The 60,948-nt window shown below is 38.2% G+C and overlaps 2 protein-coding genes and 1 long non-coding RNA gene across 3 annotated transcripts; 2 read left to right on the top strand and 1 right to left on the bottom strand.

Moving 5' to 3' along the window:
* Window positions 1-234: 234 nt before the first annotated feature.
* On the bottom strand, window positions 235-11,258 carry LOC140237476 (uncharacterized). Its single transcript, XM_072317401.1, has 2 exons — window positions 11,148-11,258; window positions 235-1,358 (listed from the first exon to the last, which is right to left on the bottom strand). Exon 2 carries the CDS (start codon window positions 1,356-1,358, stop codon window positions 369-371), a length of 990 nt encoding a protein of 329 aa, XP_072173502.1. The 5' UTR covers window positions 11,148-11,258; the 3' UTR covers window positions 235-368.
* A 6,029-nt stretch (window positions 11,259-17,287) lies between these two features.
* LOC140238097 (uncharacterized) lies at window positions 17,288-27,740 on the top strand. Its single transcript, XR_011901882.1, has 4 exons — window positions 17,288-17,534; window positions 25,985-26,082; window positions 26,644-26,720; window positions 27,677-27,740. It is a non-coding gene; the product is annotated as an uncharacterized lncRNA (long non-coding RNA).
* On the top strand, window positions 17,811-21,377 carry LOC140237763 (uncharacterized). Its single transcript, XM_072317697.1, has 3 exons — window positions 17,811-18,153; window positions 19,223-19,401; window positions 19,983-21,377. The coding sequence occupies exons 1-3, from the start codon at window positions 17,928-17,930 to the stop codon at window positions 20,616-20,618; spliced, it is 1,041 nt and encodes a 346-aa protein (XP_072173798.1). The 5' UTR covers window positions 17,811-17,927; the 3' UTR covers window positions 20,619-21,377.
* Window positions 27,741-60,948: the final 33,208 nt, after the last annotated feature.

The following is a 60,948-nucleotide window of genomic DNA, read 5'->3' as shown; positions in this document are numbered from 1 at the left end:
ATTCCAATGTTCAACGTCAACAATTTTGAGATAATTATCAACACATTGCCTGTATCCAAAGACAATATCAACATTGCTTTTATCATTGTACTACATGTGTTGTATTTTTTTTTTTTTTTTTTTTTGGGGGGGGGGGGGAGATAACAGCATTTTCCTCACACTATCCCCCTCCTCGACAATCACTGTCCCAGTGATTATTACCACCACCTACAGATCCAAATTATAACTTTTAATATCTTCCTGAATGAGCAGAATTAATAAAGTTCCTACTCATATCCTACAACACCAATATATGACATATGTTACATCTCATATATCTACACTTATTTACAACAACAACAGTAACTATATACAGTTCATATCACACTCTATTCTTCTTTCACTTCACACAGGTCTGATTCTGGGTGAACAATATCCACTGTCTCTCTCAGGAGCCGGGTCTGTCCATGTGCTGTCACATAAACCTTGCTCCTGATTTCGATGCGAGTGATTACGCGGATCCCCACACACGGCTTTTTCAGAAGAATGGTTAGTTCATCATCGCTGTCGTCCCGCAGATCAATAGTGCGCTTCCTCGATGTCTCTGTACTGGGCTTTGCTGGGGTGCTGTCTCCATTCTCAACGTTGCCATCGTCATCGCTAGAGTTGCCGCCAGCGTCGTCATCATTCTTAGCACTTCCATCGTCATCACTACAGTTGCTGCCAGCGTCGTCATCATTCTTAACGCTGCAATCGTCATCACTACAGTTGCTGCCAGAGTCGCTGTCAGAGTCGTCGTGGCTGCTGCCCTCATCACTGGAGTCACCATCACTGAAGATCTCCTCCCACTCGCCTTCATCTTCCACTTCAACCGTTGTTACTTTTTCTTCATTTCCCTTGCTTAGCTCCTCCTTCTCTTCCTCGTCTCTCCTTTCCTCCTTCTTCTCTTCTTTGTCTCTCCTTTCCTTCTTCTCTTCCTTGTCTCTCCTTTCCTCCATCTTCTCTTCTTTGTCTCTCCTTTCCTTCTTCTCTTCCTTGTCTCTCCTTTCCTCCTTCTTCTCTTCCTTGTCTCTCCTTTCCTTCTTCTCTTCCTTGTCTCGCCTTTCCTTCTTTGTTATCCGCTCCCCCCTCAACTCGACCTGGGACCTATTCTTCATCCAGTTTTTGCGATACGTCTCGCTAGCGACACCATACTGGATGGTGGGCAGCCTTCGATGGGGATGGTGTGTTCCATGGTGGAGATCGAGCGCTCGCTGATTCTCGACCTCCCTCCCACAGATCCTACATCTGCCCGTTATGGTTGTCTCATGGTGATTATTGAGATGTTGGCGATACACCTCCCACGTGTTGTAGTATGATGAACAGAAACGGCACTTCATCTGTGAGCAATCAGGTGGGTAGAAACAAAACAAATATGATCTGGTTAGTCATTTACTCATCATTCTTTCTAAATCTTAGTGGAGGCAGTCTAACTCTATGGGGATTGCGTCTCACAGTCTCATCAAGCCAATTCTTGCGGGGGGGGACCATCATAGATCTTAAGTCTGTTAACGTGTACCACTTTTGGTGCGGTCCTCTGTGACTGTTGGATACAATACACTACTTCAGACAGTTTACTGGTTACAAGGTACGGACCCAGCCACTTCATCATCAACTTAGGTGATAGACCTCTTCTCTTCTGGATACTTTGCAACCAAACCCAGTCACCCTTCTTGAATGTACGCATCACAGTGTTTCTGTCATACATCTGTTTCTGCTTAGAAGCTGCTAACTTCAGTTTTGATCTCGCATTCTCATGTGCATCTTGTAGCGAACATCTTAACCTGTATGCATAATCATCTTTGTCATTTTCATCATCAGGTGTTGGTGATTCTATCGTCAAATCTACCGGAAGAGTAGTTTCCCTTCCCAACATCATCATAGAGGGAGTTTCACCAGTCGACGATTGGATTGACGTTCGATAGGCCATCATAGCGAATGGTATCCTCTCATCCCAGTCTCTCTGATGACGATCAGGGTCAAGTGATGCAGCTAGTGTAGTCGTCAAAGTGCGGTTGAATCGCTCAACGAAGCCGTCTCCCTTAGGGTGGTAAGGACAAGTTCGAGTTTTCTTCACTCCTAACAACTTACACACTTCCTTCATCAGTGTGGACTCAAAGTTGCGTCCCTGGTCAGTGTGTAACTCTTTGGGTATCCCAAATCGACAAATGAATTCCTCAACAAAGACCTTAGCAACCGTCACAGCTTCTTGATTAGGAATGGCAAAGGCTTCAATCCATTTAGTAAAGTAATCTCCGATGACAAGCACATAGACATTCCCTCTATCAGTCTTAGGTAGGGGTCCCATGATATCCATGGCAACACGCTCTAATGGGGCTCCAACTCCATATTGCTGCAAAGGGGCAAGAAGTCTCTTGGGCGGATTCTTCATCATGGCACAAGTGTTGCATTTTCTCACCCACGACCTCACATCACTTGCAAGTCCTACCCAATAATACCTCTGCTGTACTTTGTGAAGCAACTTATGTACCCCTAAGTGTCCAGCTGTTGGAGAATTATGCAATTCCATCAAAATCTCTGGTCGTAGTGTACGAGGGAGAACAAGTTTCCAAGTCACATCACTACCATCAACAGACTCCCATTTTCTCATCAGTACCCCATCTCGCACTGCCAGTAAATCCCAGTTCACCCAATAGGTTTTCACTGCAGAGGAAAGGGCACACACTTCTTTCCATTCTGGCTTCACATCATTTGTTTCTTTCCATCTCAACAAATATTTGATGTCAGCATCTTGCTGCTGTGCTCGTCTAATTCTCTCAAACGTCACAGAGGGAAGCAAAGTAATTGCAGCAACTCTCTCTGTCAACTCATCTACATCAAAAGCTGTATTCTCAGCCATCATCCATGAATAACTTGTACCTAAGTAAGAAACAACAACAACAACAACACTAAAATTCAAATGTCTGAAACTTCAATAACTTCGTAGTTTACTCCACCATTTCAATTAACTACTCGACACGCTTAGTCATCAGTATCTAATTCACTGTCTCTGTTTCCTACACAGGCATCATTTAGGCGGCCGCACTGGGAACAAGGGCGTCTTGACAATCCGTCAGCATTCATGTGAACTCTTCCAGCGCGATGAACCAAGGTAAGACGATACTGAGTAACTATCTCTAACCATCTAGCTAGCTGACCTTCAGGATTCTTGAAATTGAGTAACCATGTCAGTGCGCCATGATCTGTTCGAACTTGGACTTCTTGACCGTAGAGATAATGACGAAAGTGCTTCAGAAAGTGAACAATCGCTAACAGCTCTCGTCTCGTCACGCAATAGTTTTGTTCTGCTCGATTCAAAGTGCGACTTGCATAGGCTATGACTCTCTCATGCCCATCTTGTGCTTGTGATAACACAGCCCCGATAGCATACTTGCTTGCATCAGTGTCCATAAGAAATGGTACTCCTTCTCTTGGGTAGGCTAGAATTGGGGAGGTTGTTAACTTCTCCTTCAAAGTCTGGAATGCCGTCTCACACTCTGAGCTCCAGTCAAATTTCTTCTCTTTCTGAGTGAGGACATGAAGTGGTCTTGCAATTTCAGCAAAGTCCTTAATGTACCTGCGATAATATGACGCCAGGCCGAGAAAACTTCTGACATCAGTTGTGTTAGCAGGTGTAGGCCACGATTTGATTGATTCTATCTTCTCAGGATCTGTGCGTACTCCGTTGTCAGACACAATGTGACCGAGGTAGAGGACTTCTCTCTTGAACAGGTGACATTTCTTGGGTTTCAACTTCAAGTTAGCACTCCTCAGACGATCTAGAACGAGTTTGAGTCTGTCAATCACCTCCTCCACTGATGAGCCGAATACAATAACATCATCCAAGTAAATGAGTAGTATCTTCCAATGAAGTCCTGCCAGCACAGTTTCCATCAATCTCTCAAAAGTAGACGGTGCATTTGATAACCCAAAAGGCATCACTTCAAATTGGTACAGACCTCCAGGCACGACAAAAGCCGACTTCAACTTTGCATCATCATCAAGGGGAACCTGCCAGTAACCAGAGGCTAAGTCTAGTGTGCAGAAATACTTTGCACCATCAAGAGCATCAATCGACTCATCTATTCTTGGAAGGGGAAACGAGTCTTTCACAGTGTGTTTGTTGAGTAGGCGATAATCTACACAAAACCTCTTGGTGCCGTCTTTCTTATCCACATGCAAGTACAACAGGGGAAGACCACGGGCTGCATGATGGCTTGATTATGCCTCGTTCTAACATTTCTTTCACTTGTTTGTCGATTTCATCTTTCAGACCCATAGGCGGACGTCTTGGCCCTTGTCGTAGTGGTGCATTACATGTCGTGTGAATGGAGTGATACATCATCGTAGTTCGACCTATGTCATTGTCTCCTCTTGCAAATACGTCTCCATACTCAGCTAACATCTCGGCTATTTTGGCATGCTGTCGCTCATCGATGTTGGCTGTTGCTTCGCTATACAAGTCTGTCAGGTGTTTGGGTACATCATCAATCGGTTCATCAGCACTAACTTCAACTCTCTGAACACGGCTTCGTTCATCACTCATACTGGCACAGGAAATGACCTCATTGTCTATCACAACTAACTCCTCTTCACAGTTTATTCTCGCATTGGTGCATTGGAGAAAATCCATCCCCAAAATTCCATCTTGCTCAATATCTGCTACCACTAACTCAACTTCATGTACTCTACTTCCAATCTTCATCTCTACTTCAATCTCTCCATACACTCTAATTGCAGATCCATTTGCCTGAGAAAGCTGTACTGCAGAACGACACATATTTGCTTGATGCATTGTGCTGACTACATCATGAGAAATTAATGAAATTGTTGCTCCAGTGTCAATTAAGAAATGCAACTGTCTGTCATCAATCATCACGGGAATGTACATAGTGTAACTGACATCACTGATAGTGCAAATTCTAGTTCTGTTACTCTGCTGTTCATCATCTAGTTGTGTGGGCCTGATCGCTGGTAGTTGGGCCGTCCCCTGGCCAACAGGGAAGGCCTCCTGTCGTTTCCCTGCTGAGCTCCACGATTTGGGCACTCCCTACTAAAGTGTCCAACCTGCTGACAAGCAAAACATGTGACAGTAGATCTATCAATCTTTGGTCTCACATCACTCTGTCTCAACACTTCAGTCAACTGTTTGAGAGTAGATTTCAGCTCATCAATTTCATGTCTCATTTTGTCATTCACAGGTGCAGCCTGGACCTGGTTCTCCACTGTCCTGACGTGTCGAGTTGGCCTACATCTCTCGCGAGCTTTCTCTACCTTCAAAAAGGATTCTGTCGCGAGCCCTGCACGGATTGCCTCATCTAAAGTCGTTGCATGCGCACGGAATATGCCACTACGAATCTCTGAGTCATCAATTGCTTCTGAGAAATGTCCACGCGCCAATCTCTCACGTGCATCATTACTCAGTTCGGGGTAAGCTAAGGCAGTCAAATCACGGATGGCTTGGCCGAGTTCTTGCAGAGTCTCATCTTTCCCACGACGCCTCATTCTAAGTTCCATCAAGAAATTTTCAGCATGCTCCCCTGGACCAAATCTATGTTCCAAGTGCTTCACTAAGTCCTTGTAAGAAATGGGTGCACCAGGAGGCAAATTCGACAACACCTTCAAAGCAGGTCCCTGCAAACGAGTCGCCAAATACTGCCCAGCCTCAGAGTCAGTCCACGAATTCAACTCTTTGCAAACCTCAAAATGACGGCGATAATCAGCCCACGGCATCTTGCCACTGAACTTGTCGGGAATGACATCCTTGCGATGTACATCTGCGGTTCGCATCATCACTTCAGTTGGGACATCACTCGCAACATATCGGGGGTTGGCATCAAACTGACTAGCGGTATATTCACGTCGTCGTCTTGGCGGGATGCTATCACCATACTCATTCATTCTGACAGCTATCTCTGGATCCGTACCATCAACAGCCCAACTTCTAGTGACTACATCATCACCCCCACCAGTACCCTCTGTCATCGTCACAGGACTCACTGGACTAGCTTCAGTCATGACCGCCTTTTTATTTTTAGCGTAGAAATGGGGTTTGTGAACGTGTCTCTTACAAACAATCAGGAGCAAGCTCCCCTACGCAACTAGTCACCTATGTACTACTCTTTCACTTTAACTCTAACTAACCAGTTCGTGAATAGAGTTGTAACTTACACTAAGGTAGAAGTGTGCATTTTTACTGATACTCAACTATCTTAAATGTATTAATACGCTATAATATGCTCTCATACTCTCCTACACTCCCAACCAAATTGAAAAACAGTACTTTATTACCTAGTACTCACAATTTTCAGTCTATTTTAGAACACAGGTATACTACATGAGCCTCTCGACAGACCAGCTGTCCTAACCTCAAACTTCACCACCAACGTCACTGTAACTTCTTCACATCACTATCTTAGGTCTCACAGCTCCCTGCCGTTCACCTACTACTAACTCACAACTTCAACGTCACTACATTGCCTTATCTCCACAACGGCATAAGTTCTCCAAAACTCCAATGATTTGTCATGAAATACCAGTGTCCAAGATAGCACAATCACCTCATATTCTGTACTTCACTTCTAACCACTAAGTATTTGTTAGTGCTATAAGCCTAAGTACTATTTCCAAAACTAGCAACCTCTTTGTAACCACACCAACAAATTTTATTCTACTGTCCTGGTACAAAAATTCACTGACTAAATGCCTGACTTAGACCTATACAATAGACCATCAGACCGCTCACAGAAAATTTATTTCTAAAAGTAACGTGACCATCCCACCACTTGCAAAAAAAAATTTATTTCTCAACTAGTGCAGCGTGACCATCCCACCACTTACAAAAATTTTAACTTCTGAAAGTATACGTGACCATCCCACCGCTTACAAAAATTTTAACTTCTGAAAGTATACGTGACCATCCCACCGCTTACAAAAATTTTAATCTCACCTAGTGCAGCGTGACCATCCCACCGCTGCCACCAAAAATATGTAACGGTATTTGATCGTGACCATGTACCAATTTGGGGTGGCGATCTTAAAAGATTTGTCTTATCTGCCACCAAACAGTAACAAGGCTAGATCTCCGTAACGGTAGCTCAATCAATCAAATCTCATCAACTATCACTCATTCGAAGGTAATGCTGCCACCAGGTTTGTTCAGGTAAACCACGCCTTGCCAACAACATAACTTTCTTATTGTCAGCAGAACTACAGAGAGAGAGGGAGATTAACTAGAATCTATTCATGACAAACACTGACCAATCAGAAAGCTCCTTTTATAAGTGCCTAATCGACCCTGAATGCCACTATCACACTGTATGTGCAATTGGTTGAAAGTGCGTACATGCAAATGAGATAACTGACTTGACCGCCAAACAGTCCTACTAAGCCATTACTACTAGCACTCGAATACAGTGAGTCTCGTGATTTTGCACTAAAATCTCCTGTTTCAACAAGACTTCTATGCCAAGTTTCTAACAATCTCATCATTCAAGCATTCAGCATAATATAGGTGAGTTGATAATTCGATATTTAGTGTTTTTGTGCATAATCGTGACTGTCAGAATAGCTAGTGTTGATATTTAAATACCACGAGTCAGCTGTGCACGTTTCAGTCATTGCACCACAACACTCCATACAGCGACAATTTCTCCACACGTGTTTCCAGCACACACACAGTCAGACTGGCATGCTAAGCATTCTCGACCACTCTCGAGCGTAAGTTCAACAGGCCTAACTGTCATGTACATTTCACTTGTAAATTGCGGCACCCACATTCTGGCATTCCTACAGTGTATTCTAACTACTAGTAATTCCTTCTCTCTCAGTCACAAAGTTCTTATCAAACTGATTACTTAAACTGGCTCGAGCGTCGATGACGGGTTCGTTTGTCCACAGTATATGGACGCGGTCGTGGGATGATGGTCTTATTCTACTGCTACTCTTAGATTACTTCACTATCACAACTGCAACCACAGATCACTAAACAGACTTGCAGTCATTCGTCACACAACACTTGACTTTCTTCGTAACTTAGTCTGTACAAGCAGGAATTGAATTCACAACAACACTGAACGTTTAATTCCAAACTTCTATGTACATTGTCGCAAAGTGTGGTTACATGTAATACTCTGACGGTCTGTACACTTTACAGTATTGTACAGTTCAAACATTTACACACGGATTGTTTCCATTTTAGAAGACCTAGTATTGATACTTATACTCTGTGCCCCAATTCTTATATTGTTACCTTTTAGGAGAAGTATGAGTGCATTTCTTTACTTACATACTAACTTACTAAATCACCTTCAGTTTCTAAGTATTATTAACGCTACACTCAGTGTGAACTTAGATTTTATCAAGTTTTGCTTATACTTATAGTGTCTTTAACTGAAATTGAATTACCGGTCCTCCATTCTAGATGTTACTTAGCTCTGTTCCTGGCATTTGTCTCCAAATCTTGACTGCAAGCAGTCTTCCTTGGTTTTCTCCTTTATAAAGCACGGCTCAATAAAATACGCAAACAACAAGAATAAATAACACGCGTCTTTCCACTAGTCTCATGACACTATCCGGATCTCACCCCGCCGGGATTTTAACCAGCACACACTCCACAGATACATTTCTAGGCCCTGTCAACAGTTCCTTGCAAGTTCTGCACTCACTCTGTCGGTGTCAGACCCTGCAACCTAGGTATCTCACTGCCCGGTACTCGGTGATAGCATAGACATCAAGTGGGTCACACTCCTACCTATCACTGGTGGGACACAAACACCGCTTTCAAATAACTATCTTCTGACACTAAATCAGCACCTCGACCGTTACTGTGCACTAGTCAGGCCTGCCCTAGACACACTCGATTTTGACACTTGTTAAATTTATTAAAAGTAATGAGTGAAAGGACAGAAACGCAAGGAGGGAAAAAGAGGGGGGGGGGGGAAGAGGAAAGAACAGCAGCTTGCCATGACCACATCACGCTAGGAGTAGGACATCAATTGCCAGATTGCAACTAAGCCCTTGTAGTTTCAGCATCATCGAGACTCAACCTTCAGCTAAAGCATCAAACTTGTCTTTCATCTCGAACCCAGTCTCTGACACTGCAAACATCACAACTGCTGGTTTGGCATGGTAACACGTCACTCATCAAGCTGTAGAATCTGCCGTCAGTCTTTCGCCTCATCAGGGAATGAAAGGGAAAGGGGGGGGGGGGGGAAGGGGAAAGGGGAAGGGGAATCTGCCCAACACTCATCACAACCTACACCTATATCTGTGTAACCTATTCGGTATTCAAATGCAAAGAGCACTAACGTTACCATGGTATGGTTGGGTGTCCATAATATCGGACACCTAACGTTTTTCTATCAATAGAAACGTGAAAAATCTCACAATTTGCCTGAAATTTTACTCACGTGTGGAGAAAATACTCCGGATTCACAAGCGCGCACTGAAAATGCGATCTGAGGTACGCGCTCTAGATGGCGGCTTCGAACGCGTGGGGTGTCATTTTTTCCGCACTCAGTTGCCCGGCTCATATCGACCGACCACCCCGCCCTCTATTGACAATACGTATAAAGCGTACTTAAACGCGTTTTTTCGACAAGCTGCTGTTTTTTTCTAGTCGTAATTTTTTCCCCAATAATATTTGAATATATTTTGAATCCTTCGATATTACTTTTGAAGGACTGTTTGATGAATTTGACTTGATTTTCATTAGGAAACTTTTCATCGTAATTGAAATAAATTAGATGAGTCGGTTTGTTTTTTCACGGTATTCATTTCTCGTTTCTGCATCAACTCGTACGGTCGTAGCGCAAGCGGGCGACAAAATGTTTATGTCATGTGTGTGTGTAACGTACTGTGCACGATCGTACAAGCGGCGGTGACAATTTTGCGGTCAAAATCGTCAAATTTATTACGGAAGGATACGCCTCTACATCTAACAACGAGTCAGCAAAGGTAGGCCTAGTTATATGTAGTTACACGATAAACCTTATTCGATTTTGCTAAATTTCGGTAATTTAGAGGGAATACTTAGTTGTTTTCGCCACATTTTACTCGGTAGCGTAGCCCAGTGAAGAATCGAACACCGTTGCGCGTAGTCCCATGCGTACATTTTCTTTCTGTACGCGCAATGCCATTATAATGCGCGGCCGGTCGTTATGGACCCGGTCGGTGGGTTGGACCCCTACCATACCACCTCATGTCTTCATAAGATGTTAAACTACAATCCACTGCACATCACATTATCATCATAAAATATTCTAAGTTCACACTTCCCTTGAAAATAGATAGTTCTAAGTGCTAGCACTGTCAAAAATTTCTAAGTCACACTTCTCTTAAAAATTTCTAAGTGCTGACACTGTCAAAAATTTCTAAGTCACACTTCTCTGAAAAATTTCTAAGTGCTGACACTGTCAAAAATTTCTAAGTCACACTTCTCTGTGAATGACTAAGTGCTGACTAGTGACACCGTAAAATATTCTAAGTTCACACTTCCCTTGAAAAATGTCTAAGTGCTGACACTGTCAAAAAAAATTTTAAGTCACACTTCTCTTAGAATGACTAAGTCTCAACAAGTGTCTCATACAAAAGCAGAACTAACAGTTAGATTCTAGACGACACCAACTAGAATCCTAACACAGTTTAAATTCCAAACACTTAGTTGCCAATCTGGGTAAAATTCTAGCAACAAACTGGATAACAACTTGGGTAACAACAATAATTAGACTGAGTCTATCCTAGGAGACATCGTTCATGACCCCCTATCCCAGGGTCCCAGACCCTGCATTGCATCATCGCCATCTCTCTGTTTAGCAAAGAAAAATAACATCCTCTCTTAATAAATTTGCCTAAGAGACTGTGAGCATGTAAGAAATAAATACATTCTCAAACAATTGATACTCCATACTTGTCCCTACTCTATTGAGAAGCAGAGTTATTTTCGCCTAAGTCACTGGGAAAGAAGCCCTAAATTTGCTATCCATCTTCTTAATAAAATTGTTTCCAATTTCCCTAACTAGGAAGACCATCACTAATATTTTCTAAGTATTTGTTTATATCCTCATATCTCAGTTTATATTCTAACAATGCTAACAACAATTTAGGGACTTAGAGAATTTTAGACTTACGATTGCTCTAACTTTATAGCCTCAGACTTTATCAGATCACAAATGTAGCATCAACAAGACATCAAGGATGTACAGGGTCAAGATCATCAACGAAATTCTCAGCCAGGGTAAAATTTCAAGCTTCCCGGGCCCCCTTTTATACCCCTTGACCCGGAGTCCTAAAGTGCAGACAATACGCCTGTGAACACTGATTGGCTAAAAGTTTTTACGTCACGCACAGCGGTAAATTCAATTGGGAAGTACACTGCAGCGACCATTGTTCGCCGGGGAATTAACCTGGATACAACAAAAATTACACTCTCATCTTTGGACATTACACTCCCAAAACGAATTCTGGCTATTCACCAACTTATTTCTCTTCAGTATAAAAGGTAAGCAGTGAAATTACACATTTCTTAATGCCATTTCACGTACGTGAATACACTCGATCTTACCTCAGTCCCACATGTACTATTTTATGTTTTCTGACTGAGCTATAATTAGCACACGGGTTTCACCGTTGCCGGTTGATTTTAGACTTGCCAGTAAAACCACATAGTCTCATTTTATACTTGTGAAAACATTCAAATAACATAAGGTTCTTCCAAAATCCAATCTTGTCTACCAAAAAGATCTACAAGAGCCAAAACCTATGTCATAAATTCTGAATTCGTCTGTTGACATTCTGTGATACGGTAACTACGACATACGCTGTGCAATTGTCTATGTAGCCTAGCTAGCGTCTACACATTGTCATTTACGTGTGCATCCTGCTAGTCTTCTATCATCACTGTTCATTATTTACTACACATATTCTTCAATAAAATCTTCTTTACTATGATATTCATTTTGTGTAAAAAGCCTAAATTTTGTTGTTTTGTACTTCTCTGAATTTTATTCACATTCCAATGTTCAACGTCAACAATTTTGAGATAATTATCAACACATTGCCTGTATCCAAAGACAATATCAACATTGCTTTTATCATTGTACTACATGTGTTGTATTTTTTTTTTTTTTTTTTGGGGGGGGGGAGAGATAACAGCATTTTCCTCACAATATGTATATAATCATCGTGCATGTATTCTTCAATGTAAGATTCTTCTTAAAGGTAGTATAGTAATGGGAGAACATACTGTATCTATTAAAGAATTCCACAGAGCGGGTCCAGTACGTCTGAGTGTGTGCATTATATCACTTGATATATTTTATATACTTTAAACAATGATATCTAAAACTATTTCGTGTGTTATAACTTTAAATCTGATCATTTAATTTAAACGTACCAACAAATCTTACGTAACAAACTTATTTAATGCTAAAACATATACCTAAAACTTATAAAATTATACAATTGATGATGTGGTATATTCAAAACAAAATCCAGTCAGATCATTGTTTGTTCCATTTTCCTGAATACCTCCAAATCAACGTGTTTTAGTTTCTTTTTTCAATCTTAACAGTCCACTGTACACACGAATTTCAGTTATGTTCAGTTATGTACAGAGTGTAATATGCCTTATTGTTTTCGGAAAAATGACAATTTCATTTGTAATATGTATTATGTTTAATACAGAAAATTCTGAATAAATTTAATTGGATTGAATTGAATTGAAATGAAATGAATTGAATTGAATTGAATTGAATTGAATTGAATTGAATTGAATTGAATTGAAGAACTAGTTTCTTACAAGATACCCAAGCATCATGACAAATATCACGGCTCAACAAAAAGTAGGGATAATCCCAATTTATTAAGTCAAAACAACTCAAAGAATGTGAAAGGTTCATTATACATCTCTTACAGTTGTTTCATCATTCACTTTAAATCTATTTTAAAGTGAAAAATCTCTCGTTCTCTTTCTTTCTCCCTGTGTTTTAATCACGGGTGATTCTGTGCACTCGAATTTGAAACGCTTGTATGATAGAAGTGTCTATTTTATTTGATTGTTTTCTCGTTGAAGGCTTGCGTCACCTTGACTTCCCGACAACATTATACCGTATGTCCCCCCCCCCCCAAAAAAAAAAAAATACAACGGCACCATCCTCAACGATAACTTTAAAAATAGTGAATTAATCCAAATACAATTTCAGGGTATGAAACTATAACTTATTACCCACATCTTACACTAAACCCCGTCAAATTTGGTTCAGTGCTCAAAGAGAATGAGGATTTTTGTAGAGTTTGTCAGAAATCCCTTCTCTCCAAGTTCTGATCATTCACTTCCAAGAGCATCCAAGTGCTAAACTTGGAAGAATCAGACCCATGTTTTACAACGATCCACATTTCTCCGTGACCACTTAACCAAATTTAATGGGCTTTTCTTCAAAATATAGCTAAGATGTTATATTTTAAGACCCTGAAATAGCATTCAAACAGTTTAGTCATATTGGAAGTTACCAATGCGGGAATCCGATTGTATTTTTTTTTTTTTTTTTTTGGGGGGGGGGGCATACTGTATAGGCCTGCTCAGCCTTTAGTTCTCGGAGATGACATTAATTCTCTATGCCGCAACAAAAATGCTACACTGCACTTTTGCATATCCATTGTGTAATAAATAAAAACATCATAATATAGCCAGGGCTCAACATTGCGATGGCCCGGTGACCTGGGACAACTGAAAATTGGTGTTGGGCAACCAAATTTTCCTTTTTGTGATCGGAGCAACTAACATTCAAAATGGATTGTTACCTTTGATTTGCCTTCGCTTTTATTTCTGGTCACTACATGTCTTTCTTTCGGGCCACCCGCAGACAAACAGTTAATGTTGAATCCTGATGCAGTAATGACCCTATAATCGATGTGCAATGAGTGTAGTTATGTTTGCATGATTACGTGGCCACTAAGGGCGAGCTGATATGAATCTTAGTTAGTGTGACCTGAGAAACAAACAAAAATAGACGAAGTGAACATGTAAGGGCACTTTTCATTGTCCTGCCTCTCTCATTTTTCTTCTATTCTTGCACACAACTATAATTTTCACTGCGTACTTATTTGTACCTTATCCGTAGGACGCGTGTGTAAAGTAGATCTTTATATCCCGTCCGAAGAAGCTATATATAATTCTTTTCAAAATCCCCCTTTATTTTGTTGCGCAATTACGTGTAAGGTACTAAAATACTAATCACATAAATGTTTCTAGACTCGACAACGGTGGAGGTCTATTACATTTTTCTTATTTATCTAGTTCTGATATAATTTTTTCATAGTCAGTTCGATTTCGTTGGTCAAAAAATCCCTTTAAAAGATCCATCTTATAAGACAACACCAAATACTTTGTCAGTTATGAAGCATGAGGATGATAAATCCCAAACTTTCAAACTTTTTTGTATAAGATGTAATTTTACCTAAGGAGGAGCTTCCTTTGAGATGCAATAAGATATCTTTCAGCATGGTATCACTCAAAGACATTCAAGCTCCGCGAGAAGGCGATTTCTCCCTTCACAGTTCTATTCTATCAGTCATAATAAATAGAGTCTTCAAACTACAATGTGTACAGTATGATGATGATTAAAAGGAAAGTATCAGACAAACAGAGGAACCAAAGTTTTCAATCAGATCAAATTTTATTCATGATGTCTCACATTTGTAACCTTTGACTTTGCCAGAGCTGCAAAAACGCAAAAGCAAGTTTATTTGTCTGCTGTTTGCTTGTTTGATTGTTACAAGTATTTTGTTTGCTTTTGTTACGTAGATATATCATGCCGTACGTTGTCGTGGTGGGGTTACTAATGATGTGGCCATGCATGTTCGTTGTATTTGTTGGTTTTGGTCATTCTTTTCTGGGAAGAGTGTGAGCGATTTTTTTTTTTCAATGTGATTTCCACCCAGTTAATTCTGTTCCTTTTTTCCCCCCTGCAAATCCAGGAACAACTTGATAATGTGATGATAAGTATGCATGCGATACTCAGTGCCTTGAGAGTTTCTAGTTGAATATATTATGTGGAAGGGGGGGGGGGTTCCAAAATACTTTAGTAGTATGATTCACTGACGCGCAGCCTCCGAGTGAAAAGTGATTTGGGAGACATCGAGGGTCATAGTTTTACCCAGAAACTGTAAATTATCAAAAGACAAAAAAAGGGGAAATGTTAGATATGAAGTCGTATGGTGGATGCGATGTTGGGGAGGAATCCTATGGTGACCGGCGCGATGTCACGTCTATCTTTTTTTTTTTTTTTTTTTGCCATTTCACAAAGTGCAGTGACCGACGAAGCGGCGCGCGATGTCAGAATAACTAGTACACGTACACATTGTACTTTACTTTCAAATTGTTACATTTTACATAGTGCAATGACCTAAGAAACAGCGCGCGATGACGAAATTGCTTTGTGATGTCACAATTATTGCTTTCGTTAGGAATTCATACATTTCACATAGTGCAGTGACATACGAAGCAGCGCTCGATGTCAGAGTCGCTTTGTGATGTCATAATTGCTTTGTATATTGTTACATTCGTTAATCTAAAGCAAATTGAAGCCTTCCATACAAATTATTGTAAACAGGTGCTAAGATTAAGAAAAACTACAATGAACTGCATGGCCCTTGGTGAGCTTGGGAGATTTGAAATGTCGCGAACAATAAAGGAAAGAATGGTTAATTTTTGGTTCCGAACTATAAATGGTAAAGAAGTTAAAATATCTACGATTATGTGCAATATCCTAAAGCTTTTACACCAACATGACGTTTATTCCTCTCCATGGTTACTACACATCCAGAAAATATTAAACGACTTAGGACTGTCGAATGTGTGGCAAGACTATGGACACTTGTCTATTAAGTGGCTGAGGCCAGCAATTAAACTCAGGCTTTGTGATTTGTATACTCAAAAATGGATGAATAAAGTTAACACTAGCACGCAGTGCATCAACTATAGGGTTTTTAAGAGCTCCTTATCATTGGATTCTTATTTAACTAAATTGCCATGTTTTTATAGAACTTCACTTGCGAAATTTAGGTGTCTTAACCACCGTTTACCTGTAGTTTCTGGAAGATATAAGGGAATTGAAAGACAAAACAGACTGTGTAGCTTTTGTAACCTGGGTCGGATAGGGGATGAATTTCATTATTTATTTGAATGCCCAAAGATGGAGTCATGCAGAAAAAAGTTTGTCAAACCGTATTATAGGATCCGCCCAAATGCATTGAAGATGAATCAGTTATTCAATACAGAATGTAATAAGGAACTGCTAAATCTAGCTAAATTTTCGATAGAGATAATGAAGATCCATTTAACATAAAACTTTAGTATTGTTCCCTTTTTGATATCTTAATTCTGTTATTTCATTAATGTGTATATATATACTGTACAGTTGTGTTTCGTCAGTTTTTTCCTTGTTTGTATATATATTTAATTATTTGGATTGTTTTGTTTTGCTTTTCACTCTTTTTTAAATCAATCTCATATTGTAACAGTGTCTTGAACTCGATACAGAGAGCAATTTTAAATGATAATGCTAATACCCGGTGTTGCCTAGCAGAAATTTTAATCAATATAATCTAAGATATTTTTTTTTAAACCCATCTGCATACTTTGATATATTAATTAACCACATGCATACTCAGTCAAGATTTTCATTCATACATACATGCATCTTTTTTATTGTTGTTTTTACTACTGATTGTAAATAATGTAAATAGTTTATCAAACGCATTTCGTTCAAGATTTTCGCCAATTATATCAAATGTATATTATCTACTGTGCTTTGCTGTTGATTTGTAAATAACGTAAATAGTAGTTATAAATTGTATTTTTCTTCGTTTTTGTGTTATTACTCTGTGCCATGATTTGATTTTCCCCAATACTCTATATTTGAGTGACATGGGGAAAAAAAATGTCATTGTCATTGTCATTGTCACATTTATTATACGAAGCATATGTGCGTAACGTCCGAATTATTTTGTGATGTCACAATTGCTCAGTGACATATATTTAAAAAAAAAAAATAGTGCCGGCTTCGGAAAATGTCGCAATGGAGTGTCGTCAACATTACAAAATACAGTAATTTAGAATACATACTAGTAATCACGTGAAGCTCACCAATCACTAAAGGATTATTTTTTTTATCTCAAATATAATACCTCATAGTTTTGTACATTGTGTTCGTCACAGAATTCTCAAGGACAATATTGTGAGGTTTGACACCAAACCGAGAGGACAGCATCCCTAACTTTCTGTTATAGGGATCGATCTGCGATACCGATTACTGTACTACCGGTTCTTCGTACACACAATAGCCATGATAAATGTGCATGTGCGTTGTACTCCGAGCTAGCTCCGTACGTCCCTTTCCTGTAAAAAGTCAGGCATACAAAATTTTTCCTGTGCCGCTTGTAAGTGTGCAGTTTTGCGACGAGTGAGACGCTACATTCATTATGGACTCGAAGAAGACGATTGAAATCGAATACTGGTAAGTATAGTGTGTTATAGAACTACGTTGCTCTTGGACAATCTAGACGAAATTATCTAGACTTGTTGACTCTGTATGATATGACGAGTACAGTTGTATGCATTACTATTTTTGTAAGGCTTCTTCTCTAGGGCCGGTTCACTTCCGACAGCTGCTAGCGAGCTGCCGCTTCGTATGCATCACGCAGTGCAACTCTCGCAGCGGCACCGGACCTGCGGTTGTTGATTTTCGGCAGCCGCTCGCCACAACAAAAGTTGCGTGCGGAGAACCAGCGCAGGCGCGGCAGCAACGCCAGATCTTTTGTGTCGTTACAGCTTGTTGGCCAATCACAGAACAAAATTATAATCATGCTGCAGCAACTCGCAATCATGTGATGGTATTATTGTAAGCAATATGGCGGCCATGCTGCAATCGCAGGACAGTAGACGCTTCAAAAGTGACGGTGATAAAATGGCTACCTCACATGATGATCACGGCTGGACGCACAACAAACTGCTAGAATTGGTTGAAATCTACAAAAGTCTGCCGTGTCTGTATGACAACACAAGTTCCGGCTACCACAATAGAGAAGAGCGAGCAAGATCTTGGGTGGATATTGCTGATCGAATGGGAAAAGACGGTGAGTTCTGTGTATGTGAAGACAACAAGCCTTTCTGCTGACACGTTTGCACTGCTGGTGTAACAACAGTGGTGATCATGTAACATGTGCGTAATTTGCATGAATGTTGTGGTGGGATGTAAATTTTACTGTAGATCCTATTGTATTAATATTTCCAAAGATTTAGGCCATACGACGTTTCTACTCTTTGGGTGGCGTTTTTGCTTGGCGAGAGTTTTTTCTTTTAGTATTGTCTGAGCTTACCAAAAAAAAAATGAAACAATAAAAATTTCTCTTTTAATTTTTTTTTTTTTTTTTTTTTTTTTTTATAATTCTGAAGTCTCTTCTATAAGATGTGAAGCATGGACTCTGGTATTGATATTGGTAGGTCTCATGAAGGGGCGTAGAACGTTGTCTAATCCACAGACCTTGTCAAAAGTGCCGTTTCATCTAAACTACAAATAGAACCCTATTCATGTTAAAGTCAGATGATTAACAAAGTAGAAAACTAGAAAACATAAAATTTAATTTGTCAAGATTTTAAAGTTTTTGTACAATTTCAAAACAATATTTTTGCTTCTAGCTGAAGTTGATGAGGGGGGGGGGGAAATGTTGTCTTTCACCTTTTAAGAAAGACTGACATACTTGCATGAGTAATGATCATCTGCTCTCTTTTTTTTTCTTTCTTTCTTGTTGAATTTCATTTCAGACCAAGAGCTGATAGTGATGGATAAATTGCATTGTAGTTTTCACAAGATTACAAAGCAATTGGCTTTTTTTATTGAAGTTCTGGAAAGGAAAAAAAAAAACTGCCTGTTTTCATAATAAGACAGACTGACATTTAACTTGTATGATTATCTTTTCTTTATACTGGTAATCAATTTCTTAATTAGACCAAGCCAAGTAGAGTTAGCATTGCATCTCCTGCAGTCCTCACCTAACAAAGTTGTTTAGAGATCCTATTCACACATCAATTCAGCAAAAACAAAAAATTTCTCCGAGAAGGCTTTTAAAGTTTTTTTAAGTTTAAGATCATTAGATTCAGATAACTGTAATTTGTTGTCAGCTAATAGACCTATCTTTCTTTCAGAGGAGGAAGTGCGTGCCAAGATGAAAAGCATCCGGACACAGTATGCCCGCATCATTCAGAAGGGACAGCATCCCAAGTGCAAGACTGCATTCACTGTGTCATCTTGGTGGCTCCTCCCCAAACTCAGCTTCCTGGATGACTTCATAATACCCCGCAAGGCTGACTCCGAGTCCATCAAAGTAATTAGAAAAAGAAAAAGAAATGACAGTCCGTTTTACTGTCTATGCCATTTGTTCAGTCGTTCAATTCAAGTGAAGAATACTACCCCACCTGTGGCTTATATACTGACACCAACCTGTGTCATTGTACTGGCCAGTCCCTTTAAAGTTATAACACTTCCATTGCCTGTGGCTTTATACACATGTTGGTGCAATATTTATGGAGCTTTTAATATTGTTATCCTTTGTCTGACAGTGTGATTTTTCCTTTTTCATTGTTTCTGATGTGTCTGTGTAGGTTTTAGCAGGCATTGAATCAAATGTACTGGTTGATGGGTAGATATCTGTCTATGAGGTGTTGAGCAGTAACTCGTATCACTACAGGAGAGATTAGATGTGTTGGAACAAGACCAGAAATAATTTTTTTGTGCTCCTTTCAGTTTAACTTTGCAGAACTAACCCACAGGGCAAAGCGACGTGTGCTTGGTTTGTAAACTGAGTTAAGTAAGCAGCTTAGAAACGAATAACAAATGAGCACATTTCATGGATGTACTCATGAAGTTTCACATTGTTTGTTTGTTTGTGTATTTTATCCATTGCAGGAAAATGACTTGCTTGAATCATCAGTGAATGGAGATATAGCAGATATAATATATGACAATGTGGCTTCTGAGTCGGACATCTCACAGCCTCCAATAAGCACAATCAATACCAATCCATCTCAGCTAGACCAGCCTATATCGTTGCCCTCTTCCTCCGCTTACCAGACACAGTACACCAGGAGAATCTCCCCAATATCCATCTCAAGACCGTCCATATCTCAGTACCGCAGCAGCAATAGGTTAAAAGTACGCAGACCACTCAAAAAACTGAAAAAGGACCACACTCCCCTCGTGGATGCCCCTTCCTCATCTACGAAAAGCAGCACAGAAGAGATGAGCAGCAACCTGCTACTGAAGACCGTCCTGACGTTTGCCGAACGCACATCGCAAGAGGAGGATGAGGATGCTGTGTTTGGTCGCTATGTGGGAAACGAGATGAGAGGAGTGACTGACATTCAGGCCAAGCGCATCGCCAAGATGAGGATCCAGAAAGTGCTCTTTGAGGCACAAACAGGTTGGACTGAGACGTCAAACGAAGGAATCTACCATGCTCCAAGAGATGGGGATGGGACTCACACTCAGGATGGCTACCCTGTGGGAGTGGTGTGTGATACCAACAACAGTAGGATTCTGTGATGATAGGACTAGGAATTCCAGACTTGCAAAAAGTTTGCCTGGCAGCCTCTCTGTTCCTCTTATAATTAAACAATTATTGAAATGTACCTTGTACAGGTTACAGGATAAAATGTGTTATATTTTTATCAGTCTGAAAGTAAAATTTAAGAATGAGACAATTGTGTGTCTCATCAAAAAATGTTGCCGCAGAGACTCTGGGTGTTTATTGTTTTTGTTTTTTTCGAGAAATGCAAAATAAAGAAAAGAGGGAATAGTAGTAGCATCAGATAGGAGTATGTTGTATAAGCAGGTGCAGGGTCATCCCATTTATAGCGAGGTTGGGTGGAACAAGAATCTGCTTTTAACAAGGTGAGCTGTTTGGCCCAAACTCTCCTTTACTTGTTATCCTATAGGAATTGAAGTTTCTTTTATTGCAAGATAAACTTCGGGCCAAAAGACAAAGAAAAACAAAGAAGAATTTGGGCATATATCACAAGGCAAACTTTTCTGAAGGTCCTGAACCAAACATGGCAATACAGAATGTATATGCGGCATGTCAAAAACCAGCAAACTCGTGTTGAATAACCACTCTATGCTTGTCAGCATTTTCACTGCATAAGTTGACGTATGCCATTTCTCTTTTATTAGCAGTTTAGCCATCTGGTTGAAGCATTGAGGTCATTATGATAAAAGCGGCAGGTTTTCTGCTTTTTTCCTTCAGCTGTCATGTGGAAATGTTTATTAAATGGATCGATGCAGAACTTCTTATTCTGGTCTTTAGTGTAGCTACATTGGCTTTCCTTGTAATATTCTCCACAGCTCAAAGAATAGCAATGAACTCATTACTGTGTCACCATAAACATATCTGGGCAATTATTCCGCAAGGACAAATACACCCCCCCCCCCCCCCCCCCCCCCCCCCCCCCCGCCTTGATACTGGTTAGTGCTGAGGTTAGAGTACAGATTAGGGTTAGGTTTAGGGGTAGAGTTTGGGCTAGGGTTAGGATTAGGTTCAGGATTATGATTAGGGTTTGGGTCAGGGGAAGAGTCTTGGATAATTGTCCAGGGGGTAATTGCCCTTGAACATCATAAATTGCAAAAAGAATGTCAGTATGCTTCCTTTCAAGGGCTGTCATGGAAGGAGGGGGTGATTACATAATGTGATATGTTGATGCTCCCTGCAGATTGATTTGGGGATATTTGCATCATCATGTGGCTTCTCTTTCATCAGAGTAGGAGATTAGTTTATACAGTTATACATGACAATTTTGTTGTTGTTGATACTGTATTTTTCCATGTGAGCAACATTTTTAGGTGTGCTGTTTCAATTTCCATATTTGTAACAGAAACACTGAACATGAAATCTGTAATACTGGCTCCCTTAGCCCACTAGTTTCAAGTTTATTTTCACTTATTTCAAAGGGAATATAAAATCTGCAATGTTTTGATGATTTGTACAAATTGTGAAGAAGCCCTTGAATTGACATGAAATCACAAGAACTGGAAGATGAACTATAAAAGCCCTCAGTAAGTATGTGACACAAAAGTGAAGTACTTGTAGCATAAGATCTCGTGTTGAAAACATGTCTCAATCATGGATTCTCTTTTCTGTCTAAAGATGACAGTAAATACATTTTGAGTATTCAAAGATATTTCAAGTAGTATGTCATACTGTAAAACATGATATATTCGCGGCATGAAATTTTCGTGAATTGGAGCCTACAGCCTTCTTTGCGGCATGAAATTTCGCGAATTGCTACTGGCATTCAGTGCATATAGTATAGACAAGAACTTTCGCACGCATTTTAATTTTGCAAATTTTGGCGCTCGCGAAATTCGCAAAATTAAAATGCATGCGAACATTCCTCGTTTTACAGTAATTGCCTGCTATTCCTGTTTCTTGGTACATACTCTACTTGTATTTTGGGCTTCAAGGTAAAGCATAGTTTCCATACGTCTGCAGAAACTGTCGATTATTGCTCTGAAATGGACATTTAGTGAAAAAAGTGCAGTAATGCTTTGAAAATAGGATTTCAGTTGCATAAGATGAAAATGTGAATTATAAGCCAAAAAGATACACCGACAGTATTGCAGTTTGAGAACATGTACCCGATCATGGTTGCTAAGTAATGTTTTACAATTGATTATTCACAATCAACAAATCGGGCCACAGCAGTATCCATCGACTTTCTGCGCGAGAGTTGGAAATATGATTGCTACATGGCACAAGCTTTTATCACAAAACATTCTACGTAAGTACTACTAAACAGGGAGGGCTCTGAAAGAATAAAAGTTGTATGCAAACAGTCAAAATTACTATACTCTTTTTATCCTGAAATACTCCAAAATGATTCATTAGGCAAATTAATCAGGCTTGTATGAAATCTTTTTTTTTTTTTTTTTTTGATGAGAAGGACATACAAGAATGTCTGACTGTCTTTAGTGTAACGTAATAACTCAGTTCAATATGATAGTGTAATCATTCACATCCCTAAGATCAGCTAACTTACGAAATGTATTTAATAGATCTAGGGAAAATCATTACATTATTATTATTATTATTATTATTGTATTATTATTACAATGTGTTATGATGGTCACAATATTATGTACACTCAGAATCCAAGGTACTACCATACTATTTTATGGAACACAATGAATCCTGACTTTTTAGACAGGTAAGATTTCATAACTCGTGTCTGTAAAGTTCTTGATCTGTCATGTGAATTTTCTTGCTTGATTACAGTACTTGATTCAGCAATTCTCACTGTATTTGGTACACCTGAATACAAATATTTGTGATTAAGAGAAGTTATGGTTATTTTTGTAGAATAAAATTTGCTTTAGAGATAAGTCTTAGAAAAATATGTCTGGATTTAATGTTGTATCATAGCTTAATTTTTGTTTCTCCTGTTTTTGTTGTGGACAATTCTCAATCCTTTTAACTGTACATGAAACACTTCAGAGAATGTTCATTGGATTCACTGTTTTGCCCATTTTTGTTGTAAATAGATTGTTTCTTCATTTCATGTACATAACCGATAATGTAGATGGTTAATTTGCACTGAGGGTGTATTGTCAGTCGTGACCATGTTTGTATTCATAATCTTATAAATTAAAGAATTTACATGTTTGATTGTAATCATGGTCTAAAAAAATTCCACACAACTCAACATTTTGAGTTGATTATGACGAACTTGAATGTAATTCATACAATGAAATAAATGGTTATGGCACACATTCATTGATGAAATGTAATCAATGGTTATGGACTCCTAATGTTGTTTGTAACAGAGTGGTGTGATCAATGCAGACATACTGAGGCTCTCACCCCCCAGCAGTGGCAACATCAAGAAAAAAGAGATCTAGGACATCATATCAGATTTCATGTGACAGCATGACATTTAATGTCCTACATACATAATATGAGATTTCATTTGATAATGTGACATTTAATGTCCTACATGTATATTCTCTAGAGTTTGCACCTCTTTTCCTTTCCTTTTCCCTACTAGAAATACTGACATACAGTCAACCTTGTCTAAGTTAAATATATTTGGCCTGAAGAAATAGCTTTGACTTGGAGAAAAATCAAGTTATGAGGGATTAAAATCAATAGAATATAAAGAGAAGAGGACTTGAAAAGACCTTTGACGTAGGCTATTATTCAACTTGCCCGATGTCAACAGTACATGTGAAATTCATCATCTGATAAAAACAAAACAAATAAAACAATTTAAAAAATAAAGAAGCTTGGTAAGATTTAAAAGCCAGTCGTCTTCAAAGACACTTTCATGTACTGCCCTCACTTGCTTTATTGTTGACATGTGACAATAGTAAGTGTCAAGTGAGTCAGGGTGTAATATGCAATGAAAGATGATGAATTTCTCAGATGTATGACGGCACTGCTACTCTTCTACTGTTTCATATTACTACCAAACATGCTAATGAATGTATGGCACATACCAGCAGGCCAACTAAGTGGGAAGCACTATAAAATGGTAATATGGACCCTCATCAATAGATGTGAAGAGAGGTATCGAGTCACCAGTATTTGATATTGCCTGAACATCATCCTTTGAACTTACATTTCGATTGACAGATTTTGTGCGTGTGTGTATGTGTTTGTTTGTGTGTGTGTGTGTGTGTGTGTGTGTGTGCGTGTGTGTATAAATAAAGATTACTAGAAATAAAGTGTGTGTGTGTGTTTGTAAGGGTTTTTGTGTGATGAATGAAAAATCTTTGGGGGGAGGGGGGCAGGAGTTGTTTATTTGTTTTTTTTCTGTTTTTGTTGTGTTTATAGTTTTTGTATTTGTTTGTTTGTTTGTTTGTTCGTTTGCATTTTGCTTTAGAACTTTATTTTTACTGGTTCATATTGTGGCATCATCCCTGCATTGTAAGTTTATAAATCTTCATGATACAGTAACAATGCTACTGTAGAAACTCACTGTGGGAAGTAGTGTGACATTTACAGCTTTCTTCAGTAAATAGAGGATGATATTGCAAGAAGTTTCTACCATGCTAAAGGGATAATATGAGATGTGCTGCACCTACAAAGGTGGTGCTTGGTGCAGGTGTCTTTAAAATTGCAGATCAAAGTTTTTCACAGACAAAACATGTACATATATACATGTGTAAATACATATAATGTGATATACATGTATATCTTAATTTGATACAAGTCCACTTTTGTTTAAGTTTATCGGGAAATCTTGCACTGCATAAGAATAATATATGATGTACGTAAGGTTCTGCATTTTATGAATTTATCAATATATTGTTAGATATCTTCAATTACTGTAAAACCAGTAATTTTCACATGCATGAAACTTTTGCGAAGGAGCTAAGATTTGCAAAAAGTTAAATGCGTGCAAAAGTGTTTGTCAACATTATGCCCTGAATGCCAGTGATGATGCACTAAAGTTTCATGCCACAGAAAAGGCCATTGGCTCCAATTCACAAATGTTTCTGGTTTTGCATTATTATTTAGTACACTTGTACTAGTATATTACATACATAGACATGTAAATTATGCATATTTTGTGTTGATATACAGATTAGGCTCTTATTAGCTGGGAACAAATTTACTTTCTCCTCACTGGCAGATATTTGTAACCAACATGTATTCCAGTCACGAAAAAATGTTTGGAAATGGGTGAGGTAAGGGAGGGAAAAAAAAACACTCATTTAAAATGTTTGCTCTGAAAGATTGCTTTCCAGGTCGTTTATCCCTGCAACTTTTTGTCGCAATAGAAGTCAAGTTCTGTTATTACTAACATTACACAGTGACTTGATGTACTGTTTTAGATTGCTGATGTGGTTCCACTTGGTCAGCGTTGACTTGATGCCTAACCCACCAAACCCGGTTCTTTCTTTCTGTCTTTCAGTGGCTCCTGAGGGTACTATCCCCGCTTCCGGGAGCTTGCTGCCCAGCTGGAGGCGGCAGACAGTGAAGCGGTGGTTACCGGCAAGAAGGGCAGGTCATGTGAGTTGAGCAGTCCTTCCTTTCCTCTCCTCTGCAATGGAATAGTTTACATCCTCAAAAACGTGGTGCTCCTGAGCTCTGACTCAGCAGATGATTTCATCCACATCTCATGAGTACTTTCATATACAGGAAGTGTACAAAGAGAACCACATGTATTGTTGAGTAATCATATGTCAAGGAGTGCTTACAGCTTGATATGGTCAATGTTGCTGCGGAATGTCAGTCAAGCACAAACAATGTGACTTGACAAAATGGCATGACTTGATCATTGATCACTTGATACATTTTTGCTTCAATGAAACACAGTTGTGGTGAAGTTATCTCCTCTGATAGTAATTAAAAATAATGCAGAGAGGAGTGTTTTGCATTTCATGACTTCATTTCAATATGAAATTAACAATCAAGAATCAATATACTTTGCAGTTTGTATCTGAAGTAGAAGTATGTTCTCAGTGTGTCTTTGATTGACAAGGTCTTCTCTTTTTTATTTTGACTTGTGATTTCCAGGTCCTCCAGCCCTCACTCATTAAATGTTTCTTTCATATATGTTCTTGTTCTCAGCTTCATTCGAAGTGAAGATGAATGGCCAGGTTATGTTCTCCAAACTCGAGTCTGGAGCATTTCCAGACTTTGAGGAGGTAAGGTTATCCTGCTATTCTTGTCTAGTTTGCTGAGACTGAAGACAATACCAGTAAAATGTAATAAATGGAAATACTGTATGTCAGTATTAGGAGAGGAGGTTTGTGGAAGAAGTGGCCATAGTTAATTCTGAAATATGTGACTGTAAGGTCCTACAATGTATGAAATTTCATTGACAAAATCTGGTTGTGAGACAGATTGTTTTCATTTACAGATATTAAGCAAATAATCAACGTTGGTGAAGGTGATGGGACAAACTATCACTTCCGAGGCGATCTGGATGTAGCTATCTTTCCGAAGCGCAGCTGAGGAAAGATAGCGTACACATTCAGAATTCTATGTAAACACTAAAGGATATCATTGTTTGTTTTTTTCAGCTGATTTCCTGAGCTTCCACTCAGCTGGAAATACCAACTTTGTATACATTATTTCTGAATGAAACATAAAAGAAGTAATCTCTTTATGTAGTTTCAGTTAAAACCAATCAAACAGCATTCTTTTTGTTATGGGAAGGACTACATTTTTTTTCCCAAGCAATTTCATTTTGCTATATACTTAGCATCATTGCAACTTCGTAGATTGAAAACAGGTTTGTAGAATGCACTCACACCATGTGTGAAAATAGAAAATTCTGTTTGGTAGCATACCATATTAACCTTTATATAATTTTGGCCTTGCTAGATAAAAAGCAAAAACAAAAACAAAAAACAAATTGAGGTAAATTTTATTCAAGGGAGTGGAGTCCAAGTATTACTCGTGTTCTCAATAGTGGGGTTTTCAGCAGTTTTGTGTTAAATTCCCCAGAATGGAAGGTTATATAGCAAATGTTATTCTGCATTAGTGCATGATTAAAGAAACTGTATGCAGTTTCTGTCTTTAGTGCATTTAGAGAACATTGCATTGATCCTGATTTGCCTGTTTGGTCTGCTTTTTGTTTGTTTTGTATGTCAAACAGGTCGTCGATGCTGTGAAGAATTACAAGGGTGAAGGGACTGTGCCAGTTGTGACAAAGACCGAGTCCATGTGCACCATCCTGTAGGAGAGTGGAAGATTCCAAACACTTCAATTGGCAAAGTGGACATCAGCATGAGATTGACTTCTGGGATATTCTAAAATCATAGTGGGGGGGGGGGGGGGGGGATGGGGGGAGGGATAAAGATACACAGCAGGATTGCAAAAAGTCTGGTTTTCCTTGACCTCCATTTTTTTTTTTACTGCCCTGTGCCGAGACTAAATATGTGAAGTCTTTGATGTCATCTATTTCCAAACATTTAAGGTATTACAAATAAACAGAGCAGGTGTTTGAAGCCCGTGCACCTGTGTTCACCCAAATTTCTGAATGTCACATGCAGTAGAAATAGCAGCAGCTATTGTCCCATTTTTCTATGTTTGTAACACAATGGAATGATTAAAAATTCAGTCTTGTCTGTGTGGTAGCACAGCGCTAAACTATTCACTCTTAGTAGCCGTGAAGACACTTCCATCAGCAGCACCACCTACCAAAATAAATGCCAAATGACTGCAACTGAAAAGTCTAGGCTTGTATTAAGGCTATTTTGTCCCTCATTTACAATTCATTCCAAAAACTGTTTTGTTGATCCCATGATTACTGCCATAAACTGTGCAAAGTATCTTGAATTGTCCACTTTGCCTTTTGATGAATGTGTCTTTCATGCAGTCCTTTGTCCTGCTAGAAATCACACTGTTGCCTATCCTCACCCACTCCTGACCCTGCCTATGACAAGCTGGATTGCAAGGGGAGTAAACCACTCCTCCTATCCAGGCTTTGATATTCCCATGGGTCTGTGGATGAGGCTAGACACCAACAGATTTTACTGCAGGTTTACTTTGCATGTGCTATTATGTTTCAGATGTATCTTACTAAATAAGTGTAGATTCTGACTTTTTTTTTTTCAAACATAAAGGGAAGGGAGGATCAGTTAATAGATGGTGGAATCACAAACAATAAATTTTAGAATTTAACACACGTTGTACCTAGTTTGTGTCTCAAGCAGAGGATGTACACATGTTTGAAGTTATGTGTCATCATTCTTTTCAGAATACCCTACCCATCAAGGAAAATGTTGGATTATGTCATTGTAGTAAATGTACATTGTATGCTGTTATGCAACAAGTTTCCTTCACAATTTGGAAATACTTAATACGGGTCCAGTGGGTGCTTTATGTGTGTATTTGTTTTATATTTTGACTACCTATCATGTGACTTTGAAAATGCTTTTTAAGCCCTAGAGCCTGTTCTTGCATTGCCTACATTTTGGTTTTAGTTTTCCTTCACTACAGAAAGCAATGTAGGTGTAATCCTTTTTTGAATGACATTATTTTTGTTTTGTTTTTTCCATTGCTTAAATGAATAGAATTTCCTGTCATTTATTGTGGGATTCTTGGTATGCGGTGTTCAAGTGGTTACAGCCAATTTCCACAATTGATCATGGTATTCATTAGAAGTCTCATCTAATCCAAGCATGGCTTGTACATGCTCCCAAACGCCAGCAAATGCTATTAATGTCATGCTGTTGTTATCAAAAGTTCCACGTGTTTAGAAACCTCTATCATTGAAAAATATAGATTACTTGAAGGGAAGATGTTGTGTTACTCTTGGTTTTCTTCATTTTAATAAAGACTCAGTAGTATGGAGATTCGTGGGCGGTCAAATTCATTCGCTGTCCACCGGGGTACATACAAAAACCACAAACAGCTCTGGTTTAGCGAAAACGTGCATGGAAGCATATGCGCGTGGTTGGTGAGCTCCATCAAGATTCTACACATGTGTGTGTACTTGCATGAAGATCAGTTGTAAGCTTGTGCACAATAAAGTTCCGGGATTCTGGAATACACATTATATCTGAACCGGGCCAGCCTTCCCGTTCTGTGACATCCGAAACTGCATGGTCTTTATGGTAGTAAAGTGTGCCACACTGTCCTTGCCATGAGGAGATCTTTGAACTCTTGTGAGAAGGGCTCTTATTGAAACTCTCTTTCATTCATTTTATTTCATTCTTCAGGTAAGAGTTCAAGCGTTTATATATACTCAATATGTACAGGTATGAAAAATGTTTTTAAAATATATATATATATATATATATATATATTTAGCATGTAACTCATACAGAGCTACCAAGTCTCATGCATTGTGAGTGAGACTCAAGCATTTAGGGTCTGTCTCACGATCTCACGCATGACACCCATTTTTCTCACGCTTTGGGAGCAAGGGATGGTACAGTCTTGGTTGAGAGGAAAATTGGGCTTTTAACTTTTTGCGAGATACCAAGAAAACACTTGTGAAATAGTACAGATCATACCATTTTAAGAGGAATTCAAAGTTTATTTGATAAAAATCGGGTTTGGAATGACTGAAACATCCAAAAACAAAGTAAAACAAAGCAATCGTAATAAAGTGTGGGTCCCACACTTATTAGAATCGCTCTGTTTTGGATATCTCAGGCATTTCAAAACCAATTTTCATCAAATAAAAGTTGAAGTCCTCATGGAGTTACATGCTCTTTCATATTTCACAAGAGGTTTCTCATTATCTTACCAAAAAATTTTAGAAACCTGAAATTAGGTCTCAACCAAAACTATACGATCCCTTTAAAGGATTAAAGTGAGAGTTGCAATTGAAGGCATATTTCCCTTTTGTCTTTCAAAATAAGTAAAAAATAGTCACTTAAGTAGTATGCACCAGCTTGCACCATTAATAGCTAAAGATTGAACAAGCTCCCTTTACCGTGGGAGGGCGGACACACCCCCCCCCCCTCCCTCCCAATCACCTCCCCTCGTTCAGTTGCTTCGCTCCCTCGCTATGCACATGCGCGCGTGCTGAGATGCTGAGTCATGAAAATCTCACTCATAAAAATTTTTTTGAACTTGGCATCTATGCTCATACATGTATTTTGAGTCCTAATATTGTCTTAACAGCAATTTTAGGAAGGCAAGTTCACATCAACTTTGAGCTTTGGAACAATGACGATTAATGTTTATGATGAGAGCTTATTTTCACATACATGGCAAAATGGCCACTTTGCTTTCTGCAATCCCCCCCCCCCCTCCCCAAAAGGTGGAGGCGAGACTAAGGGAATAAAGTGGCACGTTGTCATTGTTGGTCCAACGTCTCACTATTATCAACATTTACCTTCAATACTCCTTTTGACAAATGACTTTTTAAATGTTACTACAAAACTCAAGTTTTGTTACAGATCTGCCTTTGCTTCCACATCAATACATATTAAGGGCTTTCCCCACCCGAGTTTATTTATTGTTGCTAATCTTTTTTTTTAACGAGTGTCATTTTGTCACACTTCTTTTTTCACACCTCGGTACATATTGCTTTTGATTTTATTTCATTTATCCATTTCGCATCATACTGTGTGCATTCAGAATTGTCCTAAGTGGGCAAGACACATGGTGGTTGTATGTTTCTTATGGTGTGCTTATGTGTATACGAATGAAATTGTGAATACTGTACATGACTCATTACTACCTTATTTTGATATTTTTTAGTTGCACATAAAATCTGCAAAATTGGACATCCTGGACACAAAATCTGAAATGAAATTTGAATGTTTGTTAAGAAATCAAATGTTTGATTTATGGTTATTACTATAGAGCTAATTTTGTTAGATATGTTTTTATGGTGTTTGGCTCAAGTGAGCTACTGTCACGTGGGCCAAATCATTAGCCTTCTACTTCTGCTTGTAGCATGCATCATATATTTATATATATACTGTATATATATATATATATATATATATATATATATATATATATATATTTTACATTTCATCTTCTTAAAAACTGATGGCTGGAACTTGACCAAACACAATTATGTGGTAATATATAAAAACACAATTGAGTGGTAGTACCCCAAGGGGGCCCTACAGCTCATAGGGAAGAGCCCAAATATTCATCAGTTTTCATTACTTTTGACATGTAGGCCTACATCTTTTAAAAATGTCTTTAAGGGCATTGTTTACCATTTTCAGATGAAACAAAAACCCAGCTGTAATGTTTCAACAGTTCTAAAATGTGAGTTTGGGATAGAAACAACTAATGTAAAAATTTCAATCAGTATAATCAATGTCAACAGTTGTTAAATATCAAAATGTGAACAATAGTTAAAATAAATATGTTTCTAGACTAGACTGTCTACAGTTATGGTTTACTTGGAAAATAGTAATATATCCTTATATTTTGCATTTTATCATGAAATTTTTATATGGTAAGATGTTTTGTAGTACAACTGACTTACACATATGCATCAAATGTGATATCTTGAACATTTTTAAAATCACTGCTCCCAATGGTAAACAGTCCCTTTAAAAACCTGGCTCTAGATTTTGACCAAGCATTGCAGGAGTCAAAGAAAAGGGATTACAGTGGGAAGGAACCATATGGGGGAGGGGGCGTCCATTTGATGGAGCCCATATACCCCAAATTAGATTTCTTCTTACATTCCTGACTTCTTGAAAACAAGTTTTGTTTTTGTTTTTTAATTTGACCAAATTTTGGAGGAATTATCAATGTAGGGGATTTATACTGTTCATAAATGGTGGATTCCCATGGGTTGAACTGATAAACACTCAAATTAGGTAAATTTACTGTGTATTTGTAATTTACAACCTTTCCATTAAAAAAAAAAAAATGTCTGAATGTCAACCAAACTTTTGCAGGAATCCTCATTGGGGGAAAAAGATTCTATCTCGCACAAAATGGTTTTGGTGCCCATTTGGGGCTCAGATAAGCTTATACTCAAAATAATAAGGTGTTGCCCGGGGGACTACAGCAATCCATCATCAAATCACAAAATTTTCAAAATAAAATTTGTAGTTAGCCTCGCATTGGAGTCCAAATGAGTTGACCGGATACCTGTGGGTTCCTTTGTTTTATCGCTCACAGACAGCTTGCCATTATTGTGTAAATAATATGCTACAGCCATTAATGTATGGTTGTACTGTTTCATTCTTCTCCTTTTCTTTGATATCTATGCCACAGTTAACCTTTAATTCATACATTTCTGTTTTAATTTTTGAGGTACACGTTTAGGCTTGATACGTCTCTATCCAACAGTATTCACTCTGTATATGTACTATAAAAGATGATATATTCGCAGCATGAATTTTTTTGCGAATTGCCACTGGCATTCAACGCATATAGTATAGACAAGAACTTTTGTGTGCATTTTAATTTCGCTAATCGTGGTGTTCGCGAAATGAAAAAGCCCGCGAACATTCTTTGTTTTACAGTAGTACACAAGGCTTCGCACTCGTGCCTCACTTTGACAGAGAGAAGGGGGGGGGGGTGCAAAATATCTTGTATGCCACTGACAACAATTTTACATTGGTCCCAACATGACTGGATTATGATTAAGCATTTATTTGAATGCCAAAGAAGGGAAGCTTCCTTTATATATATATATATATATATATATATATATATATATATATATATGAAGAGTCTGATTGGACAATGGGCAAAGTGCCCTTTTCGATCATATGAAAGTGAGCCCATTAGATAAAGTAAAATACACTGTACAACCTTTCTAATAATACCTCACTTGTTTCACAAGGAATATTTTGAAAATTATTGTGAAACTTAATCCATATCTTAACAGATTTGATAGGAAATCTCAATTTAACAAGAATGGAATTAGCTCATTTTGAGATCAAACACTTAATACAAAGATTTTTGGATTCATCAAATGCAGAAAAATAGTGATGTATTTGTTCAAAGTGTGAGGAAAAACTGATAACCCATACCAGTCAACACTTGCACGAGTCGTCAACATTTGTCATAGCTATACAGTATATCGCCCTCTCTCGATAGGCGTCTCTCGACTCTCGACGTCCCAATAAATGATCTGAAGAGAAGAGAACCGTTATTTAGGCAGAAATCAATCTATATTTCGAGGACATCAAAATAGCACTTGACCTTGCTCTTCTAGAAAACAAGAGAAATAATATTCGCCTACACATTTCTCTGGACATAACATTTCCAGGGAAAGTGTACTGTTTGTAAGAGACAGGGATTAGTGAAATGCGTATACTAAAGTACAGTACTATAAGCGGAAGCCTGTGAGCCAATGAAAGCGCTACCAGTATACCTTCACTAATTCGCATAGATAATGTAGTGAATGTGACCATTATTGTCACTAAGAACACATTATCTGAATTTGACGTGGCATTGGATTTGTTACGAGAAGGTTAGGGTTCAACCATCTACGACCGTCAACGAGACAAGATGTCCTACACACAATTTCCCTCTTGACCTAGGTGTAGGGCCTATTTATAAAAAAATATATGAATCTGGGTACCGGTACCTGGGGACGCTGTATGTAACGACAGGGCCCTCTGGTAAGCCAGAGTTAACACTGAAAAGGCTACTCTAGACATCTAGACTTTGGAGAAAATGGATGTTGCTGTAAACATTGGTAGATTTTTCTATCCTTTCGCCTTTCTAACGAGAAAAAAATTTACAATGAAACAAGGGAACAGTGAGAAAAAAAAAGTTGATGAACTATCAACCTATGTGTTGCATCATTGTTGTACTTGCCGTTGTGCTTTACCAAACTTATGGCAATTGAATCTCTAAGGGGATGGGATCCCAAGTTGTTTAGATAAGTACAAGAATTATAGTAATCTTTTAAAATCTTCTTCTCTAGAACCAGATAGAGCTTACTTAGTGCGATGAGTAATTACATCGGTGACTGTAGGTTTAAGTTTGTCCATGGGATATCCAGGGATACCCCCTCAGACTGGGGTTGGCCCTGGGGGATAATCTAGTAGGTAACCAAATTGGGGACCAATATTTCAGCTTCTCCTTGAAGACCCCATACCGGATTTCTACTAAACACGTAGCAGGTGGCGTCCCTAGGGTGATTTGGATGGGCAGTTTATGCCTATCACCCCCCCCCCCCCCCAGGTTTCAAAAGCCTCCAAGTCAAAATTATTAATCAAATAATAATAGTGATGATGATAACCAGAAGGGATAGAACTCACTGTTATGTGAGTTAGTACATGAACGGCTGTCGTTTCAAGGTTATTCAATTCAATTTTTTTCATTTTCATCTTCTTTTTGAAAATGCATAGTCAAACTTTGACGAAACTCGTCTGGAATACTTGCTACGATGCCAGAATGTTCTATATACATGAAGATGAAGCGTTCAACGGATGTAACTAGTTCAACGTGGTTTATTCAAAATTGCCAAGCTTTCAGTCTTTTCTTTAGACCTTCATCGAGGCTGTTCAGAAGTGATACATAAGTTGACTCATAGCTGCACCCGATATAAGTATGCTGCATGTAATAGTATAATTCATATAAACATATATATATATATATATATATATATATATATATATGTACAAGATGTTGGGAACCATGCTCAAAGGGGCCGAACACCCACAAATTAGAGAATTTTCACAAAGTCGTCTTCTGCCGCACCAGAAACACTCTAAATACTGTATACACTTTAGTGAATGTACTTTCAAGCAAAGCCTGCTTTCAAGTTTTTTAATGGCACATCCAGCTGCGGTCCCCTTGTGGCCAGGACGAAATTCATGGCCATTTCTACATTTTGATTTTCTCTTTGAAAAAGCATGTTCAAATTGTTGATAAACTTAGCACGTATTATTGCCACTGTGGAAGAATAAGATGGACACCGTGCCCTTGAGGTTCCCCAAACGTATGCCAAAGATCCCAAAGTTTGCTATCCTCGTATAGGCTTCCCTCCCGAATCTTGCTCCAACCCGGCTATATGGTATCTATCATGATGTATACATTATATCAAACTCAGTCAAACTATATGCTGTAGGAATTTATCCTTGTCATCATCTATAGCTGTAGGCTTTATGCGGCACACTCGACCGTGTATTTCCCGAGAATGTTGCTAAGAATCACAAGTTAGTTCTCGATTTTGTTTTCAGTTCGTGCATGAGCAGGAGGCTCTAGAAACGAACACAAACACATTAACATGACAGCTCGGGCACTTTTGATTCTAAGTGGCTTTTCAGTTTCCTCATATCGTATCACCAATATTGTTCCTGAAATAAGAGATGAAACACATTAACCACTTGAGTTTAACGGTGCTTCAGTTCTTGAATTCCTCGCGTACTATCCAGAGCATCATGAATTCATCAACCGTGATCAAATTCAGTTGTGTATCAACAAAATAAACGCCAAGTCTATTACAGAATCGTCTCTAGGTGTGCAGTCGTCTGTGCTCCATCTGATGGCTGTGTGTCCGTGGCTGCATGAATCTTCGCAATTTCGGAAGGGATTCCTGAAGAAATCTCAATCTCTCTTTTCCGTTCTTTAAACCAAAGAATTTTTGTTTGTGGCGATGTGCTGGAAATGATACCCAAGTAATTCTAGTCTATAACACTCGCATATGGGACAGGACTCGCTCTGCTTAGATTAACTATACGTGGACCGGTCACACCCACCCCAGAAACGCCATAAGGGACGCGTAGACAAAGACAAGGTCCAAGGAGAACTGGAGGAACACGCAGGTGAAGTGATGGTTTCCCTAGTTATATCATCAGTTATTCTTTCTTTGATAAGCTGTTCTTGTGTGCTCTGCCTTATCACATGTTTTTTTTTTCTGTCAACGAAGATGCACATCTTTTTGAGCTATCTTTGAATTAGGCCTGTAGCCGTGTTTACATATATCTTTTTATCGATTTTAGTTAACAGTAATGATGAATTTTACTGAATCAACATCATACGCTGATCACTTCACGATTATTATAAATCAAATAAAGAAACAAACATAAGTATAACTATCCTTCAGACCCACTTTACTTTCTGCAGATTAGAATTATGATGAACGAACGAAATATCATTTTCCTTTTTGCAAAAAAAAAAAAAAAAAAAGCTAGTACGCGTACAATGTATTCAAAATAGTTTAGTGCTGCCTTCGTATGACGTCATGGTCGAGCTACCCTGTATGTGTTGAAGACCTTCGGAAAGTTGAGAAAGATAACTATTATTCAATACTGATTACCAATGATAACTATGAATCACTTTATCAACTCGTTCAGTGGCTTTTTGTCGAAATCAAAGCCGGGAAGATCTGAGAAACTCGGCTATTAAAACACTAACTTCTCTTATACAGTTATAATGAACCAATGAAGGAGGTAAGGATAAAGGTTGATAGTTGGTGGAATTGTATGCATAACTCTGTGATCTTCTCCAGAAAAACACAAGAATGTCTAACCTATGTGGTTATTTCTAAAGCATTTAATTGTCAGAGGATCAGTCATTGAGGATATCGATAATGCTTTTTGAAGAAAAAAACAAACAAACATATTTTTCATATCCTGACAGCTTTAATTAATGAAAGATTTGGTGGAGGGAGAGAAACCTATGTAATTTGCATTGGATTTGCCGAGATTCTGAGAAGTTTTTAGTTGTATAACAAGTACATTTCAACCAACATTTCCTCTTAGCATTATTGAATGAAAAGTAGAATTTTGTTACGTCATTTGGGCCCTAACAACACGTTTACTAGAGCTATTTTAATGGCACGATTATTAATGTCTTTTATGCAATATGTTCATAACTTCTTTGAGAATCTTCATGTTCTTAATGTCATGTCTGTATTTCATTAACTTTTCCTTTCTTTTCGTGACATTTATAGATTTGGGGAATAAATCTCGGTAGATATCTAGTACACTTCATTCGATTCTTTTTTTCAATATTTTTCCCCGGGGCAGAATGGCAAGTACAACGGAAGCACCAACATCCCTAGGACAGACCTTTGTGTCAACCCAGAGTACATCAGGTAACGGCAATAGTTCTTGACTTGGAGGATATAGTACGCTCTCATTATACCATCTGCAACTTGTGTATATACAATGCCTATGGCAGTTTGAGCTGTTGATCCTTGAATCTTTCGTGTTGATCCAGAAAACATCTCTGGAGCTGTCAGCTCTGTTTATTTTTTTTCTTTACTAATTATTGCGTTTTTAAATTCGACTATCCTGCATCGTTTTCACTGACCAAGTGAAGACAATGTACACAAGCAACATATTGGCATGATATTTGTAGGCTGATGAGAATCATCATTGGCTGACAGAGAACCTATATCAGTATTTTGTTCTCATAAAGACAAAAAGCAAGCGAAAACAAGAATAAACGAACGAACATAGTAGAAAATGCACCATTTTTCAACAAGAAATATTGATGGATATGGCATAAACTAACTTCTTATTTTTTTTTTCTTAATGTAAAAGTCGCTGCCTTGCTATGTATTAATATAAAATAAATTAGAATAAGAAAAGTTCATTCCAATCTTCAATTCAATGCATGCTATATACATTTCTTAAATGATCCTGGCCATCTAGACATTCGCAGCGAAATATCTACTTACCATCTTCCATTCCTGTTGAAGGAAACATACGATCCATGCTTTTTTACTTTCATGTATAAGAAAAAAGTTCAAAAAGAGAGGGGGTCTTTTTTGCTGCAAACGGTTGATGATGAAACTTATAGTATTTGGAGTTATTTTACGTGGCCACCCCAAGGATGGATCCAGGAATTTCCGTTAAAAAAAAAGGGGGGGGGATTAAGAGAGCGGAGCGAGCGAGAGGGGGGTTCTCTCCCAAAGGAGGGAGTTTTATGTTGACAATCGTGCGATTTCATGAATACTTTTGGTATACTTATTATGATTTAATAACTCTTTATAATTCTAGAAATATAGTTTTACTCAAAGCCTTTTTTTGTCACAACCCCCTTCAATAGATTTTCTAATATTGCAAATTATCGTTATTTACAGTGCTCTCCTTAAGTACATTTGCTAAGCAAGAAAAATGAATATTCAAAGATATGTGAATGACTAAATCGTGGTATCTCAGCTCTTGTTTCGCATGTGCGACATCACTGTGTAGGCCTACCAACTAGAAGCTGACGGGGGGGGGGGGATGGGTGGGGGTGGAAGAGGGTAGCCCCCTCCCACACGACGGAGCTTCTGCATTCTTTTTATAGCTGAAATAGAACAATCGCATGCACATTATTGTGGAACATTAGGAAAATTGGCGATCCCCAAAGTCTGCCAAATCTAAATCCATATGGATAGGAAACCGGTCGGGGAAGGGTAACTTAAAAGAGAATGACGGAACTTTTGAATTTATTGGCACTGAAGTGACAGATCTGGTACACACTTTTTGATAAGATATTCTGAAGTTTGTACTGCGTGTATAGAAAGGGACTTAACGGGTGAGATTTTGCATTTTCAGAATTGAAATTCAGCAATCTGGTGCACACTTTGGGTTTTGAAACACTTGGAGAGTTTTTTATCAAAAAAGTAAGAAAATTTTTCGGGGGGGGGGGGGGGCAAAATGATATGTTTGTTCCACCCCTCCCCCTGATCGACTCCCCTGTTTGCTTGTGGAGAAATCTGTGATTTTCGACTTGGTTTCTGTCATTGTGACTAAACTCCGTGCCTTCCGTGTTGTATGGCATCGATGATGATTTGTCGCTGCCTTTGTCGCCGCTGATTTGTCGCCGCCTTTGTGAATTGGAGTGAAACTACTCTGAGAACTAGTGATATTTTCACGTATTTTCACCTATTCTCGACCTCGAAACTTCATATCAAGGGTCATATTGAGGAATATATGACATCCTCCGACCACTGGGCATATTGTGTCACTGGACTAAGCATTCTGATTTGGTAAATTGAGGAGGAGAAAAATCAGGAAATGGCATCGAAGAACCCCAAGGCAAAGCTGAAAACATCAAACGGACAGTGGAGCGACAGGCTCCGGGGAAGCTCTCCAGTAGTTCCGATTGATGATAGCGAAGGCAATGCAGCTGCTCAACAGAGCGAAGGAGCCCCATTCACTCTCGACGAACTTGGACTTAATCTCCAACCAAGAATAAAGGAGGCTTTGTGTTGCGATGACGTGCTGGAAAAGATCAAGAATGTGATAATGGAGGCAATCACGCAACAAGTCACTCAAGATGTCTACGACGCCATGTCAATGGATCTAGCTGCCATACGGAGAGAACAAGACACAATCAAGGAAAATGTCGACAAACTGCAGAGAAAGCTGAGAAACCTGCAAGCTAGTCTTGACGACCAGGAGCAATACAGCCGCAGAGAATGCCTCAGATTCTACGGCGTCCCAGAACATGAATTCGAAAACACCGATGATATCGTCCGAGATATCTCCAGCAAACATCTACAAGTGAAGCTCACTGGAAATGACATCGCCAGGAGCCATCGAATCACTCCCAGAAGCGGAAGGAGGGAAGGACGCCCAAATCCCATCATCGTGCGATTCTCAACGTACAACATTCGCCAACGAGTGTACGAAGCGAAAACCAAGCTGAAGGGCTCAGACATCTTCGTTCAGGAGGACCTGACCCCCTTCAGAAGAGACCTAATGAACAAGGCGAGGAAACTGCCCAATGTGAAACGCGTCCGAACCAACGATGGCAGAATCACGGTAAGGAGATCGACACCTGATGGCAAGGAGAAACGAGTTCTAGTCAGGACCGTGGACGACCTCGCACTTCTCGAGTAAGTCGCGTGACGATATTGTGCTGTCTCCGTGTTTTATTCCCGAAGTGAAATTAAGATATCCATGTATCTGTTGTGGAAAAAGTGTGCGGAATAATCAAAATGCTATCCTGTGTATTTTATGCCATAATTGGTGTCACCTCGTTTGCTCAGAGAAAGAAATCGATTTTTTTCAAAAGTGATAAGGACTGGATCTGCCGAAAATGTTGTTGGAAACAGCTTCCTTTTACATCTGATGAAACTACCAAGTATCCTGATCCTTCAGTCAGCAAATCGGCTGTTACCCCGGTAGCATGCCCATCACCGTCGCTTGATATACCTGTTGAACAAATTCAAACTTTGAAACAAGAAAAAGGTCTGAAAATAACTCACCTCAACTGTTTGTCATTAACAAAGAATATAGATGAATTGCGTCATCTTACTCATGTGACAGATTTCGATGTATTATCGTTAAGTGAAACTCATTTGAATGACACCATAAAAGATAATGAATTAAAAATTGATTCATATAATTTTTTTAGGAAAGACAGAAACCGCTCAGGTGGCGGAGTAGCTATGTATTTAAAAGAAAACATTGTTTTTAATGTAAGAACTGATTTAGAAGAGAAAGAACTTGAAATGATTGTTGTTGAGATTTTTTTGCCAAATTCTAAGCCATTGTTTGTAGTAGTATGGTACAGACCACCAAATACGACCTCGGCAGTTTTTCAACTTTTCGAGAAAGTTTTACAGAAATTAGATGATACTGGTACGGATTATTTGATATTAGGTGATATGAATTGAGATATGCTTAGTCCTCAGTCATGGCAAACGCGAAGACTTTGTGACATCACAGAAAATTTTGGTTTGGTACAATGTGTAAAATCACCGACAAGAGTAACTTGATACCATACATGAGGAAATGGTAACTGACATTGTCATTCAGAACCAGATGTCAGAAGTTGAAACATGTTTCGACTACGGAGATGCAGTTACAGCTCGCAGAGTCGATGTAAGAGTGGACAGCGATCAACAGGAACAGGATTCAGAAGCTACATTAAGTGATATAAAAAGACAACTGGTCAATAGTAGAATTTACGACACCCAAAAAGACAATGTAGAAGCTTATACTATTTACCAGGAGCTGGATCCTGTTGTTATGTCATGCAATAAGGAAGGAGAGTCAATATATAACAGGGAAGGTGAGACAGACATTGGTACTCTGTACGACGTGAGAGACGAGAACATATACACCGTCACCGTCGATCAGGGCTCAGAGGTTATGAATAGCGAAAGGACAAGAGAGGAAGGGATTGGTGGTGTGGTTGATGCCAAATATGAGGAAGTAGCAAGTGATATCGTCGACCAGGACCAGATGTCAGAAGTTAAAACATGCCTTAACAATAATAATGAGATGGACAATGGTGAGGCAATTAATACTGGCAGTGTCGATGCAGGAGTGGTCATAGATCACCAGGAACAGGATTCAGGATCTACATTATGTATCATAACAAAGGAATTGGTCAATGGTAAAATTTACGACACCCAAAAAGACAATGTAAAAGTTTATAATGTTGACCAGGAACAGAACTCTAATACGTCATGTAACAGAGATGGAGAGATAACATGTGACAGGGAAGGAAAGATAGGCACTGGTGTTCTGAAGGACGTGAGAGATGATAATATATATATACCATCACCGTCGATCTGGACTCAGAGGTTACAACTGGCGAAAGGAAAGGAGAGGTAAACAATGGCGGTGTGGTTGATGCCTTATATGAGGAAGTGGTAACTGACATTGTCAAACAGGACCAGACGTCAGAAGCTGAAACATGTTTCGACTATGGTGATGCAGTTACAGCTTGCAGAGTCGATATAAGTGTGGACATCGTTCAACAGGATTCAGAAGCTATATTAAGTGATATAAAAAGACGATTGGTCAATAGTAGAATTTATGACACCCAAAAAGACAATGTAAAAGCTTATACTATTGACCAGGAGCTGGATCCTGCTGTTATGATATGTAATAAGGAAGGAGAGATAACAAGAAACAGGAAAGGTGAGACAGACTTTGATATTATGGACCACGTGAGAAACGAGAACATATACACCATCACCGTCGATCAGGATTCAGAGGTTATGAATAGTGAAAGGACAGGAGTGGTGGACATTGTTGGTGTGGTTGATGCCATATATGAGGAAGTAACAACTGATATCGTCGACCAGGACCAGACATCAGAAGTTAAAACATGTCTCAACAATAATAATGTTGGTGTGGTTAATGCCATATATGAGGTAATAACAACTGATATCGTCGACCAGGACCAGACGTCAGAAGCTAAGACATGTCTCAACAATAATAACGAGACAGACAGTGGTGATGCATTTAATACTGGCAGTGTAGATGTAGGAGTGGTCATAGCTCACCAGGAACTGGATTCAGAAGCTACACCCTTTATATTATGTGTCATAAAAAAGGAATTGGTCAATGGTAAAATATACGACACCCAAAATGACAATGTCAAAGTTTATACTGTTGACCAGGAACAGAACTCTAATACGTCATGTAACAGAGAAGGAGAGATAACATGTGACAGGGAAGGAAAGATAGGCACTGGTGTTCTTGAGGAAATGAGAGACGAAAATATAAATACTATCACCGTCGATCTGGAATCAGAGGTTACAACTGGCGAAAGGAGAGGAGAGGTAGACAATGGCGGTGTGATTGATGCCATATATGAGGAAGTGGAAACTGACATTGTCATTCAGAACCAGACGTCAGAAGCTGAAACATGTTTCGACCATGGTGATGCAGTTACAGCTCGCAGAGTCGATGTAAGAGTGGACATCGACCAACAGAAACAGGATTCAGAAGTTACATTGAGTGATATAAAAAGACAATTGGTCAATAGTAGAATTTACGACACCCAAAAAAGACAATGTAAAAGCTTATATTATTGACCAGGAGCTGGATCCTGTTGTTATGACATGTAATAAGGAAGGAGAGATAATATGTCACAGGGAAGGTGAGACAATATATATTATGGATGACGCGAGAGACGAGAACATTATACACCGTCACCGTCAATCAGGATTCAGAGGTTACGAATAGCGAAAGGACAGGAGAGGTAGACATTGTTGGTGTGGTTGATGCCATATATGAGGAAGTAGCAAGTGATATCGTCGACCAGGACCAGACGTCAGAAGTTAAAACATGCCTCAACAATTATAATGAGATGGACAATGGTGATGCAATTAATACTGGCAGTGTCGATGCAGGAGTGGTCATAGATCACCAGGAACAGGATTCAGGATCTACATTATGTATCATAACAAAGGAATTGGTCAATGGTAAAATTTACGACACCCAAAAAGACAATGTAAAAGTTTATACTGTTGACCAGGAACAGAACTCTAATACGTCATGTAACAGAGATGGAGAGATAACATGTGACAGGGAAGGAAAGGTATGCACTGGTGTTTTGTGGACGTGAGAGACGACAGGAGTGACAGGGAAGGGAAGATAGTCACTGGTGTTCTGGATGACATATATGAGGTGGTAGCAACTGATATCGTCGACCAGGACCACACGTCATATGATGCCATATATGAGGACCCATGTGTAGACTCTGTAACTCTGACAGGCGTTACGGAAGAAGTGATAACTGACATCGCCGATCAGGACCACGATACACAGGTTACGACAAGTGACAGGAAAGGAGAGGCAGGTACTGTTAATACAGGAAATAGTCAAAGTAATGACGCAGAAACAGACTCCACTGATCAGGGCCAGGACGCAGAGGCTTCAACGGGTGATGGTAATAAAGAGACAGGGACAGATGAAACATGCCATACTCAAAATGACAAAATAAAAACTGTCTCGGATTATGACCAGAACTCAGAGGGTATGAAATGTATGTACACGAATGCAGACAGCATCATGAACAAGAGAGCTGAACTTGAGTCATATATTGAACTGCATCAACCGGATCTGATAGCAGTGACCGAAGTTTTCCCAAAGACAAATACTAGAGATATCAGTAAAGTAGAGCTTGAAGTAGATGGATATGACTGCTTTGTGACGAAACAGGAAGGGAGAGGCGCATGTATCTATGCAAGAAAGTCGTTAAGAGCTATGGCAGTAGACGATTTGACAGAGGCTGCTTTCAGAGAAAGCATTTGGTGTGAAATTCAGTTGAAAGGGAATGACACTCTCTTAATTGGATGCATGTACCGCAGTCCCAATTCATCCCAGGAGAACAATGATCACATGTTTGAAATCATCAAAGCAGCAAACGAAAAGAAATGCTCGCATTTACTGATAATGGGAGACTTCAATTTCCCGGAAATAGACTGGGAATCGTACACGTCATCTTATCAAGTTTAGTTTAGTAAGCATGTAGGAAGAGTGGCAAATAAAGCTAACAGCATTGTGGGCCTTATCAGAAGGACTTTTGACTATATCGATGAAGATATGTTCTCCCTCCTCTTCAAATCATTAGTGAGACCCCATCTTGAATATGGCAATAGTGTTTGGTGCCCACAACTCAAGCGTGACATAAGTACCATAGAAAAGGTCCAAAGAAGAGCAACAAAAATAATACCTCACCTACATAATCTGTCTTATGCTGAAAGATTAGAGAAATTGAAACTGCCTACTCTTGCCTACAGAAGACTCAGAGGTGACATGATCCAAGTCTTCAAAATCATGAATGGCTTCGCTGACACCAACCGTTCTAAACTCTTCAAGACAAAGGAAGAGAAAGTTTCCCTTCGGGGCCATAATTCAAAGATCCAGAAACAGCATGCACGTCTGAACATCAGGAAAAATAATTTTACTCACAGGGTAGTAACTCATTGGAACATGCTGCCAATTTCAGCCGCGGAAGCAACTACAGTCAACAGATTCAAGTCAGAAATAGATACCTTCCTATCCAAGAAGTACAATAAGTTCTTATACTCAGACGAATAATTACATGGATTAGTAGCAGTCATTACTGCAATATAGACGAAGCATCAGGTTGACATACAGTGGAAACTTGCTGAAAGTGGGAGGGCATTACAAGACTTCTGTCTTTCCAGAAGCCCGACAAGACAGGTGAATACAGGTGAATACTTCAGTGACAAGTACATTGGTGGATGTGATATTAACAAGTAACGAAGATAAGATAAGAAATGTTAAAGTGTTACCAATCGCTTTGAGTGATCATTATCTCATATACTGTGCATGGGGTAATACAAAGCAAGGGGAAGACGGTCTGCACAGGTATAAGTATAGCAGAAATATAAAGAAAATAGATATATTGCTGTATAAAGATGATATAAATTCACTGATATGGACAGATGTTTTTGAAGAGCAAGATGCTGAGAAGGCATACATATTATTTGAGAACAAGTTCAAGGGAATATTAGATAAACATGCACCTTTACGGAAGAAGAGAGTAAAAAAGAAAGAATCACCATGGATAAATGAATGTATTATTGAGCTTATTCAAAATAGAAATAAACAAAAGAAAAAAGCTAAAGAGACGCAATCACCTGATGACTGGGATCGATACAGAGTATTAAGAAACAAAGTCACTGCTCAAATACGTTTGGCGAAGAAAGAATATATTTCAGCATCTATTTCCTCTTGCCAGGGTCAGTCAGGTGATATCTGGAAAGCACTGCAGTATGTACTCCCACAGAAAAACAAAACTTGTGCCATTAATTAGATTGGGGAAAATGGAATAGAAATTGATGACAAAAATGTGATAGCAGAAAAGATGAATTTATATTTTACAAACATAGGCAAACAAATACAAGAAACTATCTCAACCGATGATGATTTTCACAGCAGACATGAAGGAGAAGAAATGGATGATGGTTACAATAATGATGATGATAATGAAGAAGGTGATGAAGAAGAAAACGAGAGTAATACTGAATTTGATTTCAAAGAAATAACTGAACAAGAAGTGTTGGATATGTTGAATGGTTTACAGGAAAATAAATCAAGTGGTTTAGACACAATCCCAGCATCCCTAATAAAGCCCGTAGCAAGTTACATTGTCAGACCTCTTACCCACATTTTCAATGTGTCCATAATGCATGGTTCATTTCCCAGAGAATGGAAATTGTCACGGGTAACCCCGATCCACAAAGGAGGGGATAAGAGTGACATGGGGAATTATAGACCTATATCTGTTTTACCCATTTTTGCTAAAATTATGGAGAAATTAGTATGTAACCAGTTTTTACAGATATTTGATTGAAGAATCTATATTGAGTGAAAGTCAGTTTGGCTTTAGACCGAAACATTCGACTGAAACAGCTCTATTGAATGTGACGGCAAACTGGTCAGATTCTATAGACGAGGGCAGATTGGTAGGAATGGTGGCCTTAGATTTGAAAAAAGCCTTCGATACTGTCCACCATGGTATTTTATTGTATAAACTCAGAAGAACGGGACAGAGTGACAGAGCTCTTACATGGTTTCGGAGTTACTTACAAGATAGGTATCAGTGCACTGTTGTCAATGGTGTTACGTCATCGATGCAGAAAATAGATTGTGGTATCCCACAGGGAAGTAATCTTGGCCCTCTATTGTTCACATTATACATCAACGACCTAGCAAAGTGCATAAAGAAGTGTAAAGTCTCCCTCTACGCTGATGATACGTGTATTTATTTTTCGCACAAAAACCCTTCCACCGTCATTGACACTTTAAATGAAGAATTAGGATTGGTAAATCGATGGCTGACCAGACATGAAGTAGTTTTGAATGTAAAGAAATGTGAGTTTATGCTGGTAGGATCCAGGAAGAGAATTAGAGATGTTGTTATTGGAGGCAAGACAATACAACGTGTAAAGCATGTAAAATATCTAGGAATTATGATTGATGAACACCTTGACTGGTCAGTTCAAGTGGAAACGTTAAGAAAAAAGATTGTAAAAGATGTATATTTGTTGAGGCGGATTAAGTATTTTATAGGTCAAAAAACCGCACTTATGTTTTATAAATGTATTATCCGATCTAAATTTGATTATTGTAGTATTGTGTGGGGAAATGTGGGAAAGGGTTTTGAACGAAAGCTACAGGTTGTACAAAACAGGGCAGTGCGAACAGTTATGGGAGTAGATTGGGCAGTCTCTTCTGATACAGTTTATGATATGCTTAAATTAGATAGATTACAAGATCGAAAGATTAAACGTGTTTTTTTATTTTATGTATAAAGTAGTTCATGATTTAGTGCCTCGATGTTTGCGACGTCATTTTGTTTTTAAGAGTTATAATTACAGTCTAAGACAAACGATAAAGAATTTTATATTACCGATTCGCACGGAGTTGAAACGAAGGAGTATTTCTTATTATGGGACAAAACTGTGGAATAATTTGAGAGATGATATTAAGATAACAAATTGGGGTGAATTTAAAAGGCGAGTAAATGAGGATGAAAGTGTTTTAGTTAGAGCAAAGGAATTTTTAATGTTCAGATAATATTTGTGATTATATGTTTTATTTTATTAAAGAGTTTGTTTTGAATATATATGCAGGGGCGGGTGGGTTGCAGTTGTGTGTGTGTGTGTGTGTGTGTGTGTACGCTTAGGTTAGGGTAGTTAGAGGGGATGTGCAATGTTCGTTTTACAGCAGTCTGTTATCAATAGTCTCAAATGTGTTTTTCGTGTGTGTTAGATATTATTTCGGTAATTTTGTGTTTTATCTTATTCTATTGTTTTATTAATCAAGTAATTATTTAATTAATTATCTTAAGATATCTATGATTTTAATGAAATATTTTGTTTCGTAATTTGATAGTCTTGCCTGTTTTGTGTCTTGCCTACGATGTTATGTTAATGGATTTGTGTAGTTTTATGTAGTTTTTATTTGCTTTGTATCTATGATGATGAATCACGTTAATATGTATACTTGTTTTTATTGCACGGACTGACTGAAAAACAGCCGTGGCTGATGTTAGTACCGTGGTTAAATAAAATGAATGAATGAATGAATGAATATCGAGATCGTAACATGTACATATAGCCAATCACTACGCACACGCGCACTCTGAGGCGGCTGTACCAGTTATAGAAATATTAAGAAATAGAATAAATGTCAGAACTTTATACGGATTAAAATTTATAGCCATTAGCTTTCCATTTGCCTCAGCTCACATTATATCAAACAGAAATTTAAGATAGATAAATACATAAACAAACAGATGAAATAATCCGCCACCGCACCCATTAGTGCTTTCAAGGGACTATAGGGACTACTTGTAAAACGTCCCCTTCGTATGTCACTATATATAGCATATGCAAATTATATATTATTACGATAGAGAAATATCGTGGGGAAAATAATGTTTTTTAATTGATCATATATGTTATTGTCTTTGTGATTTTACGACGGGAATCGTAGCGGCAATGTCATTGCTCACGAAGTCACAGAAAACACAGAATAAAGACAAGAAACGATACCGGAATCACGACAATCGCTTTTTATACGGAACACTACCAATCAGTATCCTCCTGGTTGTGCTCATCATTGTTGTCGCCTTTCGTCCGCATAAAGTCCTGAGAAGGATTAGAATCAGGAGATCAAGGTAGGATATTTAATGTCAGGTGTATGTGACTTTCGTTGTAGGTCCATGATGTGACATTGCACATCTGTTACATGCTGAATCATTGGCAAGGGTTACAGTTCGTCATAAATGGAAATAAGACTAGTTATTCCGGAGGTTCGATAATCCGAAAAACAAGGTCTTTAATTTCGAAAATGAAATAAACTTCTTTCATTGACAGCAATGCGGTGTTGTAATAAAAAAGGTAGGATATCACACATTGAAAATTGAATTAAACATGTCACTATGGCAACTGGGTCGTATACTAGTATATGCCTCTCGCATATCGCATTGTTCTTTCAATAGGTATAATAGTAGGCTTACATCTTAACATTTTGAAACGACAATTTCCTATGATAAGCATGATTAGCAAAAAAAATAAAATAAATAAAATGACATAATTTGAACACTATCTGAAAGTTTGGCACAACCACAAATGTGTTTAGCGTTTACATCACCCATCTGAACCAGGTTTCATTTTGATGTCTAGATTGTTTCAGAGAGCAATTCGAGCATTTCTCTTGACCTTCACCTTGGCCTTTTGACTCCATGGCCCACAAATTTCTTCAAATAATCGCTAACTTTTAATACCTTATTTTCACGACAATATTGGGAGCTATTTCCAAAATTGGGGTAATAAATAATGTCATCGTAACATTTTCACTTTACCTTTAACGCCCTACAGTTATGTATGTATTATACCTATTGTTAATTAAGTTCATTCATTCAGTAATCTCTAAAGTATGGACAAAATAGTGTAGTATTTCAACATGAAACAGAAGTTTAGACTTTTAGACTGACCTTAAACCCTTTCCCCCATTCAAGAGAATCATTCTTAGGTAGTACATGCATATGTAATAAGTGTCACGAATATTCCTCGAGCCATTTCGGAGATATAGATAAAAAGAAATTTAAATCCTAGTATTTTCATTTAACCTTTGACCTTCAACTTCATGGGCCATAACTTTCTCTACAGAATCTTTTCCTGTCAATACGCGTGTGTAGACGCACTAAGTTCCATGAAAATACCTTCAGGCATTACAAAGATGAGGGGAAATTACAGTGAAATGTTAAGATTTCGACCTTGACCTTACATGGGCCTTCATATGCCGTTTCATTTGGATACAACAAACTGTTCTTAGTTAAGGACTGAAGGCAGGATGGACGGACGGACAACCCACCACAGATTATTCAATTTTCCGAGTAATGAACCTCCGGAAAAACGAACAGTATTTCGTTTTCGGATGAACAAACCTTCGGAATGACGAACCTTATTGACCTTTGGAAAATCGCTATAATGTTTGGATTAACGAACCATATTTAATTTCCAGGTTAAAAGAACGCGTAGATACGAGGAATTTGCGTGTTTTGGAGTTACGAATCTTCGGAAGTAACGAGCATCATCCATTAATTGGCACTTGTGATAAGCGTCAACATTTGTAATCATTGCACATAAATTATTTGATCCAAGATTGTTCACACTTGAACCTGGGCTTTAATAACAAGACATCATTATTTCTCTATTCTACAGTGTATTACCTATTAGAATGCATTGTATTGGTTTGACTGACAGCTGGCCTCCTCTTTTTATTCCCCAGCGTGTATATATATATATATATATATACATACATACATACATATATAGAGTATATAATATATATATATATATATACATACATACATACATATATGTATATACACATATATTATAGTCATTGTCAAGACTCTTGAAGAAGGAGGAGACTGCTGAAATTTCAAGTCAAATATACTCATTCTCTATTGGTCAAAAAAAAAATCCAAAAATAGAATTGGATATCTTTCCATTATCAATTAAAACTGCATTAGTATGTCAGCATATTTTTGTCTCTTAAAGGGGATGGCTAGTAACTTATCAGTGGGAAACAATGGGAATGCTTGCGGATGACAGTTCCAATCCTTGTGGGATTCATTTAAGAGCACATTATATATCTATTGTTTTGTGAAAATTATTTGCTTCAGAATGGTCTCATATTCAAGTAATGTGCAGTTTAATGTTTCCAGGTTAGCATGCCTGTACAGTGACGGGGCATTAAACTGCACATTACTTGAATATGAAACCATTCTGAAGTAAATAATTTTCACAGAACAATAGATATATAATGTACTCTTCAATAAATCCCACAAGGATTGGAACAATCATCCCCAGCATTCCCACTGATTCCCACTGATCAGTTACGAGCCATCCCCTTTAAAGTAGCTTATAGCTCTTCGTGAACTTTCGAAGTATAATGATTATGAAATTCCTATTCAGAGAGACCGGGGTAATAAAAGTATATATATGTATGCTCTTTGAGTGCTTTACAGAGTGTGTTTAGCGCAATATAGATTCATTATTGTTATTTGTATTATCATTGTTATTATTATCATTATCATTATCATTATCATTGTTATTATTATTATTATTATATTTGTCATTATTATCACTATCATCATCATTACTATATACTAGTAGTCTATACAACTTTCGAATGTACGCCTGCTGTTGAAAAAAGAAAGTTTACTGTGTTTTGAATGTCTTGTTGACCTGTTTTTCTTTTCATATTTCTGTAATTTACTTCAAAAACATCCACCAATGAAATTCCATCGAGAAAGCAAAATCAAAACACATTTCCATCTCCCAAAAGGGGATTAATCATATCACAATTAGCAATTCAAATGTATCCATTCTCTTTCTGTTTCACAGGCGTGATGACGCAAAAAAGGGCTCTAACAAAGGTAAAATATATGGTTCTGTTAAAAAAAAAAAAACACCTAAGCGTACATATCCCAAATATATTGTTTTCTATGGTTGTAGCTAAGATCTTTTTTACCTTATCTACAAGTTCATTACGAGAATTATCTGCGAGTGCCGCATTGGACACCTGAATTTTTTCACTGTGTTCTTTTTGAATAAAAAAGACTTCTATTCTCCCTCCATTCAGCACGTAATCAATACGTTGCAATATACAAAGGAGGTGTGAATCAATACAAATTCCATTAAAAAAGCCGAATTAGTGAAATCAGGATATGAGGAAATCACCAGAATATGAGAAAACGATTGCAGTTTGCATAAGTCAATAAAGTAACATGATAATCTGCTTCATGCAACATTTCACTTAAAGGGATGGTACAGTATTGGTGGAGATGAAAATTAGGCTTTTAACTTTTTGCGAGATACCAAGAAAACTCTTATGAAGTAGCACAGAGCATAGCATTTTTTAGAGGAATTCAAAGTTTATTTGAAGAAAATCGGGTTTGGAATGCCACAGGCTGAAACATCCAAAAACAAAGTAAAACAAAGCGATCGTAATAAAGTGTGGGTCCCACACTTATTAGAATCGCTCTGTTGTGGATATCTCAGCCATTTGAAAACCAATTTTCATCATATAAACATTGAATTCCTTATGGAATTACATGCTCTTCATATTTCATAAGAGGTTTCTCATTTTCTTGCCAAAAAAGAAATGATAGAAACCTGAAATTGGGTCTAACCCAAAACTATACGACCCGTTTAAATGTTGACAATTAGCCATACTAAAAGAGTTTTCCATTCGGACAATTAACCACATGATTAAAGTTGCATCAAAGTATCTGTGGAATTACAGGTTACAGTTCAATATTCTGAAGATTCTTAATTCCGAAGACTCGCTAATCCGAAAATAAAATAAGGTTTGTGATTCCAAATGTTGGTTGGTACGAACTTTTGCATTCGTTTTATTTATTTATTTATTTATTTATTTTATTTCATTTGCGGATGAAATAACGAAAATTCGAATTTACGAACCTTCGGAATAATGATTATCCCCAATCATCGTGTTATTTAATGCTACTGTAATAATTAAAATTTTCATAAGCTCCTTTGTCGATAAATTCATCATGAGCTCCCTCATTGAGTCTTTATATTGTATACCTATCATGTATACCTATGTCGAGTTTGATTTGTTTAAGATTTGGCATGACTTTTTGTCAATATTTTCGGGGCAAATTATTTTTAAATAGGGTCCCATTTCTTTCTCTCTTCTTTTCTTTTTCTATTCAAAACAACAACGTCAAAACATTACCCGAATTTCTTCCCCAGTATAATGCTAGCCTTCCGGACGCTAGTTATTTGACCAATGTCAATCTATCCGTTCATAAATGATTTATCTCCTTAATGTTATCATTATCCCTACAATGGATGACTTTTTGAATTTCTTTGTATTCATGTTCACGAGTGACAAGCAAAGACAATGCATGCTCAGTGATACTGGGCCCTGTTTCATAAAGCTGTTCGTAAAGTTACGAACAACTTACGAGCGACTGGTTATCAGTTCTGATGTACTATACTTATCAGAATTTCCATAATTCAGCACAAGAACTGATCACCAGTTGCTCGTAAGTTGTTCGTAACTTTACGAACAGCTTTATGAAACACCCCCCTGGTGTTTGTCCCAACTTAGTGAATATTGTTGTGCCAGGGATTTGACACCTCCCTGGTTGTGCGAAACGGGGGGCATGGAGCATTTTCAAGGGGAGGGGGTAGGTAGCTTGCCAATCGGGAATAGTCAAGGTTCAATGTACAGGTTTAAGAAAATGTAGACATCTTTTTTTAATCTAAATGTGGCCGGAGGGGGAGGGGTCAGCCCTGAGCCTGCAGCCCCAGACTCCACGGTCCCTGCGTATAACACGAGTGTCTCATTTTCCTCAACTATCTTGTCAAAGGTGGTACCACTGCATATTACGAGAATGTAAACGATTTGGGCGCAAGTGAAGAGTCAAGAACTAAGTTCTCCCTCTCTCCATTGGAGCGGAGCTCGAAGACTGATAGTCTCCCGTCCATACCTCGGGGCGACTTTGGTGAGTACACCTCATGTGCCCCCTTTTTAAACTGATTTGTTTACTTTACATTCATTTAGCCAAACAGCAATATTCGCGCAACTATGAAAATTACCTAGCATCAATTACTGCAGTAATTAAGGCGTAGGAGCCTATAATATCACCATGAGTCGATTACAAAATCATATTCATGTACACGTACAGAAATATGCCAGAGACTGGAACCGCCCACCATGTCAGTAAGTCCATCTTGAGGTAGACGTAATTGCAGCTCATATCAGAAATATGGATTTTACTTGCACCCCATGTGTGTTGTAAATACACTACAGTGCGAAGAAGAAGAAAAAGGAGTCGTTGCTAAAGGGAACAAACTTCAAAACGAATTAATTCTTTAATAAATGTTCCGTATTTGTCGTAAACAGAATGACGATTGCTGAAGATGATGATTATGGTGAAAATATTAATGAAGTAATTTGCATTATAACATGACTATTGTTGATGATGATTATGATAACATGGTTCTGATAACGATAACGTTGACATCATGGCTATTCGATCGTTTATATAAGTGTAGATTTTGATGGATATTATTACACCGATGTTCCAATGTTTCAATGAAATGTTCAAAATTGTCTGCGAAAAACAAAAAATAAATGTGGGATACCACAGGAATTAAAAAAAGAAAGAAATAATCCCTTCATGTTTGCAATCGCATGCATGCCCCACTCAATCATTGGTGTTATGAGTTAAGGATATTGGACAGACAAGTAAAAATATTAAAGTATATCAACATGAAATAAGATGACATGATCAAACTACACGCACCAACAACAATTTAAAGAGATTCGCTAACGAGGCGTAAATCAGGTAATAAGTTGAGATTTCAAGAAAAAAAATCACGATAGCATAATCGACATAGTAATTACAGAGTCTCCTTCCTTACCTTTCGTATTAGTCTCCACATGAATCTTTGAACGCGTTTCATTGAAATTTTAATTTCAGTGTCTGTGAAAGTACACAGTCTCACTTTACGTACAAAGAGGAAATGCGAATGTACCAGTTACAGCACTAACACGAGTCTAACTTTCAGTGGCTGAGTACAAATTTTATTTGCATTGAGAAAGTATAATAATAGAGAGCATATAGGGTTTGTAGATACAAATGCCTGATTATTTTACCGAACTTTGTCCTAAGATATGAAGTACGTGTACAAATTTCCACTGAGATAAATTTTACTACATCATAGTGATGAAATCTAAAGTAAAGTAACATCATAATCCTATTTTCATTTACATAAGTAAAATGAGAGAACTAATGAAATGGAGGACAGAATAACAAAACATGGTGGATATCATTAGTTCTTGCATGGTGTACAAACAAGTCGTTCCTTATTAAATGTTACCCGGCATCTTCAAAAAATAAATTCTTACGTACTCTGTAAAAATACAGAGTAGGATATTTTCTTGAAATCTGGACATGCGAGTAATAAAATTCTCAAATGACGTAAAGGAAGGAAGATTAGTATATCACCAGGAAGGAAATCTTACACAGCTGGACCATCGTGTATCATGTAGATATATGAGTGAATGCGGGGATCAATATTATGTAGTTTCCTTGTCGACAGTTAAGTGTGAGTTGACTGTTTTGTTTGACTGAAATATGATAGAAATTGAAGTGGGCAATATATTTCTAATACATAGTGGGATAGCGGTTTTCAAGAAGTTAACATAACACATATTTGGTAATTTTCATATTGGCGAAAGCTACGAGTCATATAGATATATCATTTCATTTCGTTTCATTTTATTTCATTTTCAACAATGCACAACATTTACATGCACAAAATAACACAATATCAACACATTGTATCGTAACAGAGAAAAATGCGTGAAATTAACAATACTATACTCATCATATATGCAAATAAAATGGAATTAAAATTTAAGTTGCAGGAAATGGAGAAGACATGCTGAAAAGCCAAGCTTGTATTTTGCAGTCTCCTCGTGGACAAAATTACTGAATAACATCAAGGAGGATATATATCATACATATATAATCTTATAATATCATATATATATATATATATATATATATATATAAAATATACACACACATACATATAAATATATATATATATAATCACACATGGAGTATACATTCTACTTGCTCTTGAGTAGGTTCAGCAGTAGGTTCAGCATATTTGCTTGTGTTTGTTTATTTTCATCTCAATTAAATGTACTATTTTTGTGACTTTTCTCCTCGTATCAGATGGAATTGTTTGGAATATGGAACAATGAAATTAAACAAAAAACATATTATTCTGGCTGTCTTATGTATAGGCAGATTGGATTACAACCAGCTGGGAAGTGAAAAATGCGTGGAAAATCCCGTTTACTTCTGTCTCGAGGAAACCGCTGAAAGGAATAGGTCCAAGCAAGCGGCTGAAGAGGTGGGTAAGTATGACGAGAAATGGGATGGCGCTATACACGTGGATAACGAGAAAAGACGTGGAAACAGCAATGTGGTCGTCGCAACTTTACACCAATCCCCGAGTAGCACTCTCCCTCCTCTGATCGTCGATCACCTGTATGAAACTGTGCAGGAGACTTTCCAATGCAAACCTGAAGATGATGCTTCGGATAGTCAAAGTCGACACAAGTCTGAGTCGGATATCACGACCAGCCCGTACGACAGGCTCAACCGAGGTTTTGTGCTTCCGGTTACTGGTCAAGAGAAACCTCCCCAACCCGGACAACCGAACCCAACCGAAGATGAATACAACGATAAAGTGAGTGATGACCTTCCTGGAAAACCCACATTGCAAGACTCGGATAGACACGAGTCCGAGTCGGATCCCGGCACGAACAGCCCGTACGACCGGCTCAACGAAGGTTTCGTGCTTCCGGTTACTGGTCAAGAGAAACCTCCCCAACCGGGACAACCGAACCCAACCGAAGACGAAAACAACGATAAGGTGAGTGATGACCTTCCTGGAAAACCCACATTGCAAGACTCGGATAGACACGAGTCCGAGTCGGATCCCGGCACGAACAGCCCGTACGACCGGCTCAACGAAGGTTTCGTGCTTTCGGTTACTAGTCAAAAGAAACCTCCCCAACCCGGACAACAGAATCCAACCGAAGACGAACGCAACGATAAGGTGAGTGATGGCCTGCCTGGGAAGCCCACATTTCAAGACTCGGATAGACAGTCGGAGATACACGTCTACAGTAATTGCACAGACGAGGGAAAACCAATGGAGGCGACAGAGACATCTGCAAATCCAGCAAATACAGACAAATAAATAAAATCTACAGCAGGATACTACGTAGCGCTTGCGTGATTGCCCGGGGCAAGTGAAAATCAAAGTCGGGCAAGTGTTTTGAAACAATGAGAAAATTTGCCTGCCACTGGGCAAGCAAAAAGTTTTTAAGCCAAATTTTTCAGTCTTCCCCTTTCAATCCCACAAAGTCAACCATACAGAAGCCCAAAGATAATGACTGTTTAATGAATAGTGATGTAACGCACTTTAATTTCATTTCAGCAACTTTCCAACACTTATACATGAAGAAGTCCCAATGCAATGCAACACCAACACTCGATCGAACCAAATTTGTTACTCCAATGTGTTTGAACGTGCACACCAGCATGTGCTGTTTACCTCTTTGAATTATTGTGTTTTGTCAAGCCCTTGTCGACTAACAAGAGATTTTCCGTAACATATTCTTATATTTGGGCTTTCTTTTCGGGCAAGAAAAATTAATGTTCGGGCAAGTCTTCTGCGGCAATTTGAAAATCTGCTCGCCCAGTAGAATCGAGCAAGCGGTTCAAAAAAAAAAAAAAGAAGTTAAGTAGCACTCGGCTTACAGTGTCCTATCTTTGAGCAAAAACATGAAGAAAGAAGAGGATTTTCCACCCACATCCCGCTATAAAATCTTTTTTTTTTCTGCAAAACAATACAAAACCGTGTTGCTGTCATTATCTTTATGGTGACCAAACGTGTACATAGACTTAGAAAATTACATAGAATTAGTGTGTATTTGGTTTCTTACTGAATGTGTCTACTTTAAAGGTTTGCAGATCGAAATGATCACCTCCACAAAGGTGTGCTGCACTCCCTGTAAATTTTCAACATGTACATTTCTTTATGTATAAAAACGATGCAAAGCCATATAATATAGTGCTTTAATTGATTTGTAACAGTGGTGATGTATAATATATCTATGTATCTACGTATACATAAGCTTGTACTTATCTATCATTAATCTACTCTCGATGTATGTATAGTTTACAACGTCACCTATAATTGTATTTTGTATTTTAATGTAGAATGATGTTCGTTTTCACTGCGGGGCGCCTTTGCAAAGCAGTTTTTACAAAACTGGACAGGCCAACCCTGCAGTATGAGTAAAACAAAGAAATAAATAAGCAGTGATTTTGATGTTTATCAAATGCAAAGAGAAAATTTATTGACTTTTTCTTGTTCATAGAATAATAAAGTTCACAGCAACATCTTTTTTTTTTTTTTAAAGGTCTAAATTTTCTGTCCGTGATAAATGTTTTTCATAGAAGTTGGCTATGTTAGGGCCTACTCGAACATCATGCTACACGTCCTATCTCGTTCTGCAGTAATGCTTATCTAGCTTGTGTTTGACTTTGCATTGTCCAGCACATTTTCACAGAAGCAAAAGCAAGAGCTCATTTTCACATTTATGGCAAAATGCCCATTTTTTGTTTCTACCCCCCCCCCCCAAAAAAGAGAAAATCCAAACAAACAAACAAACAAACAAAACGGTGGAGACGGTACCGAGGGAATCAAGTGGTCTCTGTCGGTACAATGTCTTACAATTATCAAAATTTGCCTTAAATACTTCGTTTCACAAGTAACTTTTTAAATGTTACAAGAAAACTAAAACTTGGTTACATATCTACTTTTGTTTCCACATCAATACATATTTTAAGGCTTTCCCCATATGAGTTCATTCATTATTGTTTTTCCTTTTTTTTTTACAAAGTGTCATTTTATCACACTTTTTTTACACCTCAGTACATATTGCTTTTGATTTTACATGTATTTCATTCATGCATTTCACATCATACAATGTGCATTCAGAATTATCTCAAGTGGGCAAGACGCATGGTTGTATATTTCTTTTGGTGTTATTATGTGTATGAATGAATTTGTGAATACATTGTACTGTATGTGACTCAATACTACCTTATCTTAATAAAGTTGCACATAAAATCTGCAATATTAGACATCCTGGACACAATATCTGAACTGAAATTTGGATGTTTGTTAAGAAATCAAATGTTTGATATATAAATATTACTATAGAATTGATTTTGTTAGGTTTCAGTCGCTCACAGAAAGGTACCTTGCCACTGTTTTGTAAATAATCTGCTACGGCCATTGATTATGGTTGTACAGGTGTATTGCATACTGAGTATTCTGCCGTTTCATTCTTTTTTTTTTCTTTGATATTCAAACCACAGTTAACCCTTAATTCTTATACATGTATTTCTGTTTAAGAGTTTATTTGTGTTGGAGGTACATGTTAAGGCTTGATACGTCTCTATCCAACAGTCACACGCTGTATACATATACATTACACAAGGCTTCACACTCGTGTCTCACTTTGTTGAGAGAAAGGGGGGGGGGGAGAGTGCGAAATATCTTGTATGCCACTGACAAAAATTTACATTGGTCCCAATTATATGACTGGATTATCATAAAGCGTTTTTTCAAATGCCAAGAAAGGAAGCTTCCTTAAAAAAAGTATATCTGTTATATATATATATATATATATATATATATATATATATATAATTATACATACACGTATGTATTTTTTTATTAATTTATTTATATATCTACATTATTTATATGAAGAGTTTGCAGTGGCGGATCCAGAGGGGGCGCACAGGGCGCGCGCCCCCTCTTTACTTATATTTTTTGTTATAACAAAAGAAATAAAAAGAAAAAAAAATGTGTAAAGGCGCCTCACCTTTACGGAATTCCTAGATCCGCCCCTGGTTTGATCGCAATGGGCAAAGTGCCATTTTCGTTCATTTGAAAGAGAGTCCATCAGGGAGAGCAAAATAAAACCTCTCTAATGACACCTCATTAACGTTGCACAACAAGGAATATTCTGGAAGTTATTGTTAAACATATTCCATATCTTAACAGATTTGATAGGAAATCTCAAATTAACAAGAATGGAATTAGCTCGTTTTGAGATCAAATTCTTAATGCAGAGATATGTGGATTCATCAAATGCAGAAAAATAGGAGATATTTTTTCAAAGTGGAACCCAGTCAACACGAGTCGTCAAAATTTGTCATATCCATATATCGCCCTCTCTCCATGGGAACACTACAGTAAGTCGCGACGTCCCTGTAAAATCTGAAGAGGAGAGAAACGTGATTTTAGGCAGAAATCAATCCATATTTCGAAGACATCAAAATAGCACTTGAGCTTGCTCTTCTGGGAAACAAGGAGAGTAATATTTGCCTACACATTTCTCTGAACAGAACATTCCCAGAGAAAGTGTACTGATCAAGTAAGAAACAAGGATTAGGGAAAATATTTTGTGTTCAAATGAAAGCTTGTGAGCCACAAGTTTCACCAATTCGCCTAAATAATGTAGTGAATGCGACCATTAATGTCATGTAGGAGCACATTATCTGAATTTAATGTGGCATTGGATTTGTTACCAGAAGGTCTTGGGTTCGAATCCTGACAGTAGCGTTCCGTCAACGGGACAAGATGTCCTACACACAATGTCCCTCTTGACCTATAGGTGTCGGGCCTATACACATATAAATCTGGGTACCGGTACCTGGTAACGCTGAATGTAACGACATGGCCCTCTGGTAAGACGGAGTTAACATTGAAAAGGCTACTCTAGACATTAAGACTTTGGAGAAAATTGATGTTGCTGTAGACATTGGTAGATTTTTTTATCCTTTCACCATTCTAACGAGAGAAAATTTACGATGAAACAAGGGACCAGAGAGAATAAAGTTGATGAACAATCAACCTATATGTTGCATCATAGTTGTACTTGCCGCTGTGTTTTACCAAACTTATGGCAATTGAATCTCTAAGGGGATGGGATCTCAAGTAGTCTAAGTGGGCACAAATTATTAGTGCTATGAGTAACCACATCGGTGATTGTAGTTTCAAGTTTGTTCATGGGATATCCAGAGATACCCCCTCAGACTGCATGGGGTGGGCCTTGGGGGTTAATCTAGCAGGTGACCAAATTGGGGCCC

Source organism: Diadema setosum, chromosome 14 (genome assembly GCF_964275005.1).
Source record: "Diadema setosum chromosome 14, eeDiaSeto1, whole genome shotgun sequence".
Taxonomy (NCBI): Eukaryota; Metazoa; Echinodermata; class Echinoidea; order Diadematoida; family Diadematidae; genus Diadema; species Diadema setosum.
This window is presented reverse-complemented; position numbering and strand designations above follow the sequence as displayed.

What these genes read in the sequence shown, in the direction of transcription:
- LOC140237476 (XM_072317401.1), bottom strand. Translation starts at nt 1,358, where the DNA reads ATGAAGTGCCGTTTCTGTTCATCATACTACAACACGTGGGAGGTGTAT.
- LOC140237763 (XM_072317697.1), top strand. Translation starts at nt 17,928, where the DNA reads ATGGCGGCCATGCTGCAATCGCAGGACAGTAGACGCTTCAAAAGTGAC. An exon ending in TGATCGAATGGGAAAAGACG is followed by an intron (nt 18,154 to 19,222) that starts GTGAGTTCTGTG and finishes TCTTTCTTTCAG; the next exon opens with AGGAGGAAGTGCGTGCCAAG. An exon ending in CTGACTCCGAGTCCATCAAA is followed by an intron (nt 19,402 to 19,982) that starts GTAATTAGAAAA and finishes TATCCATTGCAG; the next exon opens with GAAAATGACTTGCTTGAATC.